The sequence below is a fragment of the Mercenaria mercenaria genome, chromosome 3 (assembly GCF_021730395.1).
Source record: "Mercenaria mercenaria strain notata chromosome 3, MADL_Memer_1, whole genome shotgun sequence".
Classification (NCBI taxonomy): Eukaryota; Metazoa; Mollusca; class Bivalvia; order Venerida; family Veneridae; genus Mercenaria; species Mercenaria mercenaria.
In genome coordinates this window covers 43,630,077-43,702,165 of record NC_069363.1, presented here as the reverse complement: position 1 = coordinate 43,702,165, position 72,089 = coordinate 43,630,077, and the positions used below count along the sequence as shown (strand labels likewise).

General features: G+C 35.2%; 2 protein-coding genes and 2 non-coding genes across 4 annotated transcripts in view; 1 reads left to right on the top strand and 3 right to left on the bottom strand.

The window, feature by feature from the left end:
- The window catches only part of LOC123524904 (uncharacterized), a 23,082-nt gene extending 12,862 nt beyond the window's left edge, over nucleotides 1-10,220 (bottom strand). The window contains exon 1 of the mRNA XM_045303511.2: nucleotides 10,082-10,220. The gene's annotated coding sequence lies outside the window, so the exon portion shown is untranslated. The remainder of the gene's footprint in view (nucleotides 1-10,081) is intronic.
- Nucleotides 10,221-14,719: 4,499 nt separating this feature from the next.
- Nucleotides 14,720-29,230, bottom strand: LOC123524903 (uncharacterized). Its single transcript, XM_045303510.2, has 6 exons — nucleotides 29,108-29,230; nucleotides 23,320-24,150; nucleotides 22,148-22,256; nucleotides 18,454-18,583; nucleotides 17,667-17,730; nucleotides 14,720-15,726 (listed from the first exon to the last, which is right to left on the bottom strand). Exons 2-6 carry the CDS (start codon nucleotides 24,047-24,049, stop codon nucleotides 14,939-14,941), a joined length of 1,821 nt encoding a protein of 606 aa, XP_045159445.2. The 5' UTR covers nucleotides 24,050-24,150; nucleotides 29,108-29,230; the 3' UTR covers nucleotides 14,720-14,938.
- Nucleotides 29,231-47,020: 17,790 nt separating this feature from the next.
- Trnaf-gaa (transfer RNA phenylalanine (anticodon GAA)) lies at nucleotides 47,021-47,093 on the bottom strand. Its single transcript has one exon. It is a non-coding gene; the product is annotated as a tRNA-Phe (tRNA).
- Nucleotides 47,094-61,750: 14,657 nt separating this feature from the next.
- On the top strand, nucleotides 61,751-61,823 carry Trnaf-gaa (transfer RNA phenylalanine (anticodon GAA)). Its single transcript has one exon. It is a non-coding gene; the product is annotated as a tRNA-Phe (tRNA).
- Nucleotides 61,824-72,089: the final 10,266 nt, after the last annotated feature.

The window sequence follows — 72,089 nt, the reverse complement described above, 5'->3', positions numbered from 1 at the left end:
TTTCAAGACGCATAATCAAACTCTGTACATAGAGCGCCTACTTCATCCGATTTACATTCGGAACATTTTCATGCGTTTCGGGCTTTATCGTATGTTTAACATGGGACTGTTGAACCGTCCAAATACAGAAAATACAGGATTTTTTTGTACGCGCGTGCGTCCAAATACAGAAAATATAGGATTTTTGTACGCACGTGCATCTTAATACCGTAATATATTGTACGGTCACGTGTTGCAAATGAACGTTCGCGATTAGATAGATAAAATAGGTATAGAATAATAAATTATATCCTAAAAAATGTAATATCTATATAGTTAATGCAAACTAACCACACTTTCCTAACCAGAATCCTAACAGAAGTAATGTAAACACATTTCCATTTTCTCATCTCTATCAAAGGTTATCAGCTCACTGAACAGCTGATTATTTGTTTACATGTTATGTACGCGGATATTGATGACGTCATACACAACCTGTTTTTACAATTTAATTTTAAGAAAAATCATAATTCCACAAATCTCCGATAATCGTGGTAATCCTACATCACCACCAAATTATAAAATTGTTGCATCTAAGTCAAATGTACCACATGAAAGGCGAAAATTGTAGAAATAAAAATGTAAACAAAAGGGTCGTGTGAATTAGGTCACGGTCATCCGAGATGGCTGTAACTTACGGTGTGTTACGAAGAGGGTCGAAACGTGTCACGTGACCCAACAGAAGATAATATATATATATATATATATATATATATATATATATATATATATATATATATATATATATATATATATATATATATATAATATTTTATTATTTAAATAAAGTATTAGTGTATCACACATCTACGAACAAAAAAAATCGGTACAGGATCGAAAACCTGTCACGTGACTTGCTCCATGTCCCACACGCTAAATTTTTTAGGACGGATTACACCAAACCGGAAGTGACTACTCAGTGTTACATGTGAAGTAGTCCAAAATGTAGTTCCATGCTATGGATGAAATCTGGTATAATGAGTGACATGAGGAGGTGACAGTTAAATTTTTGGCTTATGTTTATTGCTTATAGTATTGAGAATAGATCTAGACCATTTTCATTGTAAATTTCTTGGAATAAGTTTTATTCTTTGCGAAAAATGTCTACCTACGCGTAACTGCTAAACGGCTGTTTTCATGGGGGCATTTTTAGAGGGTGATGTTTCTCAGAACAGATTATTTTTCTTATATTCAACATAACATGTCAATATTTTTCTATTTTTGATAAGAAGACATGTTATACTAAATGACCATATATGGTTTTCATATCATTGAAATGCTCTGAAGTGCTGAAAATGAGGTCTGAATGTTTTGTTATTAAGGTAGTTCTGCACGTTTGGATCGAAATTTTTTCTACAATGTAGAATTTGATTCAACTCCGATTTTTCAAAACTTCAGAATATACCTAGAAAATTCAGCAAATATAAAAGATAGGGTCGTGTGTTTGATTTTTTGCTAGACTGATTTGAAAAATGTGGACCTCACGCAATATTTTATATTAGGAGTCTATGGGAAAATCATAACTTTCATCACATTTTCGAGAATAGAAATTTTTCTACAATGTAGATTTTGATGAAACTTCTCACAGTTGTAAATAAACACATGATCTATAATTCTGTGGAATAAAATGTATAGGTCCGTGTGCTTGTTTTTGAGATATTTGACCATGATTAAAGAGAAGTGGACATGCACGCTAATTTTAAGACATTATTTTAAATATTTTAATATGTCATATGTTTTATCATCATATTTTGACTTGAGAAATGTAGCAACAGTGCCAATCTAATAAATTAACTCACAGGTTTCGATTAATTTATTAAATGATTTTCATTTCCGTACGCCGAATCCAGGCTTTATTCTACGTTTTCCGGATAAATGACGTTACGCCATCACTTCCGCTTTATCAAACGTGCAGAACTACCTTAATATGAAATAAATAAGGACTTGAATTGGTAGAGTGTAACCTATAAGTTGTGCAGGGGTAAAAATTTAAACTTGTTTAGATGTGGCTGTAAACAGGCTAGATTGGCCAGATTATGATAGAAGATGACAATTTCAGTGCAATTTAGCAGAGAAAAAGAAGAAAAACTAAAAATATTTCAAAATCACTGTTTTGGGTGTACTTTTTTCAAAAAATGCATATTTATTGACTAAATATTGGTATGTTTTAGGTGTCAGGGGTGAGTTTGGGTATATTTTACAGTAACAGTGTGTGATTTGAGTGCAGTTTATGGTAAAACTTGATAAAATATGGCAAAAATAAGCTCAAGCAAGGAAAAGTGGTCAAAAACAAGAGCACCGCCTTGCGGGTGCTGACGCTCATCTGATTTTTTTTTATAATAGAAATATTGTCCTACCCATGACTTTCTAAGTCTAAAAAGGGCCATCACTCTTGCAAAAAGCAGGATAGAGTTATGTTTCTTGATGTACAGTGTCCACTTATGATGGTGAAAAACTGTTGCAAGTTTTAAAGCAATAGCTTTGATAGTTTATGAGAAAAGTTGACTTAAACATAATATTCAACCAAGAAAATGATTTTTCTAAGTCCAAAAGGGGCAATAATTATTGCAAAAAGCAGGATGAAGTTATGTTGCTTGCTGTACAGGGTCAGCTTATGATGGTGAACAAGAGTTGCAAGTTTTAAAGCAATAGCTTTGATAGTTTAAGAGAAAAAGTTGACCTAAACATAAAACTTAACCAAGAAATCTGATATTTTCCAAGTCCAAAAGGGGCCATAAATCTTGCAAAAAGCAGGATGGAGTTATGTTTCTTGCTGTACAGGGTCAGCTTATGATGGTGAACAAGTGTTGCAAGTTTTGAAGGAATAGCTTTGATAGTTTAGGATAAAAGCTGACCTAAACATAAAACTTAACCAAGAAAACTGATTTTCTAAGTCCAAAAGGGGCAATAATTCTTGCAAAAAGCAAGATGGAGTTATGTTTCTTGATGTACAGGGTCTGCTTATGATGGTGAACAAGTATTCCAAGTTTCAAAGCAAAAGCTTTGATAGTTTAGGAGAAAAGTTGACCTAAACATAAAACTTAACCAAGAAATCTGATATTTTCTAAGTACAAAAGGGGCCATAAATCTTGCAAAAAGCAAGATGGAGTTATGTTTCTTGCTATACAGGGTCAGCTTATGATGGTGAACAAGTATTCCAAGTTTCAAAGCAATAGCTTTGATAGTTTAGGAGAAAAGCTGACCTAAACATAAAACTTAACCAGGCAACGCCGACGCAGACGCCGACGCCGACGCCGACAACCGCTCAAGTGATGACAATAACTCATCATTTTTTTTCAAAAAATCAGATGAGCTAATGATGTCGCGACAGCTATTTTCCAGGAAATTTGGCGCGCTAGCATACGTTACTGAAAAAGCCATTAAACCTTGAAAATTGATTGTATCAAACTGAAACTGGTATTTTTTTCATGCATTCAGGTTACTGGTACAATTTAAGTGAAAATAACACATTTTGAGTATGAAAAATGTTTCTTTAAGGACGGATTACACCAAACCGGAAGTGACTACTCAGTGTTACATGTGAAGTAGTCCAAAATGTAGTTCCATGCTATGGATGAAATCTGGTATAATGAGTGACATGAGGAGGTGACAGTTAAATTTTTGGCTTATGTTTATTGCTTATAGTATTGAGAATAGATCTAGACCATTTTCATTGTAAATTTCTTGGAATAAGTTTTATTCTTTGCGAAAAATGTCTACCTACGCGTAACTGCTAAACGGCTGTTTTCATGGGGGCATTTTTAGAGGGTGATGTTTCTCAGAACAGATTATTTTTCTTATATTCAACATAACATGTCAATATTTTTCTATTTTTGATAAGAAGACATGTTATACTAAATGACCATATATGGTTTTCATATCATTGAAATGCTCTAAAGTGCTGAAAATGAGGTCTGAATGTTTTGTTATTAATATGAAATAAATAAGGACTTGAATTGGTAGAGTGTAACCTTTAGCATACCAATAAACCCGCCGCCTCCTGGCGGCGGGTAATGAAACACCTTTCAACCACATTAAAAGAAACAGTGCATTTTTTTGTCATAGGAATTTAGAATTCTTCCACAGTAATTTACCTAATTATTGTTTATGGTAAATAAAGAATTATAGTACTATTGTAACATATCATTGTAATAATGATACAATCTCTTGTAATTCTATAGAATAGTCTTTTGCTTATATTTTATATCGTTTTTACGTTTTTATATTTGTATAAAATGTAAACTGATGAGCTTTATTAAACAACCTAATTAAAAATGTTGAAAAAAAACCCCCAAAAAACAACAAAAAAAAACAAACCCAAAACAACCCCCCCCCCGAAACCATAAAACAAAAACATATCCTAGTATTCAATTTTGAAATCATTCGAGGGTGGAATTTAAACGGGTGAATAAGCGAAAAAAATCTGCAATAAATTCTGTACTGTATGTGAGATAAAGATGGTCTTACATCTGGCGGATTGTAAAAACACTTTTTCATTTAACAGTGTTTTTGAATGTTTTCTTTTTATTTGAAAATCATTACACACGCAGGGTGATTTCACAACGCCATAAGAAATTTCAAGGTACTGCATTCAATAGGACTGACTTTTTATACGTTTATATGTTTAAAACGATACAATATGTGTTTTCTTGTTAAATGTTTAAACCCTACTGTAAATGCGGCCACATAACTTAATATTAGAAAACCTCTTTGATTAACACCAACATTACAAAGTTAAAATGCATGAATATAAGCTGCATCCACCTTAAAAAGTGTTGAATAGGCACCAACAATACAAGAAAAGTTAGTTTTATTACAGGATTCTGGTGATCTGCTCCGCGAATCAGGTGAAAGCCAGACGAGTGTCCTAACGTATTATTTTATGACTAATTTTCGCCATGGATGTCTCCTCACAAATACACATGCGGATTTATGAGTTTCTTCTTTATGAAATCTTATATGCTTGGTTTGCGTTTCAGTGTATTGATAACGTTAAAAGTACTTTACATAAACCCAGACATGCTCTTTAACATTCTTGCTATTTCGCTGGATAATGGCTGTTTACATTTGACATTATAAGAAGATTATATTGTATAACTGGGCTACTGAACAACGCGCTCAGTAACACGCGCACTTTTGTTATAATAGTATTTACACTGTATAAAATTAAAACATTTAAGCATATTCTCAATTTAAGTCATATAGAAGTCGGATAAGAGCTTTTTAAAGCCATTTTTGTTGTTTTTATTTTATGTTAAAACTGTATTTGTAATAGGTTGCACTATAGAATAAAATCAATAAACTATTAAAATACACATTGTTTGTTCTTGATCCAAGCAGTGAATACACGGTGCCTATACCACGTGACTTTTATGGCTATGTGTGGGTATAAAAAACATAAACAATCGTCGATTCAGGTAACATTTTTCATGATAACTTTCTTAATCCTGCACCAATTTTATTCAAATAAAGACGAGGGCCCGGCAATAAGAAAAATACAATCACGGCCCATCAGTTTGAGAAGAATAAATTCGTATTTTTGTCGAAAAGTGCAACCGCGCATTTTTCAGTCAGATAGTCGACGTGCTATGTGTGGGTGCATTCTATTAAAATCGTTTATAAAACTCTTAAAAATGCGTTCAGCGACAGGGCAAATAAAACCGAGAATGTAATTTTACCTTGTTTGACAGTTGAAAATTGATCGTTAAGAAATATAGCGTATTCCTCTCGTTTTTTAAATAAATAAAAAATGCTATGTGTGGGTGCCGCTAAATTTATGCTATGTGTGGGAGTAAACTCATAAAAATGATACCGTTGCTCACCTAGTTCGTGGTTAGTTGCAGCTAAAATGGTATTTATTGTAGCTTTACGCTATACATTTGAAACAACACTAATTACTACTATTACAGGGTTGTAGTTCAAACAACTTTTCAAACATAAAGAAAGGGCTTCAATCCCTCGAACGAAAGTAAAGTACCTGCGGTAGTGCATGTAAAAAAACTGCTCTTAAATTCATACCACACACATAACACATGGAGTCATTTCATCAGAGTCGTTATTCATACTTAAATCACTGTACGTCAGTATTGCGTCTAAACTGTTCACACGAAAATATAAACACAAAGTTAAGAAATTATATTTTGACAAAAGTTTACATGAAGAAACAGTAAAAAGGTAAGACAATACGGTGAACTCTTCCATACCAAACAACAAGGTGAAACATATTGCATGGAGAGTTTACTTGCCTGACTTACCCTTTTTACTTTTGAAAATATTTTGTATATAAACAAAATGTAAACAATATTCAAAATATCATCTGTGAATAATACTAACATTAGGTTTGACATTTATGTTGTGACGAAGTAAGTTTGTTTGTTTGTTTGTTTGTTCGTTTGATTCCAACGTCCTTTTCCAACAGTCAGATTCATATGAGGCGGGCAGTTCACCTAACCATTGTTCCTGGGAAGTACCAGTATACTAGACTCCCATCCTCCGTAAGCAACTGCATACTTTCTCACATAAAGAGACATAGTCGGTAGCTGGGACTCGAACCTACGGTCCTCTATCAATGGGAGTTACATTGGTTTCAAGTCAGCGACCTTAACCACTCGATCACGGAGGCAGGTCACAGTAGATAAGTATAATGGAGTGTCCTTTATCATTAACAAAGTAGAAGACAATAAAAATGTTGGTAAAATTATGTCAGATCATTTTAAGAGAAGTTCCTTGGACAGTTCACCCCCTTCATAACAAACAATTTTATTCTTAGTTTGTTTGACAATTTCTTTGGAGCCTTATTTTCTGCAATGGTCTTGTTAGAATGAATGTTGGCGCTTGCAAAACCAATCTGTAGCGATTCTATCGCTGAAAGTACAGCCAAATAATTTTAAAGAAACACTCAATCAATTACATTTCTTGATAATTAAAATTTCAGTTTGTGATTTTAGAAGAGTTCGTCCCAGGTCTGTTGTGAGATAATATCTATCGTAAGTTGTTTTTTTTTTTTATTTTGGTTTTGTAAGCGCTTACATTCATTCTAACAAGACCATTGCAGAAAATAAGGCTTCAAAGAAATTGTCAAACAAATTAAGAATAAAATTGTTTGTTATGAAGGGGGTGAACTGTCCAAGGAACTTCAAACCACTGTAACCTTTCATTGATAGAGGACCGTAGGTTCGAGCTCCAGCTACCGACTATGTCTCTTTATGTGTGAGAAAGTATGCAGTTGCTTACGGAGGATGGGAGTCTAGTATACTGGTACTTCCCAGGAACGATGGTTAGGTGAACTGTCCGCCTCATATGATTCTGACTGTTGAAAAAGGGCGTTGAAATCAAACGAACAAACTTACTGCATCACAACATACATGTCAAACCTACACTCAGCTCCAAAAGAAAGTGTGCACTTAGTTTTCTGTTATTTTTTCTCGGTTATTTTCATGAAAACGTAATGTTTGGTACAAAAATTTAAATCAGTTCGTAAACAAATTGGTGTGCATTTTAGATTTTGAGTTATACCTGAGAGTTAGTGTATGAAAAAATGAAACAAAAACGTTGGGGAATTTTTTGAAATATTTAAATTTAAAAATTGCACACTTTCTTTTGGAACTGAGTATATTGTTAGTTTTATTCACAGATGATATTTTGAACATTGTTTATATACAAAATATTTTCAATAGTAAAAAGCGTAAGTCAGGCAAGTAAACTCTCCATGCAGTATGATTCACCTTGTTGTTTGGTATGAAAGAGTTCACCATATTGTCTTACCTTTTTACTGTTTCTTTATATAAACTTTTGTCAAAATATCATTTCTTAACTATGTGTTTATATTTTCGTGTGAACAGTTAAGGCGCAATGCTGACGTACAGTGATTTAAGCATGAATAACGACTCTGATGAAATGACTCCATGTGTTATGTGTGTGGTATGAATTTAATAGCAGTCTTTTTACATGCACTACCGCAGGTACTTTACTTTCGTTCGAGGGATTGAAGCCCTTTCTTTATGCTTGAAAAGTGAACTACAACCCTGTAATAGTAGTAATTTGTGTTGTTTCAAATGTATAGCGCAAAGCTACAATAAATACCAATTTAGCTGCAACTAACCACGAACTAGGTGAGCAGCGGAATTTACAATGGAGCAGCATCCACTATATTGTCACACATACTGCCCTTTAAAACTACCTTAGGGACAATGATCAATCTGACTAAAGTACTTGATCTTCTAAACGAAGATCTGAGAACGACCCATTCACATTCGTCTTCTGTATATTTTGGATTTCCAGTATTGCTATTTTTATTTTATCCAATAAGACGACTTGTTCGAATGTCAAAGAGTAAGAAAAATGTGCAGTCATTCCAGGGCTCGAACCCGGGACCCCTCGCTTACAAAGCAAGTGGCCTACCGACTGAACTAACCAGCTATCTGATACATTATGACATAAAAATTGTAAATATCAAAAGTCAAGGCTACAGGTAGATTTGCAGGATGTTGTAAGTTAGGCTCTGATTGGCTAGCGAAAGGGTCGTCAGAACGAGGCAATGAATAGGTCGTTCTCAGATCCTATGCGTAGCGTAATAGGATATGTACTTTAGTCAGATTGGGACAATGATACAATTGCGTGTTCATGAAAAAACGTTGTTTATGCATCAAGATAAAAAAACACTTTAACGCAACTGAAGGAGATCGGAAATAACGTTTTCATAAATTTTACTTCAAACATATATCAGAGTTTTAATGTTTAAAGATGTTTGATAACACGCGCTCGTAACCAATAACAAAAATGAATCTGACGCGCTATTCTCTATAACACAGCCACTTTCTAAAGCGTAAAAAAATTGTTTGTTTCCGGTATCCCGACCTACCCTAAGTTTTTGGCCCGACCCTAAATGTTTTTATGGCCTTGGAGAACATTTTTTTCAACTTTTTGACAAAAAGTTGCAAAACCGACTTTTTATGCTTTACACATGGTCAGTGATGTTATAAATCAACTTACTAATACTCTAGAGGCATAACCCCCCTATTTGTATCCATTTTTTGACATAAAAATAATTTCCGAAAAGTCTCCCTTAATAAAAATTTAAAAAAAAAGTCTTTCCGATCTAGATCTACGTAACCAAATAAAAAGATCAGTTATGCTAGATGGATACTCATTTCTATGAATGTAACACGAGTAAGTTAAACCTCACTTAGTGCAAGTATCTCAAGCCACGGTATCATTTTTATGAGTTTACTCCCACACATAGCATAAATTTAGCGGCACCCACACATAACATTTTTTCATTTATTTAAAAAACGAGAGGAATACGCTATATTTCTTAACAATCATTATGCAACTGTTAAACAAGGCAAAATTACATTCTCGGTTCCATTTGCCCTGTCGCTGAACGCATTTTTAAGAGTTTTATAAACGATTTTAACAGAATGCACCCACACATAGCACGTCGATTATCTGACTGAAAAATGCGCGGTTGCACTTTTCGACAAAAATGCGAATCTATTCTTCTCAAACTGATGGGCCGTGATTGTATCTTTCTTATGGCCGGGCCCTCGTCTTTATTTGAATAAAATTGCTGCAGGATTAAGAAAGTTATCATGAAAAATGTTACCTGAATCGACGATTGTTTATGTTTTTTATACCCACACATAGCCATAAAAGTCACGTGGTATAGGCACCGTGGAATATATGATAAAGTAGAAAACTTTCACACTATCTTTGAACCAGCCGTTTTAGCACACCCTATACACTTGTCTGTTCTTGATATACGTGTATCAAAATAAATACATAATATATATAATATATATGAATATTCTAAAAGAACGTGTGTGCCACATGTTTGTTGTTGTGTTTGAAACTATACATATTTCCTGGCTTTTTACCGAAATTTACTGCGTTAGTTGTTTAATACCATCGTTTTACTAGGTACTTTCAGTTTCGATTTCAAGCATAACATAAAGAAACATAAACCTGTCAAATACCTGTTCTAAATATCGCTTCAAAATTTAAATATAAATAATCACTAAATTAGAACTCAAAAGTAACATACCATATTTATATCCTGTATTTTAACACATATTCCTTCACTTTATCTTAAAATCATATTTGTTTTCACGTTAGCTAACAACTGAGGTCTCTGTTCCCGATTGCAATTTACTTCCGCTTTGTAAGTACAGTTAAATATGGTAGCTGATTTGTTTACGCTGTTGAAGCTTTCAATATTTTGCAAAAACATAATGTAAGAATGCATGTAGTATGTATTATCTAATTCATCACATGTATTTTCTCATTCTCCACATGTTATATTCAGTGCAATATACTATATATTGCCATTTTTTTGTATTTGTTTATTGTTTTTCTATTGTCTTGTATGTCAGATGCCTTCAAGGGCCTTGAATTTCAAAAAAAAAAAATGAAACTTTGATTTCTGCCATTCGTTGCTATGGCGCCCCGCCGAATGTCGCCCCATTCCACATCGTAATGGCGCCCCGACAAACGGGGGACGACCTTCGGCGGAATTATTTAGCGGGTTGACGTTTGTCGTGGTGACATATTGTAGGTCATCAAGATAAACATTCTGACCAAGTTTCACGAAGATAGGGTAAAAAATGCGGCCTCTATAGTGTTAACAAGCTTTTCCTTTGATTTGACCCGGTGGCCTAATTTTTAACCCCAGATGACCAAATATCGAACTCGTCCAAGCTTTTATTGAGGGTAACATTCTGACCAAATTTCATTAAAATTGGGCCAAAATTGTGATTTCTAGAGTGTTAACAGTCAAATTGTTGACGACGGACGACGGACACAGGGCGATCAAAAAAGCTCACCTTGAGCACGAAGTGCTCTGGTGAGCTAGAAAGATAACTGAATTTTTCCGTCATACCAACGATGTTAAACAGGGGATCTCACATTTACTCAAATAAAGTATCAATATTATTCATATGTTTTTCCCCTGATATCTTGGTTGAACTAAGGTAGTTCTTAAAAATATGTGTGGTGATTATATCTACAAGTTTCGATTTATGGAAGTCCGCACACCCCGTAATTTTATAATGGAAATTTATGGGAAAACAATCGGTGGTCTCTAACCCGCTTCGACAGAACGAAATAACGAACGGCCGAAATCAGCCACCATAGATAAAACATGCAAATTAACTGGATTGTCCTATTTCAGATTTGATAAAAAGCATTGTTTATGGTCGTTTTACTCTGTACAGAAAAGGTCATGATTTATGACAGATTAACTCCAGATTGCATTTGTTATGTCACAAATAGTGGATTTCCACATTCCGTAAAAATCGTTTTATACAAATTAATCATCAGAAATTACTACGTAGGTTTTCGTGTTATAACAGGGGGACTGGTTGGTGCCCGAACCCGGTAGTTTTAGCATACAACTTCATTAAACTTCCACGTCGGGGTTTTGTCAGCAAAAGTTTCATATTCAATACTTTTCAGCATTAACCCATATCATGCTGGACACGACTGATTCTACCTTTGCGACCAGAGTAGATCATGATCAGACTGCACATCCGTGCAGTCTGATCATGATCTGCACTGTTCGCCATTCAGTCAGTATCTTTTTGGTTAGCACCCATTTTAACAGTTAATGGTACTATCCAAATAGAAAGATAGACGAGTTCATTATAGAAATTTCGCAGGGTAAGGGTTTTAATAAAACTCAAACATACAGAGAGATTTTTATAAGCCTAATGAGGCTGAGCTGTTTTGATATTTGCATTAAAGCCTATCAGGTCGGGCCTATTATACTGTTTCTATAATTATTCTGCTTTCCTTAAAGGCACTGAATACATGCGTACTAGACTAGCCACTAGACTGAAAATAATATATTTCTACTTTTTTCCTTTTTTTGACGAATTTAATTTCATAGAGACAAAAGCCAGTCTATTTTAGAGATTTTCACAAAGGAATCATGTTATTGGACATAGAATATAGACTGGCTCAGTTCACTACATTTAATCATAAAAATGTAAAAAGGATATATCATAGTCTAGGAGCTAGTCTACATGCGTACATGCTTCTTTACGGTTTTCTTACATCTTCTGTCATGTAACTTTGGGAAATGGTTGTAATGAAAAGTGAGTATTTATGCATTTTGATTAAGCCGATCTTCATTATTAAGTTATTTGCAGTCTGAAGTGCAGTCTGCATGGTCACCACTTTTGCATTCAAATTACGAACTGCATGCAGGCTAAAAATTCAATCCGCAAGTCCTAGGGAACTGCAAACTGGAATAAATTTAGAACTGCAAAATGGTCTGCATTTCATGAATCGGATTTCGAACTGCATGTCAGTGTATGATTCCGACTTTGCAAACTGAAGTGTTGTGAATATATGATTCAATTCAATGACACAAATAATTGTGTTTCAACGTTCTTTAACAGAAGTAACATCTAAAACAGGTGTAAAGGATGTCTTGTGGATTATGTTATAAAGACTGAATTGCAAACTATGGTATATTAGAAAGTAAAAACTTGAATTATACAGTCGATGTTCTATTCTATATGCGAATAGCAAACTGTGGAGTAGTGACAGCTAAAACAGTAGTAGCTGTATATCAAAACAGGTGTAGCTGAATATCATGCATTTTATCTTTTGAGATCGAATTGCAAACTGTGGTCTTATCAACAATTCAAGATTTTAAATGTGAACTGGAAATGGGTCTTCCCATCTTCATAGAATTGCTACGGACTAGTCTGAAGTCCGCAGGCCGGGATTCGAATTGCGAACTGCAATCTGGTCCGCAGTTCGAAGTTACTTTTCGGTTCAAATTATGAACTGCAAACTTGTCTGCCGTTTTCGATTCAAAATAAAAATTGTAACCTAGTTTGCAGTATGACATTGGAATGTAACTCTTAAAATTGAAACTAAATTGCAAATTAATGGCAGAATGTTTGCTTGTTCTTTGCAAATAATTACACTACTGTTATTTTAAACTTATATACTAATGCTTTACATGATGAGCACGCGTTATCACGTTTAGCCTCCCCAACCATAATAAGTAACAAGAGCTGTCCTAGGACAGCAACGCCACGACAGCCTTGTCAACTGACGGATTATTTAAGTTGAAAAAGGGGCATAATTTTCTATAAAAAAAGCAAAACAGAGTTACGAGACCTATGCAGTATAAGTCATTTATTAAAGGGAGTAAGTGTGTTAAGTTTCAATCCATTCCAACAAGTTGTTACTGGGATACGAGCTTACATACAAAACTCAACCAAATCGGGACACCGGCGCCGACGCACGGCTGAGTCCAATAGTTCAACCTATTCTTTGAATAGTCGAGCTAAAAAGGAATTATCATTGTGATCCATTTCCTATTTAACTAGTCAGTCAGAAAGTTAGTAATGTCACTGTCACTAAACGCGTGACGCAGATCTACAATATGCATATTTCACTTTCGAAATGCTTTCTATTGCTAACCTTTTCTGGTAATGATGCGACTCAATACAATGAGCTGCGGTAAAAACAGGAAAACAGATTGAAAACGTGTCATGGTGTGACCAAGAACATATTTTTCAGGACATACACAGGCTGCCAAATATGACATGGCTTTGTTTTGTTAGTTTTATGTCAAACCTGACAGTCTTCATAGCGGTATTTCCTGTAAGTTTGAGAAAGATCATTTGGAAACTGTAGAAAGGGTTATTTCTGAAAAATGCATTTATCATTATTGCTTAATACACTACATTTTGTAACTTTTCAAAGGACCATAACTGCTAAACTGGGCATGATACATTAATGTGACGACAGTATGCACACGTTCACCTTATACATATGTAATTCTGCCTTTGCCAATCCCCCTGACAACCGCTGAATTTCTCCGATAAATAGCATTTTGTCAAATTCCAAAGGGCCATTACTCATTGATCGGGAAAGATACATTCATGTCCTGATAAGTTAATTTTTTTACAGATACATTTCTGTAAGTACTGGTTAAATACATTGAAAATCGCAGGAGGACTTATCATGATAAAGATCGGGCGGACAGATGGACGGCGGACAATACGGCAATTATATACCACTCTCTCCAAGCATAAAAGATAACATACAAAATCAAAGACTTGAGAGTAGGTTACTGACTGATGCAGTAATTGGAGTTGCTAAGGTGTACTGGAGCAGTGATAGCTTAGAATGTTGTCGAAGCAAAATGCGGACGATCTAACAAGCAAACACCTCTTCATGGAGCGAAATGAATGTTGAATCTTCTTATGACATATTTTCATTATTTTATATTTTGGTAATAATCAGTTATTCCTATGACAACATGCCTGATTTTGTTAAACTAACATTTTCACCAGTTTTCGTGTGTATAATGCAGGTAATATGACCTCTTGAGCATAGTTATTTACCATATGACCTTGTCACCAAACTCCTGATGACCCGGTATTAAATTTGTCTGAAACTTATATAAAGCAACATTCTGAGAAAATTTCACCAAGACTGGACAAAAATACATAGAGAGTCTGTATAACATACTAACGGTGTGTAACAGACGATGGTTATAGATATATATATAGATATTTGAGTAAGAGCATTTTATAAGCAGAGTGAGCCTTTAAAAGGTGGTATATCAACGGCTGGTTTAACGTAGTCGTGCGTATGTCTGAGTGTGCGTGTGTCTATATGTGTATGTGCTTACATCTTTAAAACACAAAACCAATGCTCGGACATTTAGCTTATTTAATTGTACCAGGCTTTTTGCACGTCTGCCTTTAACATTCCATTCCGACGCGAACACCGATCCCGACAGAAAGGTGTAAACAATACCTCTACTAACTGAAGAAAAAAATCAAACAGTCGAGCTAAGAATAACTGAAACCAGTGCTTCATAAATATCCCTTGTTAGTGGCCGTAATGCTACATTTGCTCACACTTTTCACAATTACATCCATTCAAATAATCGCTTTTGTTCCTCACAATTTCCACGAAGCATATTGTTGAATATTTTACACTTCATATCAACTGTCTCAGCATGTCTCCGCAATAATTCTCCGGCGTTTGTTTTGTCACCCGTTGCTTTGTTATGAGCAGCTTCTGCTAGGAATGCCACATCAAACACTAGAGATAAAGGTCCTAAAACTGACGCAGAAATTGCAGCTGTTCTCGTACCAATTTTAACTGCTGCCAAAGCTATCCCAGCAGCACTATGTGAAGCTCTCATTGCTGAACCAACAGCAAGGAAGCTGCCTTTGCTTAAACTTGGTGGCTCTTTTGCCCCAGTCGTGTCGGCCTTTTTAATTGATGTTTGAAAGAGCCTTTCAATTTTCTCAAGCGCTTTAGCTACTCTTTCTTCCTTTTGTTGAATTTTTTCCTGTTCTTCTTTGATGTTTTTCATTTGTGTGTTCTGCTTGACTGCTTCTACTGTCCTAGCAGCACCTGCAGCTACACCAGTGCCCACACCAATAGCCCCTCCCGCTATACTCAGTCCTAGAGATGCACCGAAAGTAAAGGGGGCAAGGACTAATCCAGCAATAAGCATTCCTCCTGATGCAATACCGACGGATGAACTAGCAATCACGGCCGTTGTTATTTTCTTTCTTCTTTCGTCCAGTTCCAGACCAACAGTTTTACAAGAATCTATGAAAGCTGAAACGCTTACATTTCTTTCATAAATAGCGTTGTCAAGGTCAACCAGTGCATCGAATTTTGCCAGAAAATCGCAGGTATTAACTGTAATTGATAAAACAATATTATATATAAATACGAATAGATTTAATTTAGCTTCCAGCTAACAACTGTGAATAAATTGAAAAATATATAGTGTATGTACAATGTCATATATTTTGAACATTTCAAGTGAATGTATAAAGATAAATTTATTTATTTATTTTGTTTGATTTAACGTCGCACCGACACAATTATATGTCATATGGCGACTTTCCAGCTTTGGTGGTGGAGGAAGACCCCAGGTGCCCCTCCATGAGTTATTTCATCACGAGCGGGCACCTGGGTAAAACCACCGACCTTCCGTAAGTCAACTAGATGGCTTCCTCACATGAAGAATTCAATGCCCCGAATGAGGCTCGAACACACATCGATGAGGGGCAAATGATTTAAGGTCATTAACCACTCGGCCATGGAGGCCCCGTCTAAAGATAAAATATTTTAGTGAATGATGGCCAACGTCTAGACGGGTCGGTATAACGATAGGATTTTTGTTTACTAACAACGAAAAAGACCGAATGGAGGTTTTTAACCCTTGCTTTCTGCGCGAGCAATTGCAATTGCTCTGGCAAGATGAGAACCAGCTATAGTAATATATATAAACCCAAAGAGATTCTGAATGAAAGTTATTTCTTGTATTGCTCGATGGTATACCAGTATGTGTACTACACGGTTATTTCAGTATCGATTGTGTTAATTATCATGAAACAAGAGGGTCATGATATCCTCGGATCGCTCACCTGAGTAATATGAGCTACATGTTTCAAATGTCAAACTGATGATAAAATATTAAGAAAGTCAGTAGGTCACATTCATGGTCAGTGAAATTCAGTTTTACGATTGGTGTGCAAAACTGTGTATGCCATCAAAATTTCAAGGCTTATCTTAAAAAACAAGAAAGTAGATCAGTAGGTCAAGGTCACAGTCAAGTGACATCATATTACTTGGGGTCATCAGGTAATTATAATTAAACAGTCTTGGAAATAGGATCAAATGATTTTTTAAGTATTTTCCTATATAACTCACATGATAAATAAGTGACCCCAGGGCGGGGCCTCTTTTAACCCCTGGGGCATAATTTGAACAACTTTGGTATGGGACTACTAGACAATGCATCATACCAAATATCAAAAGCCTATGTCGTATGGTTTCAGACAAGAAGATTTTTAAAGTTTTTTCCTATACAAGTCTATATAAAACTTGGGACCCCCAGGGCAGGGCCTCTTTTCATCCCAGTGGTACAATTTGAACAATTTTGGTTAAGGACTATAAGACAATGCTACAAACCAAATATCAAAAATCTAAGTGTTGTAGTTTCAGACAAGAAGATTTTTAAACTTTTTTTCCTATATAAGTCTATGTTAAACTTTGAAGCCCCAGGGTAGGGCCATATTTGAACCTAGGGGGATAATTTGCTCAATCTTGGTAGAGGACCACTAGATGATGCTACATACCAAATATCAAAGCCCTAGGCCGTGTGGTTTTGTACAAGAAGATTTTCAAAGTTTTCTCTATATAAGTCTATATAAACCATGTGACCCCCGGGCGGGGCCATATTTGACCCTAGGGGGATAATTTGAACAATTTTGGTAGAGGACCACAAGATGATGCTACATACCAGATATCAAAGCCCTAGGCCCTGTGGTTTTGGACAAGAAGATTTTTAAAGTTCTGCAAGGAATTCAGTTCTTTCAATAATTTGAAAGGGGGCCACCCAAGGATCATTCCTGTGAAGTTTGGTGTAATTTGGCCCAGTGTTTTTTAAGAAGAAGATTTTTTTAGAAAATGTTGACGGACACACGACGGACAACGGACGACTGACGACGGACATTGAGCGGTCACAAAAGCTCACTATGAACCTTTGGCTCAGGTGAGCTAAAAACGGTCAGATGACTGGCTTAGAACTACAAAAACATAACTTTGTTGACTTAAGTATGAGAACTCACCAAATATACTCCAGTTGTTCACGAATGGCTTTAATATTGACTTTTCGCGGCGTTTCAGCAATACCTGTAAAATATTATCTGAGCTTTCACTTCAAGAAAAAAAGAAGAACAATATTTGTTATTCTGTATCAAGTATTCTAGACTGAAGTTATTATATTTCACCTTTTATGAAATCCCCTATTTCAAACTACAATAAAAAACATTTGTTTCCTTTAGACTCGATTTTGATACAAGTAAAACCTTGGTATTATACGAAATATCTATCTGGTGAAATAAATGAGTACAAGTTTATGGAGCGGAATTCATATATTAAGTAAGTAGCTTGTTTTCCAGTCCATTCGATTAATATTTCCTTGTTTGTTTGTACTATTTTGATTGATGTATGTTTTTTATCGAACTTTGTTAACTTAAATGTACTACTCGTATTTGTAAATATAATTGTGGAAATAAATACAGTTTAAACCAACTGAGTACAAATATAAAATTATGTTCCCAAGACGAATGTTTTACATCGTGTGTATAAACGAAATAATATCAACATGCGATATTCTGTTACATGCTATGTAGATTCATGTTAAAGATTAGAATTACTTTAACCTTTAGCCTGCTGTCGGCAAGTTATTCTGCCTTTGCGATCAGTGCAGACCAAGATCAGCCTGCACTGTTCGCTATTCAGTCAGTAAATTTTAAGTAAACATCCCTTCAAATAATAAATGGTACTGCCCATATTGAATGATGGACCAGTCTATTTTAGAAATTTTGCTGGGTAAAGATTAAGCTGCTGTACCTGGCATACAATATTGAATGCATCTTGCGTGTTTGTGACAAACATGGAAAAGTCGACTCTAGATGATCTGTGTGCAGTCATCCTTTTGTAATCCTCTGTTTTAACCAAACGTTGCTTCAGTAACAATTCACTGTAAAAGAAAAGTTAGGATCATGAAACTGTGCTTGTATTTTAATCTATTATAATCAGCAAAATTTTAATGTGAAGTCTAAAGATGTTTTATCAATCTATTTGTATCTGAGAAATTTCAAGAAAGGGGTGGGGGCAGGGGTTGGCAGTTTGAGGATTTAGTATCATGTTGGCAGTTTGGGGATTTGGAATTACGTAAGATTATTTTTGTTTGCCAGATCACTTATTCACTTCGAAACTAGGATTATACATTACTCTAACAATTGAAGAAATTTTACAATAAAGCAATTCTGAATTCACTGTCAAATCAATCGTTGTTTTAAATGTTTAAAAAATCTGAACATAATATTCTACTGGGCAAATAAAGTACTCATGTAATATGTGAAACGACAGTGTATGGAAATAAACTACATGAAAATACTCAGATATAGTACAAACGTTGAAATTTATCAAATACTTTTTAACAGAATGTTAACTAAATATTTCAATGATCTACAGAAGTTGTAGTTTATTAACATGTGCTATTACCGAAGAGTGTAAATATTTTGAAGGATTTCCTTGCTTACACTGAATGTCATTTGCTTTTGAAATGTGATTGTATTTTAAAGTATAAAGCGTTTTTTAACAAGGGTAATATCCGAATATATCTGAACAAACATGTGTGGTGCATAGCCCTTTTAGAGATGGACGCAACGATTTTCTCTTTGACAAGGCCTGACGGAACAGGTGGGGCATTTTTTTATAAGACATTTCTTAAACTTTAAGCCTAATGCGACCGACTGGTCTGCTTTGATACTGTTTCTTCTGGTTCTTGGTGGTGCCTTTTCTTGTTCTGCCTTCTTCAGAGGTACTGCATATATGTCATAGATGGTGTTTGGTTACGTAAATGAGCTTTTTTCTGTCTTCACGTACTTATTTTGCAATAGCGTGTGTTGATTCAGAGTTACATTTTACCAGCCTTTAGTCAATGGGAAGCAATCTTTTTATACTTTTCTACTGATTTCACACTTTGTTATTCCCCTTTCCATGTATGCTGTTTTTTTATAATTATATTCTTTTTATATTTTCTGGACATTTATTGCATATTTTGAGACATGATATTAATAGATTTTCTCTACCCATGTGTTATTCAGTTTATATATTTCACTCGCCTGATGATTTTACTTTTTACAAAACAACTGGTCTATTTGTTGACATATTTCACTACAGAAAATGTCACATTAACCCTTGGGTATTTCTTGACCGGATCATTTATAAACCGCTGACTGTTGCCTTGTTATTTGTTAAGACGCGCCACAGTTTAAGTTCAATATTTTGTATTTCCATGATGTTAATTATACATGATTTGCATGAAAAAAATAAATATGCATGCAAGTATCTGTAGTTACAAATTTACAATGACATAAATTAAGCCAAGACAATACTTTTATACTTTTAATGTCTAAGCATGAAGCAGTATGCAAAGTATTTGAGGTATCCAATTGAGTTCAGATCAAATTTTGTTTCTACATTTACCTGTATTTAAACTATACCGAAATGGGTTTGACTGAGAAAGTTTGCAGATCATAAAAAACTTTGTTTACTGGTACAAGTACACACTTATACCGTGCTAAGCTACACGTGTACTAAGTTTGTACCTTTTAAATCTTATCTCAAGCCGAAAACATTGCGTATGCTGATATTGCTCATAAAATTTGAAACTGAAATTTAATAATTATGCATGCATGTCCTATACATAAAGGTAAAAATTGCACGATCTATACACGATAAAGACTGCACCCTCTAAGCCCGCAAAAGTCTCCATCCCCAAAACAATTTGCTAGGGTCAATTTTTTTGCTTGGCAATTCTTTTTTAACATAAAAATCGTTCTGTAAAAAGTTTCCAATTATGAAATCTAATGCATGTGACATATACATCTAAAATATGTAGTGTTTTTATTTTGTCTAATTTTTCGAGCGGATACATACATACACTTTTTATAATATCACTGACATTCTGTATTAAGATGTAGGATATAGAAAATAACCGAATTGTTTATATTATTTGCTGGGTTTTTACTGAGTTAAGAGTAAGAATAAGTATTTAAATAAATATCTGGACCATACCATCCGATTTTTGTAAGAACTCAGTTTGGTAAATCATTCTTAGAAAATGGCATAACTGCATAAGGAGAAATAACTTTACGCAACTAAATATAATAGGGTTATTATAATAGTAGCTCGATCTGGAATGCAGTATTCAGCTATCGGATCTCAAGAAGTGCGCAAGGCTCAAGTGTGATCCGTCCTTGCAAAATCCACGAGAGCCCAATACCAAATCCAAGATCGAGCTACTGTTGTTATGACCCTTTTATTATATACCTCCACCTTTTTGTTTGTTGTTTTGCTATCGAACGAAATCATAAAAGTAAATATCATTACGTGTTAGCTATTTCCCTAAACGTTAAGCAAATAGTACCACCATTCAACACAAGGCAGTCTGAAAGTCAGCTATATCCCCCGCCGCTGTTATGGATAGTGAAAGGGTTGATGGTATTGGGTGGAAGCATTGACTTTGTTAAGTATATTTCATAGTTCATGTATGAGGAAATCAATGAATTTGAAAATACTTCAAGGGGTTTAGGAGATACAGAGCAGACACAAAATGGAAGACTCAAACTTTTGACCTTGAGTTGTGACATTGACCTTGAGCCAACATGGCTGACTCATGAGGTCTGCACATCGCCTTGGTGAGGTGATCATTTGACTGAAGTATCATGAAAATCCTTCAAGGGGTTTAGGAGACACAGAGCTCAAACTTTTGACCATGAGTTGTGACCTTGCCCTTAAGTCAACAAAGCCGACACAAGAGTTCTGCACATCGTCTTGATAAGGTGACTGCACATTGTCTTGATGAGGTGATCATTTGACTCAAGTTTCATGAAAATCCCTCAAGGGGTTTAGGAGATACAGAGCAGACAAAAATGGAAGGCTCAAATCTTTGACCTCGAGTTGTGACCTTGACCTTGAGCCAACATGGCTGATTCATGAGTTCTGCACATCGTCTTGATGAGGCGATCATTTGACTGAAGTATCATGAAAATCCTTCAAGGGGTTTAGGAGATACAGAGCGGACACGAAATGGAAGGCTCAAACCTTTGACCTTGAGTTGTGACCTTGAGTTGACCAATGAGTTCTGCAAATCGTCTTGATGAGGTGATCATTTCACCCAAGTTTCATGAACATCCTTCAAGAGGTTTAGGATATACAGAGCAGACAAAAAATGGAAGGCTCAAACATTTGACCTTGCGTTGTAATCTTGACCTTGAGCCGACATGGCTGACCCGTGTGTTCAGCACGTCGTCTTGATGAGGTGATCATTTGACCAAAGTTTCATGAAAATCCTTCAAGGGGTTTAGGAGATACATAGCGGACACAAAATGTTACGGACAGACGGAATGACAGAAGGACGGAAGACGGAAGGACATACGGAGACCATTCCTATAACCCCCACCACTCGGGGCGGTGGATTAATAACACATTAAGCTATATGCAGTTTTAATCATATATGAACATGTGTACATACCAGCATTCCGAAACTAATTCTCGGCTAACACTATAACACAGCTTTGATTTTGACGCTGCTGGCAATCTTAGCAACTCATCTGGCACAGCTATAGTAAGTGGAGATGTTTCTACAATATACAAAATAACCGTAAATAAATAGATATATCAGCTGACAAATAAACAAATTACGAGAGTCCCTGGATAATACCATATTTATTCGAACTCCTGTCACCTCAATTGCATCTGGACATGTGTATTTGAATGTGTACAGCTGCGTAATGTAAAGTTTCTAGGTCAATAGTCTAGACTGTTTACCCTACAGTTCTTTTCGATAGACCGGCGAGCCATTCAGTAAATTGTTTATTACAAATCTTTTACTATTTACAATTGTGCTTGTTTTGGAATTAGCACCATTTACCACAGTACTTCAGTAATGTTACGGCGGGTAGTTAATCTAACCAGTGTTCCTGGATTCTGTACCAGTACAAACCTGTTCTCCGCAAGTAACTGTCCCAGTGGTCCTGGATTCTGTACCAGTACTAACCTGTTCTCCGCAAGTAACTGTCCCAGTGTTCCTGGATTCTGTACCAGAACTAACTTGTTCTCCGCAAGTAAATGTCCCAGTGTTCCTGGATTCTGTACCAGTACTAACCTTCTCCGCAAGTAACTGTCCCAGTGTTCCTGGATTCTGTACCAGTACTAACCTGTTCTCCGCAAGTAACTGTCCCAGTGTTCCTGGATTCTGTACCAGTACTAACCTGTTCTCCGCAAGTAACTGTCCCAGTAATCCTGGATTCTGTACCAGTACTAACCTATTCTCCGCAAGTAACTGTCCCAGTGGTCCTGGATTCTGTACCAGTACTAACCTGTTCTCCGCAAGTAACTGTCAACTTGACGTTTCATACTCAAGGTATCTTATCTAATCGTCACGAACACACGACTCGTTCTGGGATCTAACTCACGATCTCGCGATCCGTAGATCTGCGCTGTTCATACTGAGCTAAGCAGGCGATCTAGGATTATTCACAAAAAAATTCTTCAGTAAGAAAAGAAATCAGAAATAAATTTTCACAGATTTTGTGTCACGTTTTGCCTTTATCTCGGTACAATTTAATGACTCTGCTGATCAAAAAGCAGTCATCTGGCACGGTATTTAAATTACGTGACTTTGTGGTAAAATTAAGTACATACCTTCTAAACTCCACAAGTACATGCCAACCAGTCCAGTTGCATGTGGTACCGGTGCAGAATTATCATCACATTCTACTTTATGGAAAACTTTGTCACGTGACATGTACATTGTTACGTATTCAATAACACTCTCTGGCTGACCGTCATACTGAAATAACGGCTGGAAGTAGGCCCATTGCCTCTGTCCTATCTCATTTTCGGTAAGAATGTATATGGGTGTATTAACACAAGTCGCTACGACATAAATGCATAATACTACGTAAGGTAAATACGTACTCCCACTTTTACAATTCACAATAACCTTTTCATAAAAGATCTTCATGTGTTTCTTGTAGTCTTTGTCTTCAGACTGATTGTTTGGTAAAGCTTCTTCTGGAACGTCGTCAACCAGCAGTACCAAGACAGACTTAAACTGTTTTGAATGTTTAGTTAGAAGATCAACAACACTTGTTTGTATATTTTCTTTGTTTGTATAATATTCAATACTTCGAGACAGATCTATGTCAACACTGGTTCCAGCATCACGGCTTGTGCTTTTTCGTCGAACCGGTATCCGTGATAATAGACACCGGACAGTATTTGCTAGACACTCGTACAATGGACAACCATAATTGTCAATAATTTTATTCTCAGATTCTTCTCCTAGTGTTACACGTACATCGTCAATTTGAACTTGTCGGTGACTAGCCTCCAAACCAACTTTTCCTGCCATGATATATATTTCATTCATCAAACTGGAACATTGGCGTTTTTCGGTTTAAATATATGACCTGTATACTAATTTGATAACCAGCTCCCGTATGTATGCAGAGTGTAGCCTTTGTAATTAATCTGAAATTAGAAACGTTTTCTGAAGTAACAGTTTTATATATGTAAACAGATAATGAAATAATCGTGTAATATTGCAAATATTTTGTAATCTATAGATGGGGTTTATGGGACGCCTTCGTTGTCTTCTGACGTTGTGACTAAAACATACACACGCACACAGGCATATAGGTTAAATACATGATTCCTTACATAAATCGCCGGTACACAGTTCATGTGATATGATTGGTCTGTATTCATTTCATATTTAATGGGCTACAAGGTCAAAAATTCACAAACAGAACTGAACATTATTATTTGATCATGCTGATCCGATGTAATAAAACGATTACTGAATGCGTATCTGTCAGTCGTCAAATCTACTGACCGGTAAGTCAGTACCATACACTGAATGTCTGTGTTTCATGCATCTGAACACATGCTGGTAATGTTGGTAACATTATATCTAGATATTAAAAATTATTTAATGTAATGTGCAGTAGTGCACTTGTTATTCTCCGCTATAAAAAGAACAAAACAGAGTTATGAGACTTATTTAGTCTTTATGAGCCTGGAGGTCACGTTCCAAATGATCTTCATTTTTTTTCAAGGCCACTTTAAGGAGAAACAAAGAAACAACACATTCACTAAATCCAAAAGGGGAAATGAATAATTTTGTTAGATATGTGAACTTTTCTAATGATAATAAAAACCTGCGTCAAGTTTCAAACCGATATCTGTATCTACTCTAAGAAAACAGTTCTAAACGGGTGGTACGGGACGATATGGGACGGGACAGGAAAGGGCAGAGCAGGTCAGGGACGGACCAAGGGCGGTTACAGGCTTTGGTGTTGGCGGGGTGGGGTTGGGTGGGGGCGCAAACTATTTGTAGAAGTGCCTCGGGTGGGGGTGGGTGGATGGGGGGTGGGGGGAGGGGGGGGGGCGCGAAGGCATTCATTTTTACCGCTGCATTCACAAGATACCACATGACGATCCAGTGATTAATGTACCGTAAACGGAAATAATCGCTTCAATCTGATCACCTCGGCCTTTATGCTACACAGTAGATTATACGGAGAATACTGAAATACCAGATGTTTCACGATTGCTAGACTGGCATCAGTGGTTAGAGTCATAAAATGTAAAGCACTTGGCCATAAAATCAATCCTCTGTGATACCACTTCCTGAAAAAATTTACAATATCTCTTGCCTCTGTCTCTAACTTGAGATGAGCCTAGAGAGAAAATGTTTTTCTGAGAAAATATCAGAGTCAGTATGAAGAAACTAATATTATTACAGATTATTTGATCTCAGCAGACTTTGTAAGTCTACACGATTGCCAGAGACAATCTTTGGACAAGAGCAGAAAAAGTTAAATCAATATCAGAATACCCGAATCTGAATTCAGAGTGGTCATTCTTGTGTATCAATGTTTACATACAAATGTTTTAGATAATACTGTTGTGCAGTGAAAAATCGTTAAAAAATCAGCTAGCACAAAAATGTATATTTTTTAACATAGAAACTACAATAAGGATCATTTTCAATTGATCGGTTATGATATGCTGAGAAAAAATATATTTTGAAGACAGCAAGTTGGAGAGAATAACTTTGGATTTCCAAGTAGAAACATCGTGGTTTTCCACTAGAACATATGATATTTTAATATTCAAAGATTTTACTAATTGTTATACTCTACGGATATCCGCGTGTGAAAACTGTTGATTGTTAACTTTAAACTTTGTGGTATTCCACTGAGAAATAATAAAGAAGATAATCTGGAACTGTGTTTTATCATTTGGACATAATAGGTAATGCCATAGTGCAATAGTGTTTATAACATTCCTTCGTAAAGTCAATCAAATTTACGGCATTACACGTGGCGGTGAACAGTGGTCTTTCCCAACCTCTCAATTAGCAAGCGAGATACGAAATTCCCCAGAGAAAATGACAATAAAAATGTTTGGTGGATTACCACTAAGAAATTCATGTCAACAGTGTGGACTTAAACACGATCAAAAGTGTTATGCTGAGACAGCAACATGCAACAGATGCAACAAAATTGGCATTACGCGAGAATTTGTAAATCTAAAGCAAATGGACACACTTACAAATCGGAAAATTCAAAACAACGAGACAGAGAACGCATGACAGCCTTTATTAACAGGAAAACAGCAGAAACATCATTGCCATTTTACAACGCAGACATTGACTTTATCTTAAGCAGCCAGACAAATTCCTCCATTCCAACAACTTCAGACAACTCAAAGCAAAATAATCTGAGAACTCTAAACATTAAACTGGTAAAAGAAGTTCGTGACTTGCGAAATCACAATGAAACATTACAGAAGCTGGTCAAAGAAACAATCAATACAGTCACTATATTTCAAACTGAAAACAAGAGGTTAGAGAAACGTTTTAAGGAAAGTCAGACTGTTATGCAGCAAATATTTATTTCTATAACAACAACAAAGTCAGCACTTCAGGGTGAAAAAGAGGAAAATCAAAAGCTGCGTATCAAAATTCAAGAACTCAAGAAACAAATGGAAGGCAATACAAATACAAGAAATAAACAGGACTTATTCGAAAGACACAAGTAAATGTAAATTCCTTGTGCAATATAACTCATACGTTTTAGCGGATTGTGTGGCTGCTTGTATGCATGTTTGTTTGTCTTTGATACTTATATACATTAAGTATAATTTGGTATTTATATAAGAACTTACGGTGCATCTAACGTGGCTGGAGCAATTAAGTTATTATATATACATTATATTGCATTTTGAATTTCCCATCTTACAAGACTAGAGTGACATTATTTTAAAAAAGGGAGGTAGTGTTGTGTTGTTAAAATTCTTTTTTTTTTTAAATCAATTCAGTAAAATTTCATGTAAAATAATGAATGAATTCTTTGTGCAGCGCATATTTATAAATTTCTGATGCCACATTTATGCAGAGATATTCGTCTTTGTTGATACTTATATACTTAAAGTATAATCTGGTATTTATACGAACTGTGTATTTTTGGTTGATGTATTACTTATGCATTGTACTTTGATCTTTTTTCATTTCACAGGAGTGAAATATTTTTTAGGGGGGAGGTAGTGTTGTGCAGTGAAAAATCGTTAAAAAATCAGCTAGCACAAAAATGTATATTTTTTAACATAGAAACTACAATAAGGATCATTTTCAATTGGTCGGTTATGATATGCTGAGAAAAAATATATTTTGAAGACAGCAAGTTGGAGAGAATAACTTTGGATTTCCAAGTAGAAACATCGTGGTTTTCCACTAGAACATATGATATTTTAATATTCAAAGATTTTACTAATTGTTATACTCTACGGATATCCGCGTGTGAAAACTGTTGATTGTTAACTTTAAACTTTGTGGTATTCCACTGAGAAATAATAAAGAAGATAATCTGGAACTGTGTTTTATCATTTGGACATAATAGGTAATGCCATAGTGCAATAGTGTTTATAACATTCCTTCGTAAAGTCAATCAAATTTACGGCATTACAATACTAATAAGCTTTGATAATGTGGCAGTTGAGTCTAGTAAGTCCAGGGGTGTTCAAAGATAATCCGTCACAGATCTATTGTAAAGCAATTATTGGATTTACCTGTATTGGAAAATAAACAGTATCGATTGTATTGAGGTCAATTGCCACATTATCAAAGTTTATTAGTACATTCAACAAATGGTACACTGTATAATGTCTACTAGCTGTTGTTTTACAATCAACTGTTAATAATACTACAATTACGACATTTAATTATGAATGTAGACACACACGTTCAAATATCAATTGATTGTAAAACGTGACTTGTTTCCACTTTTTCCATTTTGTTGTTCTTCACTTTTCTATACATCAATTAATTCCGCATCTTCACGTTTGGAAATTTTCCCGCTCGATATAAGCTACACGGTATGACATATACTAAAACAAGGAGTGGATTAGCGGTGTTTCAGAGTGGAGTGAGCGGATTTTTGAGGGGTTGTTTTTGGTTGCGTTTTGGAGTAAAAATAAATGAGTTTTACTTTCAAACATTGGATCATGCAATCATATAAAATATTAATTGAACATTTCCAAATTCGGGAACCCCTGTTTGCTAACAAAGTACATTTTAATGCCCGTTTTTTCTTTTCAAGTGCAAGTTAGGACGAAGACCTTTTCCCAAAAAGGTTGTTTTGACATTAAACTTTGTTGTATTGTTCTAACTCTAAAATGAACCATAGCAGTCAAAATTAAAAAATGACAACAGAACATCTGGTAAGGCTAATCAATTAGGCTTGTGTACCTCTTTTATAAACGGATCTTTCAATATCGTTTTCGTTATTTGGAGTTGTATGTTTTTTTTCCCTTAAAACAATATCAATCTATGTTTATTATGTTTGAAACTAGCGGTAAGCCGGTGCTAGGGGGCGGGGCGTGGGCAGTATTGCATTTTCCATTACTGCTCATGAACAGACTCAGTCAAACCGAGTCTGCAATTTTCTCTGTTTGCCTTGTTCTCGGTGCTTCCGAGGGATCTACTTTTCAGATTTTATAGAGATTATTAGCTATCTTCCTGACCATTATAGTTTTACATTTAAAATTCAATGAATTTTGACCTAAAACCACTCCAGTCCAGACTTTAGTATATGCCGATTGTTTACACGGGATTATACACATGTCTTCGGTAATACATAAACAGGTATAAAGATCATAAACCCGCTAATTCGCCTTACCATACGTTTTTGCTCTCAGGTCAAATGATAAATTTATGTGTTTATATCAGACTGCGTTTCCTAAATGTTAAGTTACTCACTCGTAGTCGTAGGATATTATTATATATTCTTCATACTAGTATTAAGTTTTAATACACAATAACATTGCTGACCCAAATACGTACTCTACTTAATTACAGCCTTTTAAACATATAAAATACAAGTTTAAAATCTCAATACATACTAAGGAAAGAAAAACATACTACCATTATTGTATCCAGTACTGTATTTCGATCAATTCAATTATAGTTTTATTTTATTTTAAGAATGACTTATTATATTGTGCCTACCACATGACATAGACGATGAGAGCTGACGTGTAGTTTACTTCCGCTCTATAAAATACAGTGAAGTTCAAACGTTATTTGCTAAAATATTTCATGAATGGATGCTTACATTTATTAATGTGTGCGCAGGCATACGGCGGCTACAATCGGAGATTATTTGATGCAGATCGATGTACACAAAGCTTGCATATTAGATGTAAACACACGCTACTTTCACTTTCACTGATACTGACAGGACGATGTTCTATAGACATTTGATGAATTATCTACTTCGTTTAACCCAACATTTTTTTCTACCGTTTATTTACAATCTGTTAACACTATAAAAACTTTATTCACCAAGTGTATATGAAAAATGAATTTAAATAAGCCACTTGAAAAGCTGTAAGTCTACAGCCCCTTCAGCATTCTCAAAGCTTTCCTCAGAGGAACCGTGCTCACTCGCTAGTCGAGCTATGGTTAGAAATTACGCCGCCTGTCAAAAAAAGAATATTACTTGCGATATTTTATAATTGTTGTTGGAAACAGCAAGGAACATTTCGACACGCTACCTTTTATCCCTCGCCAGTCAATAAAAAGTCGAGGAACAGAAAAAATCTGTGACATTTTTGCACCTTTAGAAGAAATTCTACAAAATGTCAATGGTATATATTAGCCGAACATATAAAAAAAATATCGCGAATTAAAATGGGCTCAATTGGCTACCTAAAATAAGAATATGTTTGTGTAGCTTATTCTACTATGTAGACAAAATGTTGCGGTTTTGTCTATAATTCGCGACTTTTTATGACGAAAGTGTGGCAGGAAACGTTCCTCTTGACCGCGATACTAGTATTTGATACAATGTCGACATAGAATCTCGCGGATTTGAAAGTTTCCCGCGACATTTTATAAATTGAATGTAAAACTTCTTGCGGCTTTTGAATGCTACCGGCCCCCATAAGGGGTCAGTGAAAGTAATTTGTGTACAAAATCATAAAAGAATATAATTTTGAGAAATAGCAGGATTGTGTAGCGCGAATGTATTGCATATATGTATCACTTAATCATGTCCCGTGTTCAGCGTTTTTATGATAAAAACTAGTAAAATTCTGGTTTCAGGACATGCAAAAATGACCCAAAATGCAAACCTTGCACAGACTGTCCTGTATTATCGCAAATGGCTAACTTAAAACATACATACATAATATTTAAAGCTTTTGACGAGATGAAAAAATGGTGGTAAGAAATGTGACTCATAGCCATTTTTCGCATATTCGAGCTGAATCTAGATGGATGAATGACCGTTTCTGTTTCGTTTGACTTCCGTTACATAAGGTAAGATTTAAGACCCGACTGTCTACACGGAGCTATGAAAATCGATTCAAGCGTCCATTTATTTTGCACAACAATTTCTAGTTCGCAAGAGTCACAGGTTCTGTAAACACAATAAACAGATGAATACCAATGCCTTTAAATACAAATGTACATATACATACTTTATTCAAAAAGCGTACTCGGGCCACAATACGAAACTGGCTTCTGTCACTTCAACATTTTTCTTATGGTCAGTCTTACTGAGATATGGACCTGCCCATCGTCTTACATTTGCAATAATTGCTTATTATGCATGTCACATTCCCAAAGTTCTGTCAGCATAAAGAGTTGTCGTCATGTTCTGTTACACCACGAGTCGCTACTACGTTTCACAAATTAAAATTCATGTCCAATTATATCCCACTGGACCTTCTATAAGCTGAAAAATGCGGACAGCATGACAAATACTGTGGAAAATTGTGTCACTGGGAATTCGGCAATTACTTTATTTGGGCGAAGTATGTGACCCATTATTTAAACAAGAGATTAAATCTGTCCCATCTCAAAATGTATCTGGTTTGTTAAATAATGGTAACAAATGGTTCGATTAAGAATGCATGTTAAAGAGGAATATTTTTTTATCATTGCTTAATTTAATCCTGATAAATAAGTCGAATGAAAAGAGGCGGTCTATGCGTAATGCAAGAACTGTTACCAATACAGAAACTACACAAATTCCTTTTTAAACGCTAGAAAGGAAAATTGATAAGGATAATTAAACGATGCAGATTAAATTATGTTAAAACAAATACATTGTCGACTAATGAATTTGCCAGGTACTTTAAAGCTATCAATAATCCTGAAGATGTTTTTTTATAAACCAGACGAGGATATTTTATATTTCACTTGAATGATAAATGCAGGTTATGTTTGAAAAGCTAGATGTAAGAATAGAGGATAAGGAGATAATTTCTTGCCGATAAACAATTAATATGTGCAGTTAATGTAAATGTTCATGGGCCAGAAATGGCTAATTACGGAAATAAAAGTTCTATCATTAAGTTAGTCCCCACTTAACCCCTCTAAATAAACGTTTTCAGCGGAGAGATTTATAGAAAATTTGCAGCTTACTTGTATTCCAGTTATGCCGTCGTGGTAAATTAGTTTAAGGAACTTCATTGACTTCAGTAAGCAATAAAATAAAACTACTAGTAGTTCACTGCATGCATGAAAACAGAAAAAAAAGACTTGTCTTTCCATCAGAATACGTACAGGCTTCAGTTAGAGTTATGATCATTAAGTGATCATTATTCATGGGGGCCTCCATGGCCGAGTGGTTAAGGTCGCTGGCTTCAGATCACTTGAAAATCATCGATGTGGGTTCGAGCCTCACTCAGAGCGTTATTATTCTTCATGTGGGGGAGCCATCCATCTGGCTTACGGAAGGTCGGTGGTTCTACCCAGGTGTCCGCTTGTGATGAAATAATGCACGGAGGGGCACCTTGGGTCTTCCTGTCGTATAATGACTTAGAATTCATTATACTTATTAGATAAGCATTATTCATCTTGTTTTTCGGTCAAGTTATAAGTCACACACAAAAGAATTTCGGAATGCTACTTAAAATAACTTCAGCGCTTGGTCATATCTGGAAAGTGACAATAGATTTTAGATTTTATTGTTTATTTACGTCTCATCAATGTACATACATATGATACAACATAAAACATCATAATTAATTAAAATATGAATTTATAAAACAGTACATTGCCACTCTAAGCAGAGTTATAAGAGACAATAATTATTCTGATATCATAGACATAATTCATTTACATTGACCAACATAGGTAAGTGTTTTAAAATAAAAATAAAAGGAAAACACCACCACTAATCAGTTATAAAGAGGAAATGTCTTAAAAACTGATAATAAAGTGAATTTATAAATGGGTGTTACTATGCTAGATAAAGCAGGTATAAAACATTTTTTTTATGTATTATTCTTAATTAATCATATATTACTGATTATTAGAAATATTTTAAAGGTAATCTAGATAAGAAACAACCTAACACTTAAGATTTCTACTAAGATAAACTGGCTATATATTACAGGATTGTAAAAAGCCTTAAAATACAATGTTGAATGAAGAACTGATATTTGCCAAAGGTCAAGATATCTCACCCAGGTTAATTACCCTCTGGCCACGTTAGTACTTCGCGTTATGATTGTTGTTTTGTTTCTAACTAATTGCTTTGACAGATGACTAAATGAAATAATGCCATGTTTTTATTATTATGGTCAAAATGCGTGCCTTTTTTTTTTTTGAGAAAAACAATTTAGTCATTCCTATGAAGTTTTCCTTTAATACCGCTAATTTCTGGGTAGAACTCCAGTATCAAACTGGCTCGTCCGGATGTTAGTTATGAAACCACGATGGTGAAATTCGAAATTATAATGGCCAAGCTTGAGACTACGTTAGTGAAGTGCGAGATCACGATCACGAAGCACGAAATTATTTCGCAGTTTAATCATCGTGTTACCGCGCTTTCCCGTCTTTATCTTACGTTTCGTGCATCGCTTACTCTAGTAATACACGAAGCGCAAGATCACGATGGCGATGCGCGGTATCGCATTTTTTTGTGCTTCCCAGTCGTAATGTCGTACATTGCATATCACCTACAGATGACGGCGAAGCGCCAGATTATGATGGCGAAACTGCAAAATAACTTTGCACTTCGCCATTGTGATAGCGCACTTCTTAATCGTGGCCTTGCGCTCCGCCATTGTGATTTTGCGCTTCCCGCATGGCCACTATCAGAGGATGTGATGGCCCCAATGGAACACCATAACTGAACGGGTGTAGTATAGTTTTTGTTTAGTTTAGTTTATTCTAATTTATTTTAGGTCAATTCTGAAGCAAGCTCTACTATAGTTCGAGCGCTTTTTTTGAGCCGTGACGAAATGATACACTGTTTCAATTGGGTTTTACCGATATTCGGTCCAATCTCTACCATAAACTTGATTATGTACGTTTTGGTTACCATTGGTAAATGGTAATGATTATATCGTTGGCACAATTGGTAAATGGTGATGATTACAAACCGTGAGTTGCGAGTTCAAGCCCAGATTACGGCCGTAAGTTTTCTCTAATATAAATTATTTTTTATTTCATTTTAGTCAAGAACCTTTGAAGACTTTTTTTAAACCATTTTATATATGTAGTTTCATACTTATGTTTGACGAATTTTGTTTTTTCATTGTTTTTATAGTTTTAATATATCTTACTACTTTTATTTCATCATCACTAAATTTGTAACATGTTGAAGCCATTGCACGGTAACTAAGACTAACAGACTAGCTAACACATGATTCAATGAACTGCACAATTTTCTCGTGCAATGTTTATTGAAACAAACGATTAAAAGAAAAATAAAAAATGTGAACTTACTAAGGCTCGAACCTCGAAAAGAAAGTTTATTAAGCCAACGCTATGTCCTTTGGGCCATGCATTCATTTACAATTATCGATAAGTTACATCATTACATTCTCGTTTCTATTCCCCGTTAAGTTACACTGGTACCCAATATTTTTCCATACACTGATAGACCATGAGCCAGAAGGGGTTTTGCTCCCCCCTTAGGGGGAATTTTGTGGACTATATTTTTTTGAAACCCCAATATGTGGTGAACATTTTGGCATAAAGTTTGCAACTGGCGAGCGGGGCTTTTCTCCGTAACCACGCTTTAAAATATGTTACCCTTAAAACCTATAATTTTTTCATCAAAATTTAAAAACAAATGGTACCATCATGTTAGTAAATCATTTCAAGTTTGCATATGTTTTTTCAAGGTGTATACTAGATGCTGCAATTTTATTAAATCATAATGTCTAAAATGTGATGTTAAAGAAGAAAAATATCGGAAAAAGATACGTTACCCTAAAAAACCAAACTTTTTTGGCATAAAGTTTTTACTGCAAATTTAGATGACCAGGTAGTCAAAAAATGAAGTTACCATTAAAAAGTTCAAAGTTCAACAAAAACAATGATATATAGATTGTCAGTATAAGTTAAAAGAAAGCTGACTTTTATCGATTCTTAACATGTATCGTCATTCTTCTAAAATGTGCTATTTTTTCAATCATACATAATTCAAACATAATTTTCTTAAAAAAATTCATATCAATATTATATTAACATTCTCTAGTTACATATAATACAACTATTTATTCATTTATCAACAAGCCTCTAACTTTTAAGATATGTTACATTGAATTCTACATTACATTTTACGTTACCAAACATACAAATTATAGTTTATGTCTTCAATTTCTTTAAAACATACTTTATCATTTGAAAAAGAACAAAATTACAATACAATGCTGTTCTTAACAGTATAGTTTTGCATTTTAAACTGTAGGTTAAACTTAAAACACATGTAATAATATATCAAACTAAGTTACAATTTACATTACCGAGCACAAAACCTATATCTCTCGTTTTCTGTTACCTTAAATGTACTTTAGCACTTAAAAATACGTTTTAACAAAGCTTCGCATTTTAACTTTAATCCCATGTATTTAAAAAAATCTACGTTACAATTTACGTTACCTAACATATAAACTATAAAGTGCAAAATGTTACATTAGATTCGCACAGTCTGAAGGCAAGTTCTTACAAAAGTAACTCTTTTGGCAAATATGGGACTTTAAACTTTATGGGTGAAGGCCGTAGCTCCTTGACAAAATTATGCCAGACCGAGGCCGAATTTGATAGCTAGTCATTTGAACCTAAACTGGTTTCTAGGGAACCTAAGGTCGGAGGCAAATTAACAGTATTGGAGAATATTGTTACTAAAAGTCAAGCGACTTGTGTTAAGTTCGGAGGCCACTTCCTTCCAAAGGTTTGTGGACCTCATGCTAGCCACCCCATTCAACATCAAGAGCTCGCTACAGTATTGCCCTTCATTAACACTGGGGAGTTGCCTTTTAATCATGTTGGGAACCAATAGTTAATTTATCATTGTTTTGTCTAGGTCATGAGAGCATACAGGCCAGGTGGTTGCCACTACTAAAAATCGTGTCATTGTTTTCGGTACCATCTTCTCTACCAGGGTTCCATCTTCCCGCAGTTTACCTAAGTGCACGAACGTCAAGTCCTTCTCCATGGCAGCAACTATGGTACAAATATATATTGAGCGATACTTGACCTGCGTCGCAAACTGTGGTGTCCTTGTTTAGGGATCTGTGTCCTTTACCTCTTTTTTACTAATACCTTCATTCGGAGATTGGCAGTTTACACTACCTTTTCTGTGCACGATCCGGGGGAAAAGGGTATGATTATGACAACAATTACAGTATGGGCCTTGTTTCGACACTATGGCTTTACACTATTATGGAAACATCGATTTGGAGGGTTTCTGTGCAGGGTCTATAGGATGTGTTCAGGCCTCCTGTTCTGGTGGATAGACAAGTAGGAGCACGTTGTGCCAGAGTCTCACTTAAGGGTCTGGTTGTGGCTTGCTAACGCTTACTCAGGAAGTACATATAAGGATTTGGTTAAGTGGTGGCAAGAATGATTTATCTCCAGTGTGAGACTGCAGTCTCTAAAACCGACGGTAGATATGGTTGTGCAGCTTTTATTTAACTACAACATCATTTGTACTAGGGTTGAAGCATGAGTCCCTTCCAGATGGGAATTGGTATTTAGGGACCTGTCGCAGGACCTGTCTGGTTTAAGCAATAGAGATCCTGGAGAAAGGGACTCAGGGTCATGGATTACTATGGATCCCTTTTCAGATACGGGTCAGCAGAGGCAAAGCCCTGGCTGGCAATATAGGCAAAAACTACGTTCGTCTGTTTTGGAGTCTTCCAAGCTTCCTGGACATCCCAGGTTTATCCTTGGTGAAAGATTCATAAACTACGTACATCTGTCCGCCAAACTTTCCAGAAAATCCAGGTTTCTCCGAATGTATGTTTTGCTAGGTATCTTGACTGTGTTTTAGAAATTTAGGTCAGAATGGGTATCCCATGGTATACATTAGTATGGGTATGATAGTGCCATTCCTGGGTATCCCAGCACGGGCAAACCAGGAGTGTATGAACTAATGCAGTATGTGTATCCACTGGCATGCATTGTGTCAGTATTATGGTCCTTGCTCTGGGTATCCCAGGGCCTTAATAATTTTGTATGTTTTTTTCTAGGCATCCCAGAAGTTTATGAACTTAGGTCAGGGTATCCCATGACCTTAATTCATGTTATTAAAAGATATGTGCGGAATAACTGTTTCTATATATTAATTAAGTGTCCATTGGGGAATCTCGTCTGTTTTAAGACGCAAGTTCTGGTGGTCTGCTTTGAATTAGATGTATAATCATTATTGGTGAAACCTTCATGTTAATTATCCAGGAGGGTATCCCTGTTATTCTGATTCTGCAAGGAATCCATTTGTGGCACCCAGGCCTCCTTCACACACATTTGTCGCCCTTGTAACCCACTTTATAGAAGAGGGGGGAGGGGTATGGGGGTAGTGGGAATGCAGTTAAAGGGTACCAAGGTCACTGTCAGAGGTCACAGGAGGAACAGCAAATCAGCGAGGCGGATCGACATCACATGGCTAGGAGGACAAATCGTTGACGAGGAGTATCTTTTCTCGACCAGACTCTATTAAATGCAGTTGTATTTATCATCAACAACCGAAATCTAAGGTCATCTGCCTGTTAGCATTAGAAAACTCTTCCACCCCTAATAGGAATGTCGACCCTGGTGTAGTAAATACCATTTTCACTTCAAGGTCAAGATCACACTTAATGGTCAGAGGTCATACCTTAGGGATTGTATTGCTCCGCATTGCGGTGTTCATGTTATTTATTTGTACTTATAATAATCATGATATGCAGTCATACTGGTACATGCAAAGAGCTTTATATTCTTTAAACATTTAAATAATATTGTCGAATGAATTATAAAATCTATATACATTATTTGATAATGTTTTTCATGTCTGCTGATGTTTTTTATAGTCAGATGTATAAAAACCTTAACCATATGTGTAATACCAAAATTTTAAATATTTTTTTTCTAAAACAAATGTAGTCATATTTCGAAAAGGTAACGTATTATATGTAACATATTGAATCAGTTATCTCTGAGGGTAGTTGTATTATAACTATATTAATTATTGAACTGTGTATTGGCCATTATCATTATTTTATAACTAAAAAACATCATATACGTTGATATATTTTTAATGTTCTAGTAATTTCAAACAGAGTAACGTAAGTTACGGATAATACATAACATTTGTTCACCTAAAATGATATGAACATATGATAATTTCAATTCAAATATATAAACATATGAAAATGTCTTGTTTATTATGATTAAATGAACAATTGGCATGTTTATGATATTACATTAGCATAAATGGTGAATTAAATGAAAATTTGCATGGTAACGTATTTTAAATCTCCATAACTCGTTAAAGCCCCAACGGAAACTTGCAAACTTTTGTCTGTGAATGCCAACTACTATAAGGTTTAAGAAAATCACAGTGTTGAAAATTCCCCCTGGGGGGGGGGGGGGGGGGGAGCAGGGTCAATTGTCAGCTCAAGGTCTATGACGCCTGAATTTCATATCGGGTGCGTGACGTAATTCAATGTGTGTTGTTGCACTATTTTTTTCTATTTTGTTCATTATTGTCAATCCTTTTTAGGCCATTGAACAAATTTATTATATTTACATTACATTTAAACGTGTAGATGCGTACGTAATAAAAAGGTTAGTATCTTTGCATCGGAAAATATGCACTCGTTCTTCAGCGGAAGAAAGTCGCGCAATATTTCCGCTGAAAAACTCGAACATATTTCCCGATACAAAGCTTATACCGCTTTGCTATGTAATACATATTTCATATTATGTTCTTACCAACTGTTCTGCATGAATTAGTGTCGGCTGAAAAAAAACGAGGTCGACCTATACTTATATTAATCACTCTCGGCAGCTCATTCCTGATGGAATCCATCGCCACGAGGGTATGAGAGAAGAGGCTAGCTGAGCGCGGAGCAAGGGAGCTACTGGTACCATTTTTCACGTCTTTGGTATGACGCGGCCGAAGATCGAACCCACGACCTCCCGCACTCGAAGCGGGCACTCTACCACAAGGCTTTCGATGCGGTTTAGGCTAGTTTAGACTATTACCTGACTCCTGACTTACATCGCCGGATAATAGTAACTGTTTGTTCTATTGATCAGTCTATAATTTAACGGCTTACATTCAAATAATTATTGAAAAAATTATGAAAATTTATTTCTGATGTTATTGAATAAAACACATATCGAATGGCATGTCGGTCGAGAGTCTTTTGGCATTTCAGTTTTCAGCGTCGGCCGGCAAGTCATTAAACAAACGTAGAATATGACAATTTAATAAATAACTTATAAATCAATGAAACATAAACATACTATTGTATTTTATTCTTAACCAAAGACATTAATCTTTTATGAATTATAGTTAAATTCATGTAATGTAGAATTCCGCTTTAGCCGGTGCTAGAGGGCGTGAGAGGTAATGCACGTTACCTCTCTTGAATAGGCGAAATGAAACCGGATCTGCTAGAGGGCGTGAGGGGTAATGCACGTTACCTGTATTGAATAGACGAAATCAAACAGGATCTGCTATTATTTTGCTTGATTACATTATATGTTTGCAAGTGAATTTCTTAAAGATTTTACTGTATATAAATGCTATATTAATAACGACAAAAATACAGGTATATAATATTCTTTTAAACACAACGCTTTATGTTACAACCAATAAGTAATATAAAGTGCACTGCTTTGAAGAAGAGGTACTAGGACTTATTATTACAGTTTATATTCTTGATAGAATAGTTCATTTTCTGGCACAAAGTTAATCTCGTCTAATCTGATTCACATCTAAACAAACGTTTGATTCCAAGACCGGATACACATCTAAACCGGTCAAAGGCTCTATCCCAAGGCCGGCTAACCATTAAACCGGTCAAAGGCTTAATCCCAAGGCCGGATAACCTCTAAACTGATTAAAGGCTTTGTCCCAAGACCTGATGCTCCTCTAAACCTGACAAGTTTGGTCCAAAGGCCGTATGGTTAGAGGGATTACGAGGTAAAAGAAATTGAAGATTTTATAGGTTAAAATAATTGGAAGAAATATAGATCCTATAGAAATCAATGTATAGCACAGCAATATGTAAGTGTTTATAAACCCATAATCAGAGAAAGTAAGTCAAGTTGTATAAACGTTTTCCTTATTTTATATCACATCTGCCTAGATTGACAGAATCTCCGACCCATATGAAGGCAACATTCAAAACAAATCACACTTTGATTGTAAATGGCATTTGATCAAATTGATATATATTGACATATGTAGACGATAAAAGAGATAGAAAAATTGGAGATGTCATTTGGGGAAAGTAACGGTAATAAATGATGTTGCATAAGCAGGGAGAAATATTACATTTTGACTGCCAATCACTGATATATTTATATGGTAACGTCTGATCTTTATCTATGGTGTCTGCCACTAGAGGATGCAGGAATTTTAGATACATCTTTATAATAATTTCTGTAATTCGCTCTTGCCAAATCAATGTACAGTGACAAAAAGATAGAGACACTTGTTATTGACACAAATGTTTTTGTCAAATCTGTTTTCCAATAACGCTATCATTTACTGATAACATAACCTATTTCGCTTGTAGCTTTAATTATCCCCCGCCGATGAAATCGGGAGGGGGGTATTGAAATGGCGTTGTCCGTCCGTCCGTCCGTCCGTCCGTCCGCAGCCATTTCTCAGTAACCACTTGGTAGAATTTCATGAAACTTGAAATAAACATGAACCAACATACTGCGATGATGCCCGTCAAGATTTTTTTTATTGGTCAATTTCCCTCAGAGTTATTGCCCTTGATTTAATAAAAATTGTCCGTCTGCAGCCATTTTTCAGTAACTAACAGGTAGAATTTCATCAATTTTGAAATAGATATGAACCAAGATACTGCGCTGATGCCTCTCAAGTTGTTTTTTTTGATAGGTCAATTTCCCTCAGAGTTATTGCCCTTGATTTAATGAAAAATGTCCGTCTGCAGCCATTTTTCCGTAACTAGCAGGTAGAATTTCATCAAACTTGAAATAGACATGAACCAAGATACTGCGATGATGCCCTTCAATTTTTTTTTCGATTGGTCAATTTTCCATATAGTTATTGCCCTTTAATTGTTTAAAAATCCACAGATCTGTACATAACAAACCAACCAATTGAAAGAATTTCATTAAACTTCTTTCATTCTTTTCCATGAACATTTATTATCAACATGTGATGTTGTGTACCTACACCTGGTCACCACCTTACCTTAGTCATCCCCCCACCCCCCACCCAATTTTTTTTTTCATTTTTCGTTTTCTATCAATATTTATAATCAACATGTAAACTGTTGTATCCTCACCCCTCCCCACTTCCCCCACCCCCACCCAAACAAACCATTCTTTTTCTTTTAATTTGATTTTGACTAATGAAATTATTTGCTTCTTGGTAACATTCTTAACTTTTTACTGGATATATTTTTTTGCCGTTCCTCACCTCTGACCCTTTCGGCGGGGGATTCCAATTCGTCGAATTTGCTTGTTAATACCTGGTACAGATGAAAAGAACAAGGTCATTTGAGCATTTTGCGCTTTGGTCGTCTTTAAACTTTGATAGTCCAAAACAGTAGCTAAAACCAACAGCACGCATTTGCACACACGGCAATCGGAATAGGGAGGGAAAAATTATGACCCAGCAAAGGGGATTTTGGTTGAATAGATATTTCGTCTCATTATATACAGACTTATTTCCCTTCTTATTTCATTGATAGATATAGTCACGAAAATGACCGTTCTTTTATAGATGGTTAGCGTGTGTAACTCTAACCACTGGCTGTTACTCATATAAGCGAGATTAGAAAAAAGAGGGAGACGGTAATAAAATCAGTGCTGGATAAAAGATAGTATTTAAATCTGATTCAGTGTTTTACTAAAGAAGGGATGTTCAAATCAGTTTTGGAGATTAATGGTGGAGGCGTATAAGTATTTTTTTTAATGAAGTTAAATGAACAAAATACAGATTTGTAGATTTAAAAGAATCTAATCATTTAAATATTCATATCTAGAAAAATATTTTTAAGGTAATGAAACATTTCTGCAATTCCATTTGCATTATGTTTTAATAACTTTAGTGATACCCCAACATTAGCGGTTAATAAAAATGTTACCAACTTTATTAGATAAACACTGTAACTGTCGTAGACCTTTTAAGTGATTTTAGTTAAACTGACACTCTTAATTAGACGAACTTTTCTCAAGCACAACAAAAACCAAACCCGTTAATATGCGAAGATCATTTATCCGATTTCGTGTGCATCAAGTATGTCAATATATAATGCATGGTTTTCATATTTTCTTCCTTTTTGAAAAATCATCATTTAATTTTGGCTAAGACAAGTAAAAGACATAATGTAGCAATTCCCAAACATTTATAATGCAGCCTGTAGTGTTCAGTTAAAATTGCATTTAATTTTTGTGGAATTACGGCAACGGCAAAGAATCTAATAGCAGGATAGTTCATTGATGAAGAACAACTTCCGCGTAATTTCACAACCATTACTTTAAGTTATTACTCTCTTGTGAACTCAAACTGTTCAAATAATGCTTTCATTTTTGTTTGAAAACTGAAAAGCAAAAAACAAATTAATAAATAAATAAATTAAAGAAAATACATATTTTTTTGTTTCTACGGCGGCATAGAGGTGACAAGTTATCTCATAGGCAAGACTGACTCTCTCGTTCCCACAACTTATTTCGTGGCCAGGACTGACTATCTCGTGGCTATGATTTACTCTCTTTCCAATGACTTGGTTACTCTAGACCACGAACGACTATCTTGTGTTCGCGACTTCCTATCTAGCTTCCAAGACTGTTATCTCGTAGCCAAGAATTTTATATTATTTTTTTTATTATTTTTTTTTGTAACCACGTTTAAGGCCCGTTAATTCCACGAACACATCATACACACACATTTATACAGCATTATAATCTTAAAATGTATTACAGATTATTACGTGACTAAATGTATATATGAAATGATTTCATTATTGTAAACAATTTTCAGTGATACCTTTTATTTGGATTAAGATGGAGAAATATGGATGAAAATAAAAAGGGGAGTAGGAAGAAAGTAAAAAAGGCAATGTAGAGAGAGATGAAAGGGAGAGGTATTTTAACAAAATGAAAATAATCAGAGGAGAAAATGTAATTGTAAATATTTAACACGTATCAAGAGAAGCATTTTGAAATGCCCTAGCTCTATACGTTTCGATTTTTAATCTGTTGGACAGTTTTTGTTTAAAGATTAGTATGTTTGGTATTGTTTATTTGTCTTATAACTATATATGTAATATTTGGAGAACAAGAGAATGAATGATATTATTTTATTTTTTGAATGATAAAAACTTATCTTGGGTTATATCTATACCAATGTCAATAAGTCATTGGAACAAATCGTTCCAATAGATTTGTGTATTTTGACAGCTCCAAAACATATGTTCTATTTTGTCTATTTCTATGTTACAAAAGTCACAGAGACTGGACTCGCTTAATCTGCAATTTAAAAAAACCCCTGTTTGTTGCAACATTTCTGTGCAAAATAAAAAATGTAATGAAAAATTTTGTAGAGAGTTATCTGTACAGCTAACGAACATGTTCTTATATATTTCATGCCAGTTAAAACATTGTCTAGGAAGCGTTTCTCCCATTTTAATTGGGGTTTGGGTTTTGAATTGTATCTATATAATGTGTTAGATTTTTGTTTAAAAGGTATCACTTAGATTTTTCTAGAATTTCGTACATATTTATTTGTTCAGATGTATAGGCGGTATCTTGCTTTTTAACCTTCTCGATTCTTTTTGGGATTGATGAGATAAGTCTATGATAGATTAAGAACTCGATATTAGGAATGTTTTATTCCATTTTTAACTGATTGAAAGTTTTAAAATTATTTGTGTCTGTATCATGTGTGTCTTTAATACGAGTTACTTTTTTACTTCTCCATAGCGTGAACAGAGGTAGAGAGTTATTATTCTTTACGTCTTTACATTTGAATTTTTCCAAGCAATTTGTTCTATGTTTTGTTGACTTTCATTAAATTTATTTTACTCCATACAGCTACTATGTAATTTTAGAATTTATCTTTAAGCTCGAATTTCAATATGCCTTTTGTATTTATATTGCATTTGAATAGAGATATTCTTCCTAGAGGCTGCATATTCTTTTTTTATTATTTGAGCCGTGCCATGAGAAAACCAGCATCCGCGCAGTCTGCTGTTCGCTTTCAAAGTCTATTGGAATTAGAGAAACTGTTAGCGAACAGCATGGATCCTGACCAGACTGCGCGGATGCGCAGGCTTATCTGGATCCATGCTGGTCGCAAACCCACTATGTTGGTTTTCTCATGGCGCGGCTCATTTCTTTCCACAATCCATTATTTGAATCGCTTGTTTTTCTTTTAATCCAGCTTGATTTTATTCGGTTATATATATTGGTATGTCAATCTTATTCAAGCCCCCGTTTTCAAATTCTTGTATTATTACATCCTTTTTAACTTTTCCCATTTTTGAGTTCCATACGATTTCATAATAACTTTGAGTAATTCGTTTTATTACTTCATCCAGAGGATAAGGTAGAACAGAAACCAAATAGGTTAACTTTGGAAGAATTAGCGAAAACATGTAAACACTCTACACTACGAATGTTCAATTCTTTTGAAATTCGTATAATTATAGTTACATATATTTACATATATTAGTACAGCAGAAAATTATTGCATTCATATAATATAAATCTGTCATCTTGAAACGCTGTAACACTGTAACTAAGTAAACAATATGGGTTATTTGCATATCGGTCAAATACTGAGTTCAGTATTTAATTTGAGCCTTTCTCAAATGAGTAAGTTGTCTAGTCGTTATGAAAGAAGCGTTTTTTTAAAACCTATTCGAGTATAATATTTCTTAGAGATTTCATTCAATGCTATTGATACGACGAATGTAAATTGCATTATGTAACTACGGTGGTACAGAGGTGACAAAGATGTTTTATATATTAATACGTACTAGTATAAAAACATCAGCGCACATACTAGTACGTGGGCACGTACTAGAATAAAAAACTTCTTCGCACGTATTACTTTAAAGGTACGAAGATGTTTTTTTTTTATACCAAAATGTGCATAGATGTTTTTAAACTTGCATGTGCGCTGATGTTTTGTTTTATACGAATACGTACGCAGATGTTTTTTAAACTAATACGTGCGCACGTATTAGCTATTACGTGCGCAAGTAATAAGTTATACGTGCACAGATGTTTTTTTTTCTACCGATATGTACGCTGATGTTTTTTTATACCAATATGTTCGGTGATGTTTTTACGTGCGCACGTATACGCTATTACGTGCGCACTCGGTAAGTTATACGTGTGTAAATGTTTTTTTCTACTTTATGTGCGGTGATGTTTTTTATACTAATATGTGCGCACGTATAAGTTATTACGTGCGCACGTACTAGTATAAATAAACACAAATGTCACCTCTTTGCCACCGTGTGTAACACCACTGTTGATAGTTTAATTAATACTACTTCCTTAATAGAGTGCGGAGGTCGTGGGTTCGATCCCCGGCAGCGTCATACCAAAGAAGCAAAAATGGTACTAGCAGCTTCCTCGCTTGGCGCTCAGCATTAAGGGGATAGTGCTAGGAGTGGTCAGCCCGGTGTCAGTATAATGTTACTGGGTGGGGTATCATGCCACGTGTCTACGGCGTGATATTCCAGTGAGTCAGCACTATAAAGTTGGGCATTGCGCTCACTGCTACAAGTAGACACCGTCGTTTATATAACTGAAAAATTGTTGAAAAAGACGTTAAACCCGAACACACACACACACACACACACACACACACACACACACACACTTCCTTAATACTACATAGCCCGCCCGCTTAGTTCAGTAGGTAGAGCGTTGGTCTACGGATCGCGGGGTCGCGAGTTCGATCCTCGGGCGGGGCGTATGTTTTCCGTGACTATTTGATAAACGACATTGTGTCTGAAATCATTAGTCCTCCACCTCTGATCTGATTCATGTGGGGAAGTTGGCAGTTACTTGCGGAGAACAGGCTTGTACTGGTACAGAATCCAGGAACACTGGTTAGGTTAACTGCCCGCCGTTACGTGACTGAAATACTGTTGAAAAACGGCGTTGAACCTAAAACAAACAAACAAACATATTATGCTATGATTTTGTGTAAAATATACTCCCATGTTAATTCGAATGCTAATAGTTAATGTAGAAGGTTAGCTACATGTAACCGTCCCGTGCTATATGGCTTTCCTCAGCAATATGCTTTGTACATTTGTATTTTCATGTATTTTCAATACAATATATAATAATATTTTTTGTACAAATGTAAATAACATTTTCTATCATATTTCTTCAAGTCTAATTCAATGCAATCTAAACGTTGTATGACTATGAAAGGTTCATTTGTATATATACAACATTTAATCACTTGCTAAGTAATCGTGTTTCATAATTATATCTGTATATTTACCATATTTGCATTTATATTTATATTTTCTCATTTCTGCTTAGATTCATTGTATTCATTTTGTACATTGTATGCGACTCTTCAAATTTGGAGGAAATAAAGAAATCTTATCTTATCTTATCTTAGGTTTGTTGCTATGATTACCATTTACCAAAGAAAGTCAAAGGTATAGTTCGATATAGTTCTCTGGTTGTCAAGGCAAAGGAAAGAAGAACTTGAAAATATAAAAACGTACTATTACCCAAAACCAAATAGCTAAGACAGTTGGTACATAGCATCGCCAATGGTCCACAATCAGGTATATATCACTAATGAAATAATGCCTGTGCGGAAAACTCTGGTCTCGCTCTGGCTTTTCACTTGGTAACAAAGACAAACATTTGGCAAACATTTAAAAGTCTTATTGTATAAAACCCTCTTATTATCCAAAACCGCAATTGGGGCCTCCGTGGCCGAGTGGTTAAGGTTGCTGACTTCAAACCATTTCCCCCTTCCCGATGTGGGTTCGAGTCTCGCTTTGGAGGTCGGTGGTTCTACCCAGGTGATGAAATAATGCACGGAGGGGCACCTGGGATCTTCCTCCACCATCAAAGCTGGAAAGTCGTCATATGACATACTTGTGTCGGTTTGACGTTAAATCCTATAAAAACCGCAAGGCCTATAGCTAAAATAACTGAAATATAGCATTGCACAGTGGTCTTCTACCAATATGTACAAGTTGTGTCCCTGAGTTATTTTCCTATGTTCCATTTTAATCTATCTATAGTAAACATTAAGATGTCGTGTGGACATAGAAGTTTGTCGACTCGTATTTTATTGATATTTTTGTAAAAAAAGAGAAAAGTATCAGCCGCCGAACGTTCCGTTCGCGCCGGAACCCGGGATCGAACCAGGGACCTTTAGATCTTCAGTCTAACGCTCTCCCAACTGAGCTATTCCGGCTGATGGATACGATACAGTGAGACGTTGCATCCATTAGTGCGATCAATTCGTAACAGAAAATGCCAAAGTACTTCAGAAAATGGGAAAAGCACCAAAATTGGCACAGCTATTTATTAAAGCATTAAAAACATTTTTTTCATGGGACCCATTTGATATCTGTCAAGATAGCCGATATGGCGGCCATTTTCCAAAATGGCCGCCAAAACTCAATATTTACCTTAGAAGACTCTAATGAAAGGTCATTATATTTACATTCACCCCCAAAATGCACTAAATATAAATGTATATAATAAAATAAATCCTAAATTTGCATCAAATGCAAAAATAACAATTCAAATGATGTTAGTTTCTTTCTGTTTCCATGGTAACGGCAAAAATCTAACCTTTAAAACTTAGTTTAATATTATCATTATGTAGTTTTCATATTTTTAAGAATATTTTGTTTTAATGTATGTAATTTATATTATTTCACTTGAATTCCATCCACAGCAGCATATTGAAACATTGTTGTTATTCCCTTACCAGTATTTAGCCAGATGGGGCTTATGGGTTGCCCCTGTATGCATGTCAATACGTCAGCCATGCAGAGTGGGATACTGCAATAACTTTGAAACTACAGCAGAATTTTTCATGATACGTGGTACATGGATAGATGGCAATGCAGAGAATGCCAATGTCATTTAATTTGGTTCCTATGGCAACAAATGTTGTTGCTATGGCAACAAATAGTGCACGAATATGACACAAAGTGTCATCCTGCATTTCTTCAAACAAGGAGAGATTGTTTCTTGAGAAATTTTACATAGACAGAGGACAAATTGAGAACATGCTTATTATCTTATTTTCTCCTCTTGTACATCATTTTGTCCGTCTGTATGTCGGTCCATCATTTGCAAATGGCGGATTCTTCAATAACTTCAAAATTGCAAATTCTAAAGACTTATTTATGAAACCTTGTTTATAGATGGTAAGTTATATGGAGAATGTGAAGGTCAATTAACTTAGTTGCTATATAAAATTGTAGTTTCTTTGACACAAAGTACGACAACTACCCCTTTCAGTTTGGGACTTCGAAATGCAAGAATAGATTATAGCGACGGGCTAGTAGGATCAAATGAAACAATGTTCCTTATTATGCACCCGCAGTCACAATGTCTGCGTAATAAATTGCTAACTGTGTAACAAAGAAGAGTAAGGCTGAAAATATAAAAGTTGTTGTCATGGACAACACTTAGTAACTATTCTGTGAAATATATTACTCTGAACAGTGAGCTGAAATCTGAAATAAGGTACATGTCAGTTACTCTTGTCAGTACACACAAGCACGAAATTGTCGACAACTTTAGTTAACTTGCATAAGGCAGTGCAGAGCATTTCAGCACGTTTGACAAATTACGTCTTCCTCGACAGACTTTATCGAGGTTGCAAATGCACTTGAGGAGCTACTGGTACGAGACTCGGGTACTTGAGACAAAAACTATTGGAAAGGTTCCAGTATATCAAAGATCTCTCTGGTCAGCCTTATTTATCTTGACTAGGAATTTTAGGAAATTGATAGAACACCCGACACCCATATGTGCCCGACCTAATGGGCAACCTGTTTTAGTATATGTTCAAGAGGTGTGCAGACGATGCAGGAATGCACATTATAGCCCTAATCTATATGTGAACAGATGGTTGATCAAGCCACTTGACATGTTTTGCTGTAAAGAAGAGTATCGAAAGCCTCCATTTATACCCCAGAAATATAATACGAACAGTTTGCTAGTAGGAAGATGTAGAAAATGCATTTAAAAGCTTGATTCACCGGTAAGCGCGAGCTGTACTGGTTAGTTTTGTTTGACAAGACAGTGTTATTCTTACATTGGACTGCTTAACTGGAAGTACAAATGGTAAAGAAATAATATTTGTCGTCTTAAAACTAATAATTTAAATTGGTATTAAAATTGTGTTTCGAATGTACCTGTGCTCATTAGAAAAATCCTCAAGTACTCGCATTTAATTTAATTTTAATTTCAGTAAAATGTCCAGAAATAGATATTAGAGCACATTTTTCTTGTAGAAATGATAGATTCTGCTCTTAATTTATACCCCCGTTACACTCAGCCACGTTCCCACTACGTCGTAAAAACTAGCAGGACGCAGTAAGAACTTGTACAATGTAGAAGAAATACAGTAGACTCCGATAAGAACATGATAATTGATAATTATGGTCTCCATGAGTGTAGAGAACGCGGTCGAATTTTGGACATGTTCAAAACAAATGTAGTGAGAACGCGGTCTAATCAGGAAGCAGGAAGGACGTAGTAATGATTAACTAAAACCTAGTAGGACATAGTACAAGCATGGTGCGGACGGGAAAGGCTACATGGCGTGCTCACTGCGCTGTCATTGGGTTATCATTGCGTTCTTGTTACGTCAATGGAGTTCTTAGGCCAAAAAATATTAATGTTTAGTTTCTCAGCCACTTTTGCAAAATTTAATGAGGCAGTGCGGATTTTTTTTTAATTTTTATTTTCTTTTTTATTAACGACATTGCCCGTTTTATATGAAATCCAATGATGTACATCCATATTTAACACACTTAAAGACATTGATGAATAAAGGAACCATTCTTGACCACTTATTTATACGTATTCACATATTTTCCTTCTTTTGTCCTCAATTTTTGTTGAATTTTCCATTTTCGCGAATTTCTTCAGTTTTTCTTTGATAAAATTTTTAGATGCGGTGGGTCAAAATCGTATGCGGCGGGGCCTGAGAAACTAAACATTATTTTTTTTTGCCTTACTACAACTTATCTACGCTTGTGTGCTATGACCATGCTACCTGCATGCCACATTGTAGTATACCGCATAAGGTTATTAATACGTTCTTTCGGTTCTTAACACATCTATGTCACGTTTGCAGCAGGTTCTCACCATGATTGTTCAGATTCTGATAATTAAGTATGAATACTGGATCCAATTCCAATCACTTCGTTTTCAATCAGCAGTGGGTATCGAACATCATCAGGAATTGCCACATAATCATGGACTCAGCAGCACTGGCAGCTTGTAGTGGACTTTTGGACCTCCGTATATCCTTCACACTGCTTTTGCTTATTCCACCGCAGTCTCTCTCTATAAGACTGCTCTTTTTTCTTCATTGGGGCGTTGGGGTGGGGTTGGGGGGGGGCGGGGTCGTCATTTATTGTAATTTATGGTTGTTGAGTGTAGATGCGGACACAATTATGTCAATATAACTTGCAGAAGGAATGAAAAAAAAAAAGAGGCGCATGGCGTAGTATTTATAAGTAGCCGACGAATGCAGTGAAAAGGTGATAAGCATATGGTTAAAGCATGGTAAGCGAGAGGTGCAATCTGACTGATTGTACTAAGAATGTAGTAAGAATACACTGGACGTGAAGAAGCGCGTGGTAAGAAAATTAGTATGAACGTGTTAGACGCCGTGAGAACCTGGCAAGGATGTTAAAAGCGCGCAGTATGAACTTTAGAACTGCACATTTTTCGAGTTTGATCCCCGTCCCCACCGAGTCAAAATTTTCAGGAAGCAGTATGATCTTCATGGTCTTTGCCTGAGAGTGATCAGGGCATTAGTGACTGTACATTATATGCTTATGACATTAAACTATAAAACAATTATAATGGCACAATGTGCTACAATTTGACAAAACAGAATATTACAGGGACATGCAAATGTAAATTTGATTACGCTGATCAACCGGCAATGACTTTTCCCCAAAGAAATCATGATGATCTGACAGGCCAGGGATGTTCACATGGTCTATCACACTAACATAATTAATGAATTATATAGTTTCATTAATTGTCATTAGTTCTCTTAGTTTAAATAAATTGAAATGAATACAGCAACACTTACAAATTCTGAGTCACGAAAACTAATGACAAAGTGAAACACATGTCATTTATTCACTAATACACATTACAGACTAAAACTTCGTTTGCTCAAACTCTCATAATTCGAACACCATTCTTCAATAATCTATCGTCAGGTCCCAAACAAATTCCTTTATAATATATTTTTCGATCACTCATACTAGTACTACCGATAATTCGAATAAATTTAGTTGGTCCTGATGGGTTCCAGTTACCGAAGTTCGAATGTATTTAAAATTAATTAATTTACAATTGTTGTAAAGTTCTGCATAAGACTGTTGCATTTTTAAACTTTCTTGATATGCCAGTTACCATTATATACTTAATTTCGATTCATATAAATGCATTATGACTTTTCTTCTGCTTAATATCACATTTTATCCAAGGGAGACAACTTTTTTCATTTTTGTTGGAAGAGCGGTATTTTTGTTAATATTATATGTTTGGATTTATTCAGGCAGGTGGTTTAAGCTTATTATACTGATAACTGTAAGTGTCAATAGAAATTTTATATATGATATTATGTATTTTTGAAAATATATACATATATGGCGGCCATCTTGGATTTTTCGGCCATATTGGATTTTTCGGAGTGGGTCTCATGCTCATTTTTAGTATTTTTCCCTAAAGTAGTTATGTACCAAGTTTCATGCTTTTCCCATTTTCTGAAGTATTTTTACACCATTTTACTGTACTACATCGTTGCATTGATTCTAAGTTCAGATGTTGGAAAATGACTATTTAATAGCCTGGGACTGTTAGAAATCGATAACGATTCAGAAATTCTATAAATTTAGAGAAATCTTTATATTGAAGCTCGCAATTTTACATTTATAGTTTATCTAAACATAGCTTTGCGAATGACAACTAAAGGCCTAGCTCATCATTTAGAATTGTACGTTAGCCTCGTGGAAATTATTAAGAATATATTCATTACTACAAGCAAAATCATATTTACGAATTCTCATTCTCATATGATGAATGATGGTGATAACTGATCAAAGTGGAAACCGACTATAATAAAGAATGACAATGATGAGTAAAGGTGATGAATAATGATTAATAACATTGGTGATGAAGCTGATGAATAAATAAATTTATAAATGATGATGATTCAGATGACTGGTGATGACATTTTTGCTTTCCTGGGATCTTCCTTTCTGAATGTATTTTAAAGCAGTTACGAAACTATGCATAAACTGTTGTTTATTTCTTTTAGATTACTGGTGCTCAAGCAATGGTCTTCGGAACTACTGATGATGATGGGAACATGGTTTTAGAAGTAGTGACAGCAGCGGAAGTGCTTCAGGCATTGAATTAGTCATCGTTGATTCCTCCGACGTTTCCTTAGAAACATTAGTAGGAGAAACGAGTGCCACTCCCATCGAATCAGCGCCTGCTGCCATCAAAACTGACACCATGAACGTATCTAACCATGTCGACGACTTATTTCAGCTTCCGAAACCCGAAAATAAAGCAGACAGCTAAGAGAAAAATAACGTCTCATCGCATACAAGAAACTAAAATAAAAAAGGAACAAGAAATAAAACTAAAAGACGAAAGAAAAGTTGCAAGGCAAAAATGCTATGTTGAAAAAAGAAATAAGAAAGTTAAAACAAAATGAACACCGGTAGATCTATGTGATGAACTACAAATGTATTATTATTCAGTTGGCAGAGTTCCACACATGTTATAGCTGCAGTAGACGAGTCTTACCGACAACGAAAATTAATACACTATCGTGTGACTACGATTGGTTTTGTATGTGAAAATACAACTCTGTAATAAAACTTCAGATAAATACACACACACACAACTGTCCAAAGAACCCCACGAACGATATAAGTGTCCGAGTAACCCCATTATTGTGTCCGAACTAACCCAGTTTCTGTCCGATTTTCCCTATTGGCCCTTTACATATAAATCAGCATGTAACAGTACTATAGCGGCATGTTCTAATCTCTGGCCTGGCCTGGCCCGGCCTGGCCCGATGAGCCCAATTTTCGACTGGGCCGGGCCAGGCCATAGATTTCAATTTTGTTAAAGGTGAAAGTGATTTCTACTCTTACTTACTCTTACTCGTCCTATGACGAAGTCTTCATCGTAGGGGGGAGTCTGTCGAAAAATTCGGCATGTTCTAATCTCTGGCCTGGCCTGGCATAGCCTGGCCCGATGAGCCCAATTTTCGACTGGGTCGGGCGAGGCGAGGCGAGGCCAGGCCAGGCTATAGATTTCAATTTTGTTAAAGGTGAAAGTGATTTCTACTCTTACTTACTCTTACTCGTCCCTTGACGAAGTCTTCATCGTAGGGGGGAGTCTGTCGAAAAATTCAGCTACCAGTCTCGGGGATGTGAGTTCGAGACACCTGTTTGACCATTTTCATTTTTTTTAAAATTTCATCTGTAAACTTACAATGCAGGAAAACTGTCACACTTCTGTCAAAGTAAAAATATAAAACAGGACTCATCTCAAAAAAACTTTAAGAACTGCAACAAAGATGGGAGTTGTGAAGGGACATTTAGAGACTAAGTGAAAACCATTACTTCCTTCCGGATAGACAGATGAACAGACAAATGCCGGTGCCAGTAGTGGGGTGGGGGAGGGTTTCAGCACTGTTTGTGTTGAATTACAGTTTGTAGCACGACTGTATGAATAACATTAGCAACTGCGCACTAAATTTGTTCAAACATCCTCCACTGTTATCTTCAAGTACTGGATATTCAGTGTTTGATAAATAGGGGGCACTTTAATCAGAGGGGATGTGTTCGAATCAATGCTGGATAAGAAGGGGTATTTAAGTCAGTGCTGATTACAAAGGGGACATGCTTACCAGTGCTGGAGAAAAGATGGGATATAGATATAAGAGGGAATGTTTAAAAAGGGGAATTAGAGTGTAAATCAGTGTTGGATGAAGGAGTGGTATTCACAATATTTTTAAAATAATCAAACATTTCTGTTAAATTCTGTTTGCACTAAATATAAACACTTTTAGTGATACAGCAACATTTGCTGTTAATAAAAATGTTACCAAATCTTGTAGTTGTGCAGATAATCTTTGTTGCCATGGCAAAATGATGACGATTTAAATCAGGCAGAATCGTCTCAAGCACAACAAAAACCCATCAGTATGCGAAGACCATTTATCCGATTTCATGTCAATCAAGTATACCAATAATGTATTTTTTTTTCTTATTTTCTTCCTGTCTGAGAAATCATCAGATAATTTGGCTAGGAATTTAGCCAAACACATAATGGAGCACTTTCAAGACATTTCTAATGTATCCTGTAGCATTCAATTAACATTGCACTTTTGTGCAGTTACGAGAATGACAAAGACTCTGATAGCAAGAGAATTTATTGACGAAGGGAATGCTCCACGCACTTTCACAACCATTACAATTAATTAAAGTAAGTTAAGATTTTCTCGTGTCTCACCAGCGCATGAAGTTAGAAATTTTCATTTTTGTTTGTAAACTGAAAATCAAAAGAAATAAAATGAAATATTTTTTGTTTCTGTGGTGGCAAGGAGGTGAAGTGTTATCTCATATGCACGATTGACTCTCTAGTTTCCACCACTAAATTCGTGGCATCGACTTACTATCTCGTTTCCAAGATCTGTCTCTTGATCAAGAAATTTATCTCGCGGTCGCGACTTACAATCTCCCCCCAAAGACCTAGAGCTTGTATGCTTGGCATGTAGCATTGTCGTGTGTAAAGATTTGAACCGCGACATTAGATGACCTTGACTTACTGATCTACTTTCCGGAAATGAAGCTAGACGATTTTTACAGTTCCTTTTCAATTACTGAAGCAAGGAGATTCATGTGTGCGAAACCGGACATTCACGGGCCTCACGATATTTTTTTACGTTGGGGTTGGAAATAAGTTTGCTACAATAAGTTGTCTATACATCAGTGTCGTTTTTGGATGTGAGTGCGTGCGTGGGTGCATGTTTTTGTGGCGGGCATATTATAAAAATTAAAATGTATAGAGGTTTTGTAAGCATCACTCGGGGCGTTGACTTCTTTATGTGAGGAACCTATCCAGCTGGCTTACGGAAGGTCAGTGGTTCTACTCAGGGGCCAGCCCGTGATGAAATAATGCACGGAGGGGCACTTGGGGTCTTCCTACACTATCAAAGATTGAAAGTCGCCATTTGACTTATAATTGTGTTGGTGGGACGTTTAACCCAACAAAAACAAAACAAAACATAAAAACAATTTAACAAGATAATGTGGAATATACTCCATTTTGTTGCTTATCTCACACCATCTTTAAGCAATGACTGCCGAAATATTGCCATCATATAAGGTAGTTTTAAAATATCGTGATTTTGTGCATTTACGTCAGTTTGATACATGTGAGAGATGATCCATTGATAGACGTAATTACAAGCTACATTTCATTTGATAAATAGGAGCGTTGTTCTAGTGGTATGGATAACGTGATGGCTGCTCTTTCAAAAATATAACATTTGATATGTGTCAGGTTAGCGTTTGGTTTACAGGAACTAGGCAAAGATCGTCTCGATGGTTCATCAGGCGATCTTGCTTTGTTTGTGCAATGTCCAACTTCATTAGGCACATCGACGGCTACAATAAGCTAACGCATTATGGATTATGCATACACTGGTCTAATTGGTCGATGTTATAACTGACTGACAGGTAAGGGTGCGAAGTCAATTAAACTATAGTACCACTCCCACACAATAATTTAAACGACAGCATGTTTATATTATCGTTTGATTGTTATGGTTCTCATGCATCGCTGAACTCAAAATGGTTGTCAATGATAGAAGTTAAGTGCATACTGTAAAGTTATACAAAAATATTTTCTATATTGAAACGTTTTATTGAAGAAAACTCATAATTATCAAACATGTTATCGTTTGAATTATCGTGCCGGGTTTTTACTGTATCTTAACATTTGTTTTGTTTTATCTTCTATGATGAAATAAAAACAATGTTCGAATGAAGAAAATAAATGAAATATAATGAACTTATTTGAACAAGGTTTGGCGAATGCCAGCTAAAGATCAGAATTGCCTAGTTTGTCATTCAAAATATTTGGCCTCGCGGAACTTATTTAGTATATTTCATCATTACTAGTTAAACTAGATTTATAAAGAATAATACAAAGTTATTTAATATACCACCATGGGCTCTGTCTGTGTCTATAAGATCATATTCTCTTGCTGATTGTCAAAAAGTGTTTTATTGTATGGCTGTAATCTTTCCTTTCAAATTTATCGATAATTATATTGGCACTTGTTATGTTTTACAAGTCAATAACAAATTTATTTCATTTTCATTATAAAGACAATATGTTATGATGATAATGATGGTGATAATGAAAGTAATAAATGGTGAAGATAAATGACGAAATGGGGTGGTTTGATGATGGTTATCATGAATGATGACCTTGAATAATAATGATGATAAGTGGTGATGATGAATGATGATGATTTTCGATAATGATGATGATGATGACGATGAATCATGATGATGAATGATAATGATGAGTAATGAAAATGAAGAACGCTGATGATGACGGATGACAATGATGAATAATGGTTGATGTACAGGAAAATGGAGTATTCATTTCGATCATTAACTTTTCTTTATTGTCCATTAATATTATTTTGAATTATTTAAATGCAAGTGTCAAATAAAGGGAATCGATCATTCCGAAAAAATGTATCACCCGCCAAACGCTCCAGAGCCCCGGATCGAACCAAAGAACTTTAGATATTCCTCCTTAAGCTCTCCCATCTGACCTATTCCATTTGATAAATTTGGAACAATGAAAAAAACATACATGTATCCAGAACGTTGTATATTGCAGATACAGGAAAATTATGTGCTGTATATAATCTTTGGAAGTTGTGGTTGACTCTTTTGTAGTTTGAGAAAATAAATTTCCTATGCACACTATGTATTACAAATGTACGTGGAGAATTTCCAAAAGAATTACGGATATTACCGTATTCTGTAGTCATATGTGTTCATATTTTGTAAATATAGTCAAATCAGACCGATATTTTTCTTAGTTGAAACATATGACCTGTATCAACGGTAAGCCAATCCAGTATAAATATATCAGGGATGCTGAAGTTGCTCGTGAAAGTGGATGTTACTTTTATCGATGATAAGTACATAATTATGGTTATCATAACAGAAGCTTCAACGGTATATGTACTATCCCTAAAGGCTATATTAAAAAAATAGATTATGATCCGTTATAAGTTTCAGTTAGAACATTAACGGGATAGGCGAAAGACACATCAGTCGAAGGACTCGTTAATAGGCAGTTTCAGAGCTTGTTGGCACTAAATTCCTTTAATGGGCGGCTCTTTTCTTCGGAAAGGCAATCAGATGATATGTGACTTTTTGAACCTAAAATGAATGGAATATTTATCTAGTCGTTGATACTAAACTTCGTGGATTGACTGTACAGAGAAATCAACAAAAATAGTATATAGACAGTGTATTGTCCTTTACTTTGTATATACGGCATTATTTACATGATCATCCCTTTATTTATTTTTAAATATCGTATAAAAGATTCATTTTGCGGGTGCAACATTCATTTATACTGGCGAAATATTACTGATAGTTTGACAGTTAACCTGACATAACCTCAAATTGATTTTCAGTTAATTCTTTTTTTGTTTTTTTCGAACTTCATAATTACATATATGGCTTTTTCAGGACTGATAGTTAATTCTATTGACTTTTTGAAAAGAGCGATTGTAATGGTTACTGAGTGATTAGGATTGAAAATGTTGACCTCTTTCAATTTAATTTAAATCTAAGCACATGTTAGAAGAGTTTGGATCTTTATCTGACACATTACTATGATATATAAGGAAACATTTTAGATGTAGAACCCACCTCTACCCACCCTTTTATGGTAAATTATAAGGGTCAGAGTAATGTCTCTTGAAATCATTTATAAAAGGCACTGGTATACAAAATCCACCATATACTTATTTATGTAATATAAATATTCCATCATTTTATGCGAAATGTATGTCGGAGGAAATTATTTATTAGTCTGGGTGTTCTGAAATGAAACAAATGTGCATATTTGAGAGTTACGACCCTTGAATTTGTCAGATTATAGAAAAATTGGACAACACTAAGACAGGTACTTTTAAAGTTTGGTTTTTGAATAGTTTTATTCACTGAATAGCTGACAGCTATCTTTCCGAAAACTATGTTATAAGTAGTAAAGTGGATGCTCATGGGTTGTGAAATCTAATTTTTATGACCCCCTTCGAAGAAGGAGGAGTAAATTGTTTTGCAGATGTCGGTCGGTCTATCGATCGGTCGGTCGGTATGTTGACCAATCGGTTTCCGGATGATTACTCAAGAAGACTTAGTCCTAGAATCGTGAAATTTGATAAGGAGGTTGGTCAAATGACCCTTATTTATTTTGAGGTCATTAGGTCAAAGGAAAAGGTCACAGTACCCGAACTAGTTAAAAGGTTTCCGGATGATAACTTGAGAACGCTAAGGCCTAGGATCACAAAACTTGAGATGGATGATGATCATGACATGCAAATTATCTCTGTTGATTTTGAGGTCAATAGGTCAAAGGTCAAGGTCACAGTGAAAATGTAAACAGTTTCTGGACGATAACTTAGAAAGGTCAAGGTCACATTGACTTTGAACAGTAGAACATATGTTGTCAAATAACTAGAGAATGCTTTGGTCTAAGATCAGATTTGATACAGAGGTCACCTATGACTGGTAAATTACCCACAATTATTGATTTGAGGTCAGTAGGCCAAACGTCCAGTGCACAGTGGCCAAATAATTTCTGTTGCTTGTGCAAATACTGGATGCATCAGGGGGTGGGGGCATTTTGTGTTCTACGAGCTCTTGTTCCATATAACAGTCTGTCTGTCTGTCCGTTTCTATATCTCTCAATGTCCTAACACATTTATCAGATTCTTGCCTTCCGCACCGTTATTTCAGATTTTCCTCAGGGTCAAAAACAGGTTCAAGCCTTCAGATTAATGTCAGATGCGAATAAAGGCCAATAAATCATATAAACATAATCATTAGTCATAAGCTTGTCGTGTTACAAAAGCTTTAAGATATTCCCTTAATGTATGCTTATCATTTGCGTTACCGCCTAAACAGTTACCCCCGAGACCGAAAATTACCATCTGCACCTACAACCAGTGAAAGAATCTGATGGTCTGTCCATATGACGAAAAGTTTAACAAAATCGGAGAACATAGCCAGTTATTTCGTGCCTTGCGGGTACTTTCAACCTCACGAAATATATCGTCTACAGTGCGATCGTTTATCATCATATCCGCAAGTGCTTTAAAAGTCCGTAATAATAATAGGGAAAACTATTGAATAATTCTCTATAAATTTCGCCATTCTCACTAATTCCCCAGAAACGCAAGATTGTTTCATTCTGAATCTGTATAATTTCCTATCCAGGAACATATATGACATTATGATATAAGAAATAATTATTCAAATAAATCATCATTCTTGCGTATGTTGTTTTTGTATTTATTATGATACACGATATTGTTAAAAGGTGATCATTCTCAGGTCTTTTACTGTCAAATGTAAATGTATGAAATTGTAAATTGAATGTATGTATATGTATGATATGATATATCATTTTTAATAAAACAGTGACTCACTCTCGTTGTGTTGTGACGATGAGTCACTTAGTTGTTTTAGAATAATAATAATAGTATGGATTAAAAGATGGGAATGCCCTTGGTAAATTGCGGCTTTTTCTGTAGTGAAATATGTTAACAACCGGATTATTTTTTAAAAGTTAAAACCCACAAAATTTCACGGTGTGATATGTGTTGTTGAAGTTAAAGATGGCAAGAGACAAACCTGTACTGCCAACATACAAGCATAATGTCTCAAAGTCTAGAAAAATGTGAAAAACGAAAATTGTTAATAACTTAATTGTGCTATCATTTATACATGTAATACAGATATATTGATTTTCTATAGGTTTCAAGTAACAAAAGATTGAACCGGGAGTATGAAATCAACAATTACTTTCTATAAAAAAAGTAGATCAAAAATGTTGTTTCCGTTTCGATGAAATCTCTTCTATATATCTGGCAACTTAACAATCACGCATGAAAGAAATGAACAATGATAGATGAGGTATAAAATACATTTAGGTCTTCCAACGGTTGTGTTTTGAGAGCTGAAGACGATCAAAGTAAGTGACAATATTTTCAAAAGCAGTAAAATATGATTAAATCATGTGACAGAGTGAAATTAGATGTGCTTTCAGGAATCATCTGTAATATAAGTTGGTCCACAGAGGAAGTATGATTTTTAAAAATATTGTTGAAGGTAAAGATGGCCTGAGTAGGCCTATATATAGACTTATACATAGAACAAAAGGATAAATGTACAGTAATCTATATGGTTCAATACACTCGAAAATGGCTTTATTGTAAAGAGTGTTATAAGCATAATGTAATACACACGAAAAATGTTTTAGTTTTTTCGTAAACAAAGTCGTCGTTTTGTCCTACATAGATTCAAACACATGTATGTAAAACAACTAGAGTGAATACAAAGATTGAAGATATCAAAGTTATCAATTAACTACTATATAGTGGGGTTTACACATGGTGAAGTCTTTAGCATTGGAAGTAAGTTTTCCAACAATATTTCAGTTATGTTACGGCGAGTAGTTAACCTAACCAATGTTCATGGAATATGTACTAGTACAAACCTACTCTCCGCAAGTAATTGCCAACTTTCTCACATGAATCAAAAGGTTGAAGACGAATGATTTTACACACAATGTCTCCGCTCAAATCGTCACGGAGAACATACGCCCGTCCGGGGATCGAACTCACGACCCCTCGATCTGTGTACGCTCTTTTTATTGCGCGAAGTGTTAATAATAGTTCAGTACTAGATATGTATAGAATATTTAAAACAAGTCATGACTACGAATGCTTTTTAGACTTACTACCTCGAAGTCTTAGATTTTATTTTGTTAGACTAAGACTTTCTGCACATCCTTTAAGAATATAAACGGGAAAATATTTCCGTAACAATATTCCACGAAATGAACGCTATTGTTAGTGTTGTAATAAACGAGACTTAGAGGAAAAATCTCGTATTTGCCCATATTATCAACAAATAAGGAAAACATATATTAAGCGACAGTACGTAAATCCATCAGTTTTCAGTTTCCATTCATTACTAAATTCGACCAACAAGATGAGCTTATTAATGTGTGTAAATATATCAAAAAGGCAATGAAAAACAGAAATTTGGTTATCAATAATACATTATAATGTATACATGTCATTGTATTCTCACTTCTTTTGTTAATAACATTATATTATATTATATATTATATGTCTAGGTAATGTTTTCTCATTTCTAGTTGTTAATATTATGTTTGTTACTTTCTTTATAATTGTATGAACGTGACTATGTATATTGTAAATATTGGTGTTTATACGATGTACGATCTACAAGTCTCAAAAAAATTCTGATTATGGTGCGTCATGTTAGGTTATATTTTATTATTTTCTGCTCTAGATTGATTCATAGTTATCGTGTACCATATCAAGTAGACCAGCCTGTTACCCATGTAAGAAAATGTAATGTAAACTTTGACCGCGTTATTGCTTCAAGCTTATTTTCTGTATAATTTTCCGATATCTGCTCTGAAATACAGGATGCATGCAACGTTTGATCGGATGTTTTCCAACTTTCATGAAAATCGTCAGCCGGAATAGCTCAGTTGGGAGAGCGTTAGACTGAAGATCTAAAGGTCCCTGGTTCGATCCCGGGTTCCGGCGCGAACGGAACGTTCGGCGGCTGATACTTTTTCATTTGCAAAAAAATATGAATATAAAGTGGTCATATAAACCTTTTTACTACACGAAGCCGTATAGGTAAAATTATCTGCTGAGACATTTTGAACAGAAATAACAGGGAGACATAGCATATTGTAAAATTTGAAGTTATCATAGAACACTAGGAATGTCTCTTTGCGTGCACGTTACAATGTTTCTGCCGTCGACGGAGGAAACAGCAGATAATGCTATGTCATTTAAATGATACATTAACTTTCTGTTCTAAACATCTAAACGTTAAATAATCACTGTGTTTTTAATTGCCAGTTGTTGATGCGTCTTCCTGTTTATTTTTTACGCAGATGAATCATGAGCATGGCCGTACAGACAGTTTGGTATCATACAATTTTGTTTGGCTGAAATAATACTTAAAGTATTGACATATTAGCGGCAACCGTAGGGTATTTTATAAGGATATTTTTCATCGACGTATGTATTTGAATAGAGATAAGACAAATGCTTCAAAAATGGTGTCTTCTAGGCCTTAGTTATTAATCGAGTAACATTAATGTTTATTTCATAAGCAAACTACTAATGTTTTTCTTCCAAATTTTGAATTCCATGTATTTTGTTTTACTAGAATAATAAAAAGCGATACAAAACTTTTTGATTCATTTTATAACTACAAAATGAAATCAGATTATCTTAATCTATATATTGTAGTTTATACATATCTTCAATAAAATCATCTATTGCAAGACATGATTAACTCGTTGTTGTAATAATTATACGTATTCAAATCAGGTTATATACAATTCATTATTATCGTTCACACGTTTTGACAGTATGGTAAAAGTTTTCACAAAAAGAAGGGAAACATATTAGATTTAATGAGCATTCAAACGGGTGGTTAAAACCATACTAATATTTTTCGGTTAACTAACGTTTTAGTGTATAGTCTATATTAATAACTGGTCGGCCGTTTACATTACTGACTGTTGATTATTAGACTTACATAGTCTGTTGAGATCAAATAATCTGTAATAATGATAATTTAATTCTTCATACTGACACTGATATTTTCTCAGAAAACCAGTTTCTCTCTAGGCTCATCTCAACAGACTAAGAGTCAGAGATACGAGATATTGTAAATTTGTCAAGAAAGTGCTGTTAAAGAGGATTTTATGGTAGACGTATTTGTTTTGAAGGACTCTCACTAGATGATTATTATAGAAACTTGAAATATTTTATTTATCTCGAAAGACTAAGTATTTCCAATATAAAACGCTAAAATGAATATCGAGTATATACTATTCTTTTATGGAATTTATCTGCAACTAACACTTCTGAATTAGCTAGACACCATTCGGAATAAAACAAACTTAAATTGATTAATGAGTCTAGATGGATCTCCTGTGGAATTTAATCGACTGAACACAGACATTGTAAAATACGGTAATCAGATTACTGTAAGGTATGTTAAGAATAAATCCAAACTGTATGAAATTTTGCATATTCTCAGGGATATATGTAAGGGTTATGATTCACCTTAGAGATAAGAAAATATGGTTATATGTAGCTGCCTCATCGATCTTTTGCTTTCTTTCTTTCTAAAACAAGATAAAGAATACAAATTACATGTTAATCGGCTATAGCAGTTCTTCGGCACGTTAATACTTCTCTTTTAAAAGTTTATGAGACAACGCATATCTGAGTAATAGATTTCTGCTTAAGCTGGTGCTATAGGGTATGGGGGATATTGCACTTTCTGGACAGTACCTGTCATGAACAAACTCAACCAAACAGAGTCTGCTATATATAATTACTCTACTTTATGGTTGCATTATATGCTTCCAAAGAGTTTCCTTATATATTTTATTCGTTCATCTGTGTCTTAGTTGTTGTTTCTGCTATTCCATCGAGGAGAGCGGGAGCCTACACATTTACAAGGAAGGTTGGTCATTATCGCGTACCTTAATTTAATTTGAGCTTTTTCAGACCCTTAAGTTTTTTTTCTTTCAGCTAACTAATTAGGTAATGTCTGTGCTTAATAACAACTAAGTCAAAGCCATGAACTCGGAAAGATTTTTTTATCGTTTTTCTTTGGGGGGGGGGGATGGAAGTGTTAAAACATTTTATTTTATTTTATTTTATTTTATTACATTAGATATATTATATAGCACCTTTTTCATGTCAAACACGTTCAAAGGCGCTTTCCATAATAGGCAGCAACTCAGGGAGCCAAATTTATTCTCTACTTGCACAGACACAGAATGATCTGACCAGAGTGACAGAAAGACAGAAAGTCCCCAGAACAGAAAGAGAGAGAGAGAGATAGAGAAAAAACCCTTTAATAAAATCTAGTTCTTTACGAATAGACAGTATGGTTCTTTAACGTACCCGGTGTGTAGTACCGATACACGCGAAGCCATCTTTCCTGGGTAGAACAAATACTGACCTCTGGACCTCTGGACAGGTGGGAGACACTCAAGAGTCTCTCAGAAATTACCAGTGTCTAGACCGGGATTCGAACCCAGGACCTTTTAATCGACTGTCAAGCGTGTTACCAATAAACTTCCTGGCCACAATTTGCGATACCTGAAAATGCAATATACATACATATATATATATATATATATATATATATATATATATATATATATATATATATATATATAATTTCTATCTTTGAAATATCTTTGCTAATGTTATTTTCATGTAAAAAAATCAAAGTCACAATTTCGAAAAACATATTTATTAGAATTTTGACAAAGTCGTTGCATATTAATGTTGCTTTTTACCTTCTTAAGACTATCCTGAAATTCAAACAATCCATTACATACAAAGTAAAATTCAGGTTTAGAAAACTACAGTGCCAAAATGGCTGAAACTTACAACGGAAAATACTCATTCCAAGTCGTTTTTGACGATTATTTTGGAATTAATCAAGATATAAATTTTTGAAACTGTAAAATGCGCCTGTTGCTACCCTCGGAGTTCTGCAGAATGGTATATAGTATCAGTATTGCTGTGTAATCAAGAAAAAAGCATATTTAGGAAAAGACGGATCAAACAGTAAATGGACACTGCGCCTGTGGTAAATTTTATACGAAAATTGATACGTTTTATTTCATTATTCACCATTCAGATGGTATCTGTTTTCAGTCACTGCACAAGAATAAATGTATCTGAAAAACCAGTGAAACAATGGAAAATATCTTGGTTTCACTAAAGCTAAAATGTATTTATGCCGTGAAAATACACAAAGGGACGAACCGTGTTATATGTTTATCTATTTGTTCTTTTTGATTTATCTCATTATAGACTTAATCTTGGGACCGGCTCAAAAAGTTTTCAAGAATATAAAGCCGAGTGAGAAAATTGGCCAAATTAAAAACAATTATAACATTATTCAGATAACTCATGCAATTAAATAACACGATTTTATCATGTAAACAACTAGTAACAAACAGCTATACAACATCAATGTGTTATACATTTGTTTTTCTTCTCTGACAAATGTTTGATATCATAAGTATTATCATGCTACGTAATGGTACATCTTGTTTCGTTATATTGTTCTTGTAACAAGAGCAAATTTTATTATTTTCTGCTCCAGAGTTAATCATAGTTATGTGGTGTTCACGCATTATATATAGGAGACTAACTAATCCGCGCATGATGATATACTGCTACCCATATATAGAAATCTACGTGCTTCAATTTAAAAATATATCTCAATGACAGATTTTAGAAATCGTAATCGATATCAGAACAGAACATAACAGAACGGCATTATACATAGCATAATATTATACTTTTCATGTGCTAGTCACAGAAGTAACATAGATGGAACTTTCATAGATGTCTTGTTATATTTATGCTACATTGCTGTTTATTACTATTTGGTTGCATGATGTTACATGATGTTATTTACTGTTATGATTGTTATGAATAATATTTCCACATGTGGTTCTGGGACGATGTATGAAAAGAATTGGAACCACTGCCTTACCCTTGCATGATCGTAAGAGGCGACTAATAGGGTCTTAACACTTGGTTTTGATGTAACTCTGTGATTCCAGCAGGTATGCAAATTTTGATTCCATACCTCATGTTTTTATTTCGATGTAAATGAGATGTGAAACCAAAATTTGAAGTCCTGTTTGGCGCCATATAACCTATACAGTGTAGGTATGCCGTAAAACCCAAATAAATAAATAAATGTATAATATCATGATTGTTATGAAATATTTTATAAATTTTGCCAATTTTGTCACGCAGCCATATCTCATTGACAGCTGCGTCAAGGGAAATTCTATAATGGGATCAATCAAATACAACAATTGTGCAACAGATTACAAATAAACTGGAATTCCCTGTTTCTTTAGATTTCTGATAAGTGTGATAATTGTTTGCGATTGCAATGTCACTATCATAGAAGAATATTTACTTTGATCATCACAATTCATCACTATGTGTGATTTTTCAGTGCATTACATTCATGCTGGGTAAGTGTACTGTTTAATTTTTCAGCTCGAACATTTCGTCCTGGATGGTTCCAATACTCCCGCTTTAATAGCTTTAGATATTGTTTAATCACCTCTTGGATATGGTGCCTACTTTTTAATCTTGTCTTTTGGCAGTGTCTGCGATATACAGGCTCCATAACCACAGATCCCATCCATTAGTTCTAGTTTGTTTAGTTCTGTTAATTGTTTTCTCGTTTAGGGCAAAATCATTAATACAACGGGGGGGGGGGGAGAGGGGCATAATGCCGCTGTTCATGGAATGCACTCTGTGTATCATTGAAGGTTCAACTTGCACTGCCGAATGAATACATCTGTGGAAATCTCTAAATTATTTTCTGGAATTTATAACATGTGTAAATGTTACGTTCTGCTCAACCCGGGGGCTAGAAGGCGCGGACGGTAGCTTGCAATTCCATTACCGTCCATGAACAGGCTCAATCAAACAGAGCCTGCAACATTACATTTTTGTTTAAAATGATGTCGTGTTGGACGACCTGTATTTTCCACTTTTTATATTTCATTATTACAACAGCGTTTTTGTGCCGCGTGGCGGCCGTAAAACTCAACGTACCTTCAATCAGAGCTGTTATAGTTCGATCTCTCCATATCATTCAGCACGACTTCTACGTTTTATTAATATTTCAGTTTGAACTCTTCTGCTCGAGTTGTTTCAATACTCTCGCTTTAAAGCAGTTCTGCTCGTTTGATTATCCGGAAGTGCTGGCGTAACGCAAATTATCATGAACACGTAGTTAAGCCTGGATTCGGCGTACGGAAGATGTCAATTATTTTTATGAATTAATGGCCACACAAGAGGAAATTTATATTACAACGACACTGTTACTATCTTTCTGAAGTTAAAATGTGATATGAAAACATCTGTCATGTTAAATTATTCAAAATAATGTCTTTAAATTAGCCTGAAATGTGCGGAAATATCTCAAAATTAAGCACACGGACCTATATATTTTTATTTCACCACATTGTAGAGCATATGTGTATTTAAAACTGTGAGAAGTTTCATAAACATCTACATTGTAGAAAAATTCCTATCAAATTCAGAAGTAAGTTTGTATAAACATACATATCGGTACATACAGCTGCTCTGAGAAATGGTGTACCTAAGAAGATACTAAAGCCAACAATTGTATTTGTTGGTTTAATGGTCAGTTTCCTTTTGTATATTGAAGAGTCCAATCAGCGAGTTTTTTTTTTCAAAGGATCTTCTTATGCATTTGTTTTCTGTATTTTCCAAATAATTCTCAGAATTTATTGATAATGTTATTTACAAGAATTTCATAAAGACAGTACTCATACCCTGCATCAGTAGCTACATGTATACATGCAGAATTGTCTCCACTGACGCAAGAAATGATATAAGCAACGAAAATATCTAAAAACCAACACTTTTAATTGATTGTATACTTTTATTGGTGTAATGAATATATTCCTTCTATATATTGAATAGTCAACAGCGGTGGCATTGTATCGCACTAAACGTGAGTTAGCACCAGTTATCGAGGCAGTGAAAAATCATCATGACACGATAACATGGTTAAGGCTTAGTTGCAATTATTTTAACATTGAGTCTTATATATATTTGTGCGCCGTATATTTGTGGGGTGAAAGGTCTCCGGCTTATGATGTCATCAATTGTAATCTGTTTGAGAAACTACAGGCAGACATAAATGATTTTCAAGCGTTGGGTACAGTTCTGGTTGGAGGCGATTTTAACGCTCGCGTTAGTTTAATGCCAGACTTTATTCTGTATGTCCATGGAAATACAGAATTCGGTTGTGAAAATTATATCCCTGATGTGCATATTGAACGAAAAAGTGTAGATAAGGTTTTTAACAACCATGGGTTGCAGATGCTTGATTAGTGTAAGGCTACAAAATTACGCATTTGCAACGGTCGCTTAAATGATTATGGCGGATTTACGTTTCACGACCATAACGGTTGCTCAACAATAGATTATTTGCAATGTTAACATAGTGATTTCTGGCAAATTAACTCCTTTGTTATAAGAGACTATCTACTTTCCAGATTTTATTTACAATGTTTTCTCAGATCATACTTTACTTGAATTCAATTTTCTTTCAATGCAAGAGATAGCAAAGGAAAATTCAATTTTAATAGCTACACAAAAATACAATGGGATCAAGAGAAGAGAGACTTGTTTAGAAGAAATGTCATTTTATCACTTCCGGAATTCAACGCACTTGTTTGTAATACGAACATAACTGAAAAGTAAAGCGTTAATGAGAGTGTGGTGGAAATTACGCACTTATTAAACAATGCTTCAACGCCGCTTTTCGAAAAACAAGTGCATTCTTAAAACAATTTCAAACCGCATTTATTGATAAACAAGCTTTTAAGTCATGGGATTGGTTCGATGATGAGTGTCGTAGTAAACGAGAACGCTACTTAGACGCACTTAATATTTTCAACGTTGAAAAATCTAATGAAAATAGATGCCCATGTAACGTTGTAAACTGACCCCCATAGAATAATGACCCCCGATTTTATCTATAAAATATTGACCACCACCTAAACTATTACTAACATACTCTTTATCAATTCAAGTCACTGTCGTATTTCTATTGCTTATGTTTGTTGTTGTTATTGTTGTTGTTTCTGCTGCTACTGCTGCGTCTACAGCTGACACACCAGCAGTATATCTTAGAGACCTCGCTAAGAAATAAACGTACATCTATTAAAAAATGAAATTTAAAAGGGTTTTCATTTGAATAATCATTGTTGTAGATAAAGAGAAGTATTACAATAATAGAAGATATACCAAAGTCATTTTAAGGTTACTATAGAAATAGAGAGAACCGATATTTAGGCTGGAGGATAATTTGGTTTTGTTTACAAACAGTGTATTATCATCTTTTATTACTGATTTGAAATTATTGTGGTAATGTTTTCTTGATAGCAAATGAGGTCATCCTTTAGAAAAACAGCAAAGCCTCACCATACGAACTTTGGCGAAAGATTTGGCCTACGGAAAATGATTCAAACCACTTGTCACTTACAGTGATTTTGCTTAAGTATTTGGTTGGAGTTGCCGAGTGGTTAAGGTCGTTGACTCCTAATCCAGCGGCCCGGGTTCGATTCCCGGGCGGGAAGCTTGAAATTATGAAACACATGTTTCCCACTCAACTAGAGGAGTTCTGGTAGGCAACCCAGAGTTACTGGATTGAAACCCAGGCATCCTCGCCGCCTGAAAACTAGCCAAATCTGGCAGTTTAAAAGAGGGCGTTAAACTGAATATGAATATTAATGGATATGAACAAATTTATGAAATAGAAAATAAGGGTCTTACCGTTATTTTTTTTTTCACAAACAGCAATAGCATTAAGATTTTGTAACGTTGAAACTTGTGTTACCTCGGATGATGTTTAGGCTACTTCAGTGATGCACGCGATGCAAATATATGCTTCTACCGCATTTTGTGAAATATTTCGCAGGAAGAGCCCCTTTTTTATTTCATAAACTAGTTTGGTATTTTCATAGCAAAAAGACTGCATCAGTCGTTAGTAAATTGAATCGTTTTCCGTCGACCAAATCGTACACCGAAGCTCGTATGGTGCTACTCTAAGATAAAGAATAATCGCTCATTTTTTAGAACATTAAACGCCCATCACAGTGATATTTTATGAAATTTCCGATTGACAACACTGACTTATATCATTCTGTTTCCCTTGTCAAGAGCATCCGAATGTTGTTTTTGAAATTAATCCAGCGAAAAAAAATAAGCCATTTTTACTCCAGATACTTCAATTTTTCATTAATTGTACGAAACAGCCCTTTGCTAAACAAAAAAGGAATATAAAAGATCTGAATCGTACAAAATGAAGGAGAGGTGTCCTTGTATATGAATACCAAATATCAGGGCAATACGGTATCTTTACTTTTCGACCATTATTACGTCGACCGACGTCAAAGAAGACTGGCAAGCCACCTTAATTCACTATTATTCTTCGAATTGTGGTGGCATAACAACGCATCTTAAAAACCAGCTATCCCGGTTGAGGCCGAATTACGCATCCTCTTTTAAATACTTACCACTTTTGTGAGCCTCGGTGGCGCAATGGTAGCGCGCTTGCTTATTAAAGCGGATAGGTCTCCCCAAAGGGATAATTTTTCGCCGTATCAAACCTTTGCCAAAAGAAACAGATGACCTAATGGAAGGGGGATACATAAAGGAATCTTTTGCCACTAGGAACCCCCGCTACTTTCAAGGTACACGGTAGAACATACTTAGAACATAGATCACGAAACTCCTGCTTTAAAAGGCGCAAGGCTTTTTGTTTAGAACATGTTTTGGATCTAAATCTTTTTGTTACTTAAACAAGTTTCATGCTTCAAGTATTTCAATAGGCTTAAGTTTTATTTTTCCAAGATTTTTCCAAGATTCTTTAACAGTATCTTTAATTTAGTACCTTTTACAGCCTTGTAACTTTGTGACATCGCATTATATGCAAGGTATAACGTATAATTATGTTACGCATACATGTAAATAATTATTAATTTACCTTCTGTACAATGTAGTGTAAGCGTGCTGGAGCTAATAATTCTGGGGATAATTATGTTGTAAGTGTACCTTAGATGGGTTAGGGTTAGGGTTTGGGTTAGGGGTCGTTATTCTATGGGGGTCACAATTCTATGTGAGGGTCATTTTTCTATGTGTGGGGGAATCATAATATGACCGGACCGGGGGTCATTATTCTATGGGGGTCAGTTTACATCGTTACACCGGCTCTTAACAATGAAGCGTCAATATAAACAATTTATACGCAAGAACAAAACTACCTTTAAACTTCGAAAATCGAGAGAAATTGATGATTCATGGAGCGAAAAACTACGTGACTTCTGGAAATATTTCTCAAGAAAGAGAAAGGCTTACGTGGTAATACTTTAAATGTAACCGGTTTTTTCAAATATTTCAAAAACTTAAGCCATGAGGTAAATATCAGATATGATAAAGAGAGCGAAAACTTTGCGGGTAAAAAATTGAACCCGGGCGATAGATCTTCACTGGGCTAGACGAGCCGATATCTACATCAGAAGTACTTGTTGGGCTGTAAACTTTGAAACGTGGTAAAGCCGGTTCTACGGACAACTTGACAGATTGGTGTATCAATAATAACATTATTTCAGACGCACAGTTTGGTTTCAGGAAAGGGTTTTCGATGGTTGATGCTATTTACTGTTTGAATGGCTTAATTGAAAATATGTTTGATAATGGTAAACGTTTATACGCAGCATTTGTGGGACAGTGTATACAGAAATGCTCTGTGGAATAAACTGTTTAAATTGGGTATTTCCGGGAAATGTTTACGCATTATCAGATCAATGTATGAACATATAAAAAGTAATGTGCGTCACTGTAATGAGGTATCTGACTTGATAGAAATTGCAGTTGGTTTTAAACAGGGTGAAATACACGGTTTTCATATATTATTAAGTGAAATAATGCTTATTTTGCTATTGTATGCAGATGATATGGGGTTATTTGCCGAAACACCGGCAGACTTACAGGCACATTTAAATAAATTGTATTGCGACAGGCGGGGACTGAAAGTTAATGAAGATAAAACAAAAATCGTAGTGTTTAGGCGTACGAGACGTGTAAAAAACAACTAAAGGTGGGAGTATAATGGAAAATTCTAGAGATTGTTGACTCTTTTAACTACTTGAGAACTGTTTTCGGTTCTAATGGCAATTTTTT

Excerpts from the sequence above, each read along its gene's own strand:
- LOC123524903 (XM_045303510.2), bottom strand. The coding sequence starts at position 24,049 with ATGAATGAAATATATATCATGGCAGGAAAAGTTGGTTTGGAGGCTAGT. Across the intron at positions 22,257-23,319 it reads GTACTTGTGGAGTTTAGAAG|AAACATCTCCACTTACTATA; the intron begins GTATGTACTTAA and ends TGTATATTGTAG. Across the intron at positions 18,584-22,147 it reads GAATTAGTTTCGGAATGCTG|TGAATTGTTACTGAAGCAAC; the intron begins GTATGTACACAT and ends TTTCTTTTACAG.